At 37.8% G+C, this 71,535-nt stretch overlaps 5 protein-coding genes and 1 pseudogene across 6 annotated transcripts; 3 read left to right on the plus strand and 3 right to left on the minus strand.

The window, feature by feature from the left end:
* Positions 1-2,816: 2,816 nt before the first annotated feature.
* Positions 2,817-6,433, plus strand: LOC137729831 (transcription factor bHLH62-like). Its single transcript, XM_068468875.2, has 8 exons — positions 2,817-4,073; positions 4,398-4,625; positions 4,731-4,796; positions 4,971-5,039; positions 5,164-5,235; positions 5,324-5,527; positions 5,723-5,807; positions 5,911-6,433. Exons 1-8 carry the CDS (start codon positions 3,126-3,128, stop codon positions 5,946-5,948), a joined length of 1,710 nt encoding a protein of 569 aa, XP_068324976.2. The 5' UTR covers positions 2,817-3,125; the 3' UTR covers positions 5,949-6,433.
* Positions 6,434-14,303: 7,870 nt separating this feature from the next.
* Positions 14,304-18,086, plus strand: LOC137727763 (putative xyloglucan glycosyltransferase 6). Its single transcript, XM_068466579.2, has 5 exons — positions 14,304-15,169; positions 15,476-15,784; positions 16,336-16,626; positions 16,706-16,819; positions 17,007-18,086. Exons 1-5 carry the CDS (start codon positions 14,444-14,446, stop codon positions 17,640-17,642), a joined length of 2,076 nt encoding a protein of 691 aa, XP_068322680.2. The 5' UTR covers positions 14,304-14,443; the 3' UTR covers positions 17,643-18,086.
* Positions 18,087-18,616: 530 nt separating this feature from the next.
* On the minus strand, positions 18,617-22,333 carry LOC137727764 (peptidyl-prolyl cis-trans isomerase FKBP62). The gene is made up of 13 exons (XM_068466581.2): positions 21,879-22,333; positions 21,693-21,779; positions 20,915-21,175; positions 20,746-20,820; positions 20,566-20,646; positions 20,280-20,474; positions 20,101-20,193; positions 19,846-20,021; positions 19,612-19,734; positions 19,380-19,526; positions 19,167-19,294; positions 18,952-19,072; positions 18,617-18,848 (listed from the first exon to the last, which is right to left on the minus strand). Exons 1-13 carry the CDS (start codon positions 22,057-22,059, stop codon positions 18,798-18,800), a joined length of 1,719 nt encoding a protein of 572 aa, XP_068322682.2. The 5' UTR covers positions 22,060-22,333; the 3' UTR covers positions 18,617-18,797.
* Positions 22,334-28,944: 6,611 nt separating this feature from the next.
* On the minus strand, positions 28,945-31,777 carry LOC137728794 (peptidyl-prolyl cis-trans isomerase FKBP15-2). The gene is made up of 6 exons (XM_068467560.2): positions 31,620-31,777; positions 31,474-31,517; positions 30,819-30,881; positions 30,013-30,103; positions 29,370-29,474; positions 28,945-29,241 (listed from the first exon to the last, which is right to left on the minus strand). Exons 1-6 carry the CDS (start codon positions 31,684-31,686, stop codon positions 29,162-29,164), a joined length of 450 nt encoding a protein of 149 aa, XP_068323661.1. The 5' UTR covers positions 31,687-31,777; the 3' UTR covers positions 28,945-29,161.
* Positions 31,778-33,697: 1,920 nt separating this feature from the next.
* LOC137729855 (pentatricopeptide repeat-containing protein At3g25210, mitochondrial pseudogene) lies at positions 33,698-35,564 on the minus strand (annotated as a pseudogene). The gene has a single exon (XR_015951875.1). The product of XR_015951875.1 is annotated as a pentatricopeptide repeat-containing protein At3g25210, mitochondrial pseudogene (transcript).
* Positions 35,565-37,474: 1,910 nt separating this feature from the next.
* Positions 37,475-40,454, plus strand: LOC137729357 (putative glucan endo-1,3-beta-glucosidase A6). Its single transcript, XM_068468291.2, has 3 exons — positions 37,475-38,044; positions 38,133-39,431; positions 40,077-40,454. The coding sequence occupies exons 1-3, from the start codon at positions 37,990-37,992 to the stop codon at positions 40,112-40,114; spliced, it is 1,392 nt and encodes a 463-aa protein (XP_068324392.2). The 5' UTR covers positions 37,475-37,989; the 3' UTR covers positions 40,115-40,454.
* Positions 40,455-71,535: the final 31,081 nt, after the last annotated feature.

Consider the following 71,535-nt stretch of genomic DNA (forward strand, 5'->3'; position numbering starts at 1 on the left):
TGAAGAGAGAGCGGAGCATAGGAGAGGAGGAGAAGCAGAAGTGCTTCTCCTTCCTTCTCCGGTTCTTCTCCTACCGCAACTTTTGCTCTAAAAAAAATTTGGTTAAGCATGAACTGGGACGAAATTAATTTAACCTTTCATCAAAAGAGTAAATGCCAATGTAACTGTTCAATAGAAAAAATAGTTAATTCAATTTTATTTTTAACCCAAACAATCCCTTGTGTTGACCCAAATGATTGCAGATTAAAAAATTTGGTTTCTTAAAAATTACATTAACAAAGGGAGAGGAAGAGGAAGAATAAAAAATAAAAATAAAAAGGAGGGAATTGGAGAATATCTACATTGAAATTAGCCCCTTCCCCCTATAAAATTTACATTATTTTAAACTACGTGAAATTAGCAGGTCCAACACATATGTCACGGATGATGAATTTTCCTATTTTTAGGTACCAAAATAGCCCCCCAATCACAACCAAAGATTAACTAATATGGTCCAATTGGCATCCATACCTGATTACAGGGGATTCTCTCTATAGATTCGGATAATTACACCAAGAGTGCTAAATTCTTTTCTTTTAATAATTTGATTAAGTATAAGGAGACATGAAAGTCTACCATAAGATAAGAGAATTCGAGCTTGACGTTTTATCTTGTAAGGTATTGGTGCAATGTAAGAAGGTATTATAATATTTTTTGGAGAATTCATGTTTTACGTTTTATCTTGAAAGATGACGGTGTAATTTAAGAATATTTTCCAGCTTAATATGCCTAATGTTAGACAACTATTGTATTTGACTTAGAATTCTAGCATTATGAAGCCAATTTGGTTGGAGAGGAAATCATAAAAAAATAAAAACTCTGAGTGCTTTCAACAAAGTTGGAAATGGAAAAGCCAAAAATCCTTCAGAATCCAAGCCATGATTAATAGTACCCCAAAATGATTATCATGGTTTATGTACGTGATTACTTGCGTGTGTATTATTCTACCTACCAAAAGTTTTGTCTTTACTTTGTGTCAAAAATTTTTGCATTCATTTAATATCGTGTGGCAGAGCTATAATTTTTTGTGAGAGATGGTCTTTCATATATGTATTGAAAAAAAAAAATTTTAATATGCAAAAAACTAAAAGACCCGTTAAATTTAATTGAGAGAATCAAAAGAAGTGTATAATACAACTAAGTGGGTGGTAAAGAGCACAATAACCAGTAAAGAATTTGAAATTTATAGAAGAAAGTACAAAGAAATTTGGTTTGAATTGTTTGACAGACAAAATAAAGGCAAAGAGGAGGGCTACAAATAATAGTTGATTAGGTTGTTTTAGAAACATTAAAGTCGATTTTAAAAACCCATCCTTGAATTTCACTAAACCACAAAGTCAAAACAAACAAAACCATTAGAAAAATATAAGACACGATGTTGTTCGACTCAATTTTTTTCATGAGGACAATTCATCTTCTTCCTCATGTCTCACGGTTCTACAACTGCATGCTTAAAGCCGCTAGAAATTTCTTACACAGTGATCAGGATGCTTCCAAAATCACTCTGTTATCTTAGTGGCCGAGCCCTTGACTCGTTCAGAGTTTTTTTCAGTGATTTAAGAGGTCTCTAAATCTCTACTATTATATTAGTTAGAACGCTGCTCCAATTGATGACTAAAGTTGGAGCATGGACGGAGGGAGGGAAGGCCTAGTGGGGGCACATGCCCCTTCTCATCCCTTTTTTTTTCATTACAAATTATTCAATTAATCATTTCCATTTTTTTTACTTTGCAGATTATTCAATTAATCATATTAAAATAATGAAAATCTTCTTTTAGTTTTTAAATGTCCCTCTGTCTTGTATATTTTTCTCACGCACTAATGTCTAAACCTTGTTGAGTTGCATGTATTTAGTTAATTAGTACAAATGAGCATTAGATTGTCAACAATTGAAGACAAAATTAGACAATAGAGTAATAAAATTAGGCATTTTGTAATTTATTTTTTCAGCATTTGTAAAAGAACTAACTTTATTTGTCCAAAAAAGGAGCTCAAATTTTTTAAGGTGCCCCCTCTTAGTTAAATTTTTGGCTTCGTCCCTGAGTTGGAGTCACGTTTTATGTCCTGATATGAATAGAATTCTCCCGTCTCAACCAAGTTCCTAAAAAACAAATACATGAGTAATGAAATTTTATAAAATTAGAAAACAAAAACCGAAGAAAAAGTAGAAGGCAGGGAGAGACTGGCAGTGGTTCCCAGGCCCTTGTTCCAGGGGCAGTGGACGCGGATTTGCTTACATCGAGAGGGGAAGTTGGGACAATTACGTCCAAGGCCCGGCAACCATCCTCCTTCCCGCCTTTTGCGGAGGCAGACGAAGTAAAATTACCATTTACCCCTCCCCTTTAACAAACTTCAAACCAAACACTCAAACACGTGTCACTTTAGTACCATCGTCTGATGGTATTTCTGTTCCATAATAAGAGTTTTTAAGTTTAAATTTGGTGAATAACTAGTTTGATATTGATTTATTTTTCATATTCTTTGGTGTATATATATTGTTGAAACGAATACATAAATTAGGAGGACATATTATATAGTATGACTACAATTACGATAACATCTCGCGCAAATAATACAATATTATGTGGATAAATTTACAATGACAATATTCTTTTATTGCGTAAATCTTCGTAAATTAGAGTAGTTTTAAGAGAGACGTTCTGTCTAAACACTCCCAACTTAAAAACCATAGCACAAAAAGTCAAACCAACCTTCGTCTTTTTCCTATCCCTCTTTCCCCTATTTAACTTCTTCACCCCCACAAACCCACCCCCCTTCCCCTTCGCCTCCTTCCCTTTCTCTTTTTCATTCTGTTTCTCTTCCTTTTTTTCTGTCTCTCTGCTTTTTGCTTAAGCTTTTTACACACCAAACCATTCACTCATTACTCTCCTTCTCTCTTCCCACAATCATATATATCCAAACCCCACATTCTTCTCTCCACACCCAAATTTTCACTTCCTCTGCTTCTCTTTCCGAAACCACCTCGTCGCCTTTCCGAAAAACCGGAAGAAAAAAAAAAATTAATCTTTTCAGCTGCAGCATTATAAAGTTTCAGTCTTTGGTTACCAATTGACAATTCGGCGATCATGGAGAATGATTTTTTCCTAAATGCCGGAATCCCATCTCCGCTTCTCTTAGAACAAGCATCCTCAATGCCGGCATGGCGGTCTTCATTCTCGACCGCCGTGGACATCCAGGCCGCTGCCACGGACCGAAATTGCTCTTTGGAGCAGTCCCCGGACTGCTTCTACAATCCCAACTGGGACAACAAGTCAACCGACCAGAACATCCACTTCAAATCAGCCCTGAGTTCAATGGTGTCATCTCCGGCGGCGTCCAACTCCAACATCTCCAACGAGAGCTTCGTGATCAGGGAACTGATCGGAAAGCTCGGAAGCATCGGAAACTCCAGCGATCTCTCGCCACATTCCCAGTCGTTGCTGGGAATTCAAAATTCTTACATGGGTAGAAATGGAAATGCAAGTGCCAACACTTCATGCTACAGCACCCCGTTGAACTCGCCGCCCAAGTTAAACCTGCCCGTTCCGGATCACCATTTGGAGAAGGAAAAGCAACCCAATTTAGCAAACTCCATGGCCTTGAATTCCAGCCTGGCGGATTTCTCTGCCGACCCTGGATTCGCCGAGAGGGCGGCGAAGTTTTCATGTTTCGGAAGCAGGAGCTTCAATGGCAGAACATCACAGCTGGGAACGAATAATAACAACAGTACTGAACAACCGCCGTTTAGATCCCATCCCGCAGCGGGAAATGGCGGCAAGCTTCCTCGGGTTTCGAGCAGTTCGTCGATTAAGGCACTCGGATCTCAGACGAGTATGCAGGAAAAGATGCGTGCTCTGCTGCAGGATCGGAGTGAACTCCCCAATTCCCGAGAGGAATCGACGATTTCTGAGCAGAAACCAAACGGGGAGACCAATTCCATGGATATGAATTCTAGGAAAAGAAAATCAGCTTCCAAAGGAAAAGCAAAGGACCATCATCCTCCTCCAATATCCCCATCTCCAACTTCCACAAAGGTACATACAATACCCATTTTCTATTATTTTTTCTTCGACGAGAAGATATTCTAAATTATACGGCTGAGATTCGAATTTGAGTGGAAAAAGAAACGAGCGGAGCACATTGACGCAATCAACTGACATAAACTCATTTTCTACATCATTTTAATTATTATAAAGCAACTTACTTTTTTCAATTCTCAACCCGGAGAGCAAGATTTGTGCTCAAAGTGCAAAGGGCGGGCGCACTGACGTGATCATTCGGCCTAAATAGAAATTTTAGATTTTGAGTTTGTGCATCATTTTAGTTAAAGCAATTAACTTTTTATTAATTGCATTCAGGGGGCTGAAGTTAACGAAAATTCTAATGCAAAGAGAAGCAAGCCAAGTGAAAACAATGGGAATGACCAAAATGGGTTTGTGAAAGCTGAGGAGGATGCAAAGGGAAGCACCAGTTCTGATGAGAAGCAAACCAAGACTGGTCCAAAGCCACCTGAGCCTCCCAAGGATTATATTCATGTAAGAGCAAGAAGGGGCCAAGCCACTGACAGCCACAGCCTTGCTGAAAGGGTAACAAATATGGGTTGAGTAGTTTTAATTTAATTTAAATTAATTTCCTCCATTTTAATTTCTAGCTTTGTTGTGACATGGGTTTTTTTGGTGCAATTTTGATAGGTAAGAAGAGAGAAGATTAGTGAAAGGATGAAGCTTCTTCAAGATCTTGTGCCAGGTTGCAACAAGGTATGCGTTAAATACAAAGCTGCAATATTCTAAACTACTTTAATTTACAGATATATTAATTAATTAGGGTGAAGGGGCATAACCCTAATGTACGAAAAGCTTTTAACTTTCTGAAGTGCATGAATGTGCCACTTTTACTAACGTGACTTCGATTATTTTTTGGCTTTTTTTTAGGTGACTGGAAAAGCACTTATGCTTGATGAGATTATAAATTACGTGCAGTCATTACAACGCCAAGTCGAGGTAAAAATTGACATTTTACTTATCAAAAAGTCAACAGAGATATCTAATTGTAAATTTGGATTGCAGAATGCAGATTCCATGTCATTTCCCTAATCGGGTATAGTTCCATGTTCTTTGTATGCAGTTTCTCTCCATGAAGTTGTCTTCTGTGAACACCAGACTGGATTTCAACATGGAAACCCTAATGTCAAAAGAGGTAGGTTCATAATTTAATCTCTAAAAACATAATTAAATGAATATTTTCCAACTTTTCTGAATTGTTTTTCTTTCCTTTTTGGTTTTAGATATTTCAACAAAACAATGGCTTGCCACAGCATCCAATATTCCCATCAGATTCCTCGGCACAAGCCATTTATGGACACCAACGCCAGCAAAATCCAGCACTTTCTAATGGGGCAGTGGACCCCTTGGATAATACCTCACCGTGCCAAAGCCTTGGGATGCAATTACCTCCTCTCAGTGGTTTTAGTAGTGAAGGCATTCCTCAGGTAATTAATTTTACTGTTTTACTTCCACAATATTTTAAGTTTGTCGAGGGTTCGGTCAGTTGGTTAGATTAGTTGACTATCCTTTTACACATAAGTTCGAGTTCTCCTTTCTACAGGTTAGGTTGTTTAAGAAATATATTAATTGTCCGGTAAAAAAAAAAATTTATCCAACTCTTTCTGGTTTACTTTTATCAGTTTCCAGCATTTGGTGAAGATGATCTGCATACCATTGTTCAGATGGGTTTTGGCCAAAATCCAACCAGAGAATCAGAATTGCTTGGTAAGGAAAAATAAACCAAAAATACAATTCCTCACATTCCTACATATAAAATTGTAAAACACAAATTCATATGATGGCAATTTTTCTTTTATACATGATGCAGGTTCAAATCAAGTATCGCACATGAAAATTGAGCTCTGATCACCATTTTGTCAGTCCATAATAATGTGGACAGAGGGGATGTTATTGTAAATACAAGATATAAAAAACATTTGAAGATTTGCATGCACTGTGCTGATACCGAGCCTTTTATCCTTTGCTTGGTACCAAACCCTTGACGTCTATTCTATTCAAAGCGAAATATTTGGTAGGGCTGCATGATTAGAGCAGCTTTCACAGTGATTGGGATTGCTTGGAGTCGGATGGAATTTCATATAAGAAAATCTCATATTTTTATGAGAGGTGTCTTAAAGATGAAGTCGCGCATCCCACCACAAGATTTTCTCCTATTGGAGAGCCATTAATTTTTCTGTCTTCCTTTCATCTTCGTTTACTCAATGTAATTTCTTGTTCCAATTTTTTTCCTCTTTTGGGGAGAGCTGTTTTATCCACTGTAAAATCCCAGAAGCAATTTCTGTAAGATAACAATGCTAATTAATTAATTAGAGGGAAGAGCTTTGTCATCATTTCAATGAGAATTTTGTAATTTTCCACAAAAGTCATGTCAATTGATCACAGTGAAATTTGCATAATCTTTTGGATTTGATTCTAATTAAACTTGGGTTGCAACTAGCTGTAGGAGTGGGGTCACTTGCTCTCTAAGAAAGTCTAATTTGAATGATTAAGACAATTGGTTATAATCTTGAGCTGGGGTCAGCCATGATTTCTGCCACATTTTGTGCTCCTGTAATTTTCACAGATTATCCAAAAACAGAAGCTTCTGTTCCCTTTTTAATGCTCTGAAAAAAAAATTAAAAAAATGAGCAGAGAGGTTAGAACTTACAAGTTAGAACCACTCCATTAAAAATTGTCTAGATTTTTTTTTTAAAATTTTTTTATTTTTACAATATACAACAATACAAAGAACATCAAAAGAATCCCAGGTTGGCAGTGGTGAGATTCTGACTAGGCCCAATGAACCAAAGGAGCTTTATAATCTTCAACCACTTTTTAAATTTATTGTGTAATTAAAAAATAAAGAAAAAGGGTTGTGTAGTGGAGTTCAGGTTTGGAAAGATGCCCTTTAAAATTATCCTAATCTTTCTTCTCTAAGAGGTGGTTAGTAAAAATCCAAGTTTAGGGTTGAGCAAAAGATCTGTGCATTGCAGCCTTAATCATTTATTTTAATTGAGGGGTCTATTATTTGTCTGCAGATTAGTGTAATATAATTACCAGATGAAAAAGATGCTTTGGTGGTTTCTGGTGCATAGCATTCTGAACAGTTACATGACATATTATATATAATTTGCAATGATAGGCAAATAAATAATTACAATTAGAAAATTATAGCCTGACAGTTTTGTCTCCATGAAATTCAAGGCCAATTGCATGGAGACGTGTATGCGATTGATATTTGTTTTTGTTATCTTTTTGCATTTTTCTTTGTCAGCTTCTTTGATCCACTTTTGAAGTTGTTTCTTCGGATGCTTGCTTGCTTGTGGTGGTCTTTTCTGATTAATCTTTTGTTCCTCATGTTTTGCTAATGAGGTTGAGATAGACAACTCAGAAAATGAGAATAAAAAAAGGACTTAAATTGCCATGGACTTGGCCAGTTTAGGCTGCACTGGCACCCAATTTCAATGTTCTTAATGTTAAGACTTAGCATTCTAAAAGGAACTTCGAATTCTAAAAAAGAAACTTTAGAATTCTAAACCTTGACAATTGCTTGGTTCAATGTTTGTGAACTACGATCTCATGCAAAAGTCGCGTATAGTTTTGTTGTATAAGAAGTGCTAAGGAGATACTCTCATGCATAAACTTAGAGTTGGTTATCAATTAATCTATGTAAGTTTCACAAATCAACAATTGACAATCACTCATACTACATGCGGGCTTAGTTGACTGTCAAACATTAATGTAAGTAGTTCTCAAAAGCCCTAAATGTCACTCGCACATTGTTATTGTTCTATTTATAATTTTCCCACGCATGGGCAAGTGTTGCTCGCACAACTCTTTTTTAGGCTTGGGACTTCGTTCTATAATGAGCAGCCTAGTGAGCCTACACATGTATGGTTGGTTGTTAATGGTTGATACAAGTAGATCTTAGAATTAATCAATTCACCACGTGATAAGTATTTATTAGACATAAAGTTTATTTTCTAAATACAAGTAGATCTCAAAATTCATCAATTGAATGAATGACGTCGTTGAAACTATTTCTTAGTTGATATCAGTGAGTCTCACAATACATTAACGACTAACTGCCATCCACATGCGTGTTGTGCATATGTTTTTGTCCATGTAGATAGCTGAGTGTCACTAACACGACTCTTGCGCACGCATGCATAATTAGTTGTCAATTGTTAATGCAAGTAAATCTCACAATATTTGTACAAAGCTCGTTGTTGGAAAAAAATATATGGGTGGTATGTCATAATCAAATCCCCAAATCTATGTCCATAATGGAAGGGAAAGGCTTCGGGTCTCCGCGAGATACATCTAGCTTACCCTTTGGATTTTGCAAATTGCAACCAAACCAAAGAGAAATGAGAGACCCTACCCAGCTAACTCCTCACCTAGAGCTAGAAAGAATGTTTGGAGAGATTTCAAGTCTCAAGGACAATGGGTGGCTTAAGGTCAATTATGCAGGGTGACCCATAAGTATTAGGGTAGGTGCCCTACTAACCAAGTTGTCACTATTAAAATCACTCATTTCTCATTAGGGTTTTTTACCTTTGGTTTGGTTGTGTTGTTTTTGCTTTTTTTTGGGAGAAAGAAAGAAATTGACAGTCATCATTTGCTTCACCAAACACTTGCATATGCATTATAATTTCATGCTCTCCAACTGTAAGCGTGTTTGTCTCTTTTTTTCCCATGCATTCTACAGAGGTTATTGCTTCTTGTTGCAAATTACACATTAATCAACGAAATCAAAAGCATCTTATGCCATTTCCTTTTCATAAAATCTAGCTCGGAAAGTATATAGATTTAAGTGTCACAATCGCACCTCATTTTCCTTCTCTTAATGGTGGACAGTTTTTTTTTTTTTTTGTCATGGGCAAAGTGTTCAGCCCCAAATGTCAAACAAGAAACTCTTGGAGAACTTCAAACTTTTTTTTTTTTTTTGAAAAAAAATACCATTGACTTCCTTTTCTTGTCCTACTTATGCTATCAACTTTTTTACTTGCTTTTACTTGCTTTTACTTTGTGTGTATGTAAAAATATTTTACTTTCCTTGGCACTTCTACAAAAATTTTGTTAGCAAAAGCGATATTCTAATATACTCTAATTTATGTAAAAGAGCTTTGAATTTGAGTGCAACGAGACGGACACACTGATCTAACCAACTAGCATATAACTCAGTTTACAAAGAAGAGAAGAGAAGAGTGAATGTCAAACTCTTAACAATATGTAGTGATTTAAGAGAAGAGGAGCGAGAGTCAAACTCTTATTGTGGGTGCGTAACTCATGTGGGTGCGTAACTAGCTCTAACTTGTTAACACAAATCCAAATTAAAACCCTATACAACAAATCAAGTAAAACAATTTCATTGCAATCCGAACTGAATTCCAACTTTAAATTGAAGATTGTAAGTAGTAGAATTCATATACTGTGGGACTCATTGCATTCATCCCAAATATGATTAGGCAGGCATTACCCAAATGAACAACTCAAAAAAAAAAAAAAAATCTGAAATTTAGGCCCTATCAGAAGTTGGGTTGTAAGGTTGCAACTCGTGTCTAGTTGGGCTGACAAACCCAAACAAGTTCGCCCTGGCCGATGAATCATGTCAGATACTTCATTTAGGGCTCAGGCCCAATTTGATCGGACTTGAGCATTGTAAGTCAATCTAGTGAGTTCATTTGGTATATGTGAAGAAACAAAGCTTATTTGGGTCTTGGTTTTAGCTTAGTTAATTGTGCTTTATGCCCAATGCAGGTTTTTTTTAAATGAAGCGATATTTAAAACTACTGTAACTGCGTAGATATGAGGTTATATTAGTGAAGGATAGATTGAAAAATGGGAGCTTGGACTCAATGAGGAGCATAGTAAATTCACCACTTTTTAATCAAGATGAGAGACGCATCAAACTGTGCATCTTCATCTGCATTCGCTTCCCGCCCTTATCAAGTAGATCAATTGTTTTATGAGTTACGCATTCTAATACGGAGCCATTGTTGTCAAAGAGACAAATGACATATTATTTGTTCAAACAATTAAGCAGACACATAATTCGTAACTAGATAAGACATCAGTTGGTCAATTAGTGAATCGAACCAAATGGACAAATCACAATTGGACAAATGACTGATTTTATTTTCCAACAACTTCCTAAAATTTTAAAAGTGAAAAGGCAGAAAATGATTTTCAAAGCAGACAAACCATTCCAGGATAAGAAAGTTTCCACCTTTCACCGAAATAACTACTAACAACAACAACCAAACAAAACTTTGGGGTAGAAAAGCACAAACAAAAACAACTAGTTCATTCACTGTGAGACCATCTTATTTGTTAACTACTTTCAGTTTGTAAAAAAATTAAAACTAAAAATCAAAAAGTGAAAACTCAAGGCCATTTTTTTTTTTTAAACAATCGATATTATCTACACTAAGGGGGAGGGGGTAAGCTTAACCTCACAATCGACTAGCAATAATGTGGTTTAAATTTGCCTTTAGCAAGAATCGAACCTAAGACCTATTTGGTAACTACTTTCAGTTTGTAAAAAAAATAAAACTGAAAACCAAAAAGTGAAAACTCAAGGCCTTTTTTTTTTTTTTGGAACAATCGATATTATTTACATTAAGGGGGAGGGGGTAAGCTTAACCTCACAATCGACTAGCAATAATGTGGTTCAAATTTGTCTTTGGCAAGAATCGAACCTAAGACCTATTTGGTAACTACTTTCAGTTTGTAAAAAAATTAAAACTGAAAACCAAAAAGTGAAAACTCAAGGCCATTTTTTTTTTTTTTTTTTGAACAACCGATATTATTTACACTAAGGGGGAGGGGGTAAGCTTAACCTCACAATCGACTCGCAATAATGTGGACCTAAGACCTCTCACTTACAAGTGAAGAGGAATACCACTAGACCGTAATACTAAGTGGTTATTCAAGACCAAATTTTAAAAACTTAAGAAAGTAGTTTTTGGTTTTTAATTCTTTTTAAAACGGTAACTAAAAGTAGTTACTAAATAAGATTTCAAGTTTCAATTTAAAAATAAAAAATAAAAAAAATAAAAAGTGAAAACAAAAACAAAAACTGAAAATAAAATGGTTATCAATCGATCCTAAAGCAAACTATTTCCAATTGATTAAGAGAAAAGGAAAAACAATACGTTTACAACCATCAAAATTTTGAGAGATTTCTAAGAATGATGATAATGGTGCTAGTAATTTACGTTAATGCCTTTAAATGGTGTGAGAAAGGCCAGCGATTTAAATTGTTTTTTAGACAACAATATATATTTATAATAAGAGACGAAAAATTTTAGTTAAGTCACACACAATGGATTAGTCATACTAATTTTAACCCTTCAAATACTCTTTTTTTTAGCCTTTGTGTTATGTCTAAAGTAGAGTGCCTAACTTGCTTCCATTAATAATTTATGTCATAATATGACTGGATTATGCGTTTTCACATTAGGTATACTATTAAGAAATGTATGATATTAAGATGACAACATTTTTGTACTGTATCACCTCTCTTTTTGGTCAGAAGGTAGAGAACATTCATAAAACAAAGTCCAAACGGATAGATTACATCGTACGTAGCTTCAGAACGGACCGGCATACATAAAGAAGACGCCACTTATGCAAACAATACATAAGTAAAGATTCCCTTGCAACAATTACAAATAGTACATAAAAGGAAAAAAAAAAACATGAAATAGTTTTGACCCAAAAACAAATACTCCACGAGGGCTCAAGCAGTAGGAGCCCAAAGGTGAGGGATGACCCGCTGCAGTTACCTAAAAACCAGAAGCGGCCAACATCCACATCGTCATTTTTGGCACCACAAAACAACAATTGTTCACCCCTGCATCGTGCCTTAAACAAACTTACAAAACCCCAACAAAACAAAAAACAATGCTAAACCACAGACCAACAACATCATAAAACTTAAAACAAAATTCAAAATTATCACTAATAAATCTGTAGACCGAAAGGAGTAGCCAAACCTCACAGCTATAACCACTGCTTGGGGACCAGTAAGAACACAGTTCCAATGCTCGTGAAGTAGGACATGAATTCAGAACCAAAGAATGAGGCAGGGCAAAGCTCCACATGCAAACCCTAAGTGTCTAGTTTCACACACCTTCAACTGAATGAGCGGCGATTTGCTCTCGTGGTGGGCAGTAGACATAGAAGCTCGGTCAGACTTCTCAATTGAAAGCAGGCAAATTGACCACAAAGGATAGTCTTGGGGTCTGGATCTATAGAATGGGTTAGGGCATTGAGGTTTATTTGAGGCAACAGAAATCTGGTACACAATAGCAAGATGGAGAAATTGGAGGATAACCAAAAGTGGGAAATCAAGCTCCCGAACCACCATATGAGGAGAGATAGGGGAGGCCACCATCTTTAGAAAGATGGGATACGCTACCATCGTGTGAGGAATGGGGCACAAAAACCCAGTAAAAGGGAAAAACGGAAAAGAGAAAAAGGTAGCAAAATGGGAGAGAGGTGAGAAGGAGGAGAAGGTAAGCAAAATGGAGTGGAAGAAAAAAAGGCAGGCGGTGCTAAGGAAGAGAGCCGGGGTGGGGGAGTAAGGCGGAGGGGTGGTGCGGTTTGTGGGAGGAAGAGGAGAAGATGGGAGGCGGTGGGAGGAGAAGGTGTGGTGGGTAGGGGTGGGTTCGGTTCAATTTTCTTTCGATTTTTTTTTGTTTGGTTTTGTTCGTTCAGTTTTGATACGGTTTCGGTTTTTTATTTTATTTTATAAAACTTGATCTTTTTTTTTTTTTTTTTTAATATGGAATTTAGAAAGGAGGCTTGCATTGGTAAACTAATAATAAGACAATGGGAAAATTAGGAAAGTGGAAAGGTAGTTGTACCTATAAACTAATCATATTTTATCAACAACCTCAATTGCAAAGAAAAATGATCACTGTATTCATTCAAAAGCAAATAAATAGAGAAACTTTTTTAAGTTTCAAAGCCTTTCAAAACTTTCCTCTATAACCAATCAAATATCCTCAATTGAACCAAGTATGCTCCTTAAAAAAGCCCTAGGCTTGGTTTCAAACTTGACAACAAAGTTTTACAAAAGAAACATCATGGGCATACATTCATAAAGTGTAAAGGGATTTGGTTCGATTTGGTTAGAATTCGATTTCCAAACCTCCAAAACCGAAACCGAACCAATAAGGTTCGATTAAGTTCAGTTAGATTCGGTTCAGATTGATTTTTTTTCTTTTTCAGTTCGGTTTTTATTTCGATTTTTGGTTTTAATTAAGAATTTGGTCCCATTTTTTTTGGTTTTCAGTTTTTTAAACCCACCCTTAGTGGTGGGGCTGTTTTAGTAAACATTGTCGCATGGTATATCACCTCTCTGCTACAAGAAAAACTTACATGAATATGTAAGCTTCACTTAATCACTATTTTTTTTTTTTTTTTTTGGGCTTCACTTAATCACTTGCATTTGATAGTTGCTATCAAGGTGGCATAAAAATGTTAGGTTACTAGCACCAACGACAACGATAGAGCGTGACAATGTTAAAAATTCACCATCCAATAATCGGTACACATGTCGAAAAAAACTCGTAGAATAAAAATATTCACTTTTATAGTCGAGATCCCGAGTTTGCTCCCAATAAGCAAAAATGTAGATATGAAAATAAAAGTGAAAAGTCACGTTGGCTTACTCGCACTCGCAACAAACAATACACCACAGGCTTTTAAATTTGAGTAAATTGTAACACTGATATTTCAACTTTAATCAAATTAGAATAATAGTTTTTCAATTAAAAATGTATTACTATTAATTCCTTAACTCATCAAAACGTATAGTTATGGTTATGTTCATCAATTTCATTAGAATTTTATCACAATGAGTTATGTTGGAAGAATTATTGCTACAATTGGATTAAAGTTGAGAGATCATTTTTCTAATTGGGTTAAAGTTGAGGGATCATTTATCCAGTTGTATTAAAGTTGAGGGATCATTGGTAATGAATTTTTAGTTAAGGAACCATAACTGCACGTTTAGATTTTTTGTTAAGAGATCATTACTTCAATTGAATTTAAATTAAGTAACCATTACTACAATTTAGTTTTTAAATTTAGGCAAATATAAAATACAAAAATGTGGGAAGTACGAAAAATCAAACAAAAATGTCCGAGCAGAAAGTCCCTTGCTAAATTTAGCGCAAAAAAGCTCCCGCTCCTCCTTCAGCGCCACACACATCACGGAGTCACAATTTTACACACACAAAAATTACAGAGATCTGCGAAGACGACGACGGCGAAGAAGAAGAAGAAGAAGAAGTATATATATTTGTATTAATTATTATTTAATTTAATTTGAATTACTTAAATTGATGTCTCGAGCTCAAAACCACGAGTTTCAAGAATGGTGGAACAAGCAGAGACAGACCAACCACGACCTCCTCCTCTCCTCCGATGAATCCAGCCAACTCCTCACCGTCGATATCCACAGCCCCCGCCCCGATCGTACGGTCGGAAAAGACCGGTCCCGGAGCGCCCGCCAGTTGTCCTGGGTCTGCCGCCTCAAATTCCAGCAAATCGCCGCCTCCCTCGCCTCCGTGGCCAACTCCTTCCTCGTCCTTCTCCGGACCGCCAATCGCCGCGTCACCTCCCCCGATTCGCCCGCCGACTCGGCCTCCTCCCGCCTCTACCGCGCGATCAAAGTTTTCCTGATCGTCGTGCTGCTGCTGCTCTGTTTTGAGCTCGTGGCTTACTTCAAGGGATGGCATTTCAGTCCGCCGTCCGTGAGATCGGGGGAGCTGGCGGAGCTCGTGTACGCCAATTGGCTCCACGTTCGAGTCAATTACTTGGCGCCGCCGCTTCAGAGCTTCACCAATGTCTGCATCGTGCTCTTCCTGATTCAGTCGGTGGATCGCGTCGTTTTGGTGCTCGGATGCTTCTGGATCAAGTTTCGGAGAGTCAAGCCCAAGGCGGTCATGGAGTACAAAACGACGACGTCGCCTTCGTCGTCCAATGTGGAGGAGGGAAATGCTGAGAAAGTTAATTTGGAGGATTATCCGATGGTGTTGCTGCAGATTCCTATGTGCAATGAGAGGGAGGTAAGATGATGTAGGTTTCTCGTCCCTGAAACGACACCGTTTCGATTTTCTTTGTTGTGCTTCAGTTGTGTTTTTAGCCATGTAAGTTAGAATCAAGCTTCAATTTTTATCCTTTTTTGATACAATTCATGAGCTAGAAAGTCCCTTCATATTGTTAGATGTTAAAAATAAGAACTTGGCATCATTTGTTACCGTTTCAGATATAATGCTGCATTGATAGGCGAAAAGTATTTCGCATGCTCTCCGTAGAAACCCCTTTGTCACTCATTTGGGTACTGATATGTGCTCGTATTGGGTAATGAACAGGTTTACCATCAATCAATTGCCGCGGTTTGTATTCAGGACTGGCCGAATGAGAGAATGCTTGTACAGGTTTTGGACGATTCTGATGATATAGAGGTTCAACAACTTATTAAGGCAGAAGTAAACAAGTGGCAACAACGGGGTGTTCCCATATTGTACAGACATCGGCTTATACGCACAGGGTATAAGGCAGGGAATCTGAAATCTGCTATGAGCTGCGATTATGTTAAAAATTATGAATTTGTGGCCATATTTGATTCAGATTTTCAGCCGGAACCTGAATTCTTGAAGAAAACCATTCCTTATTTCAAGGTAACTTTTCAATCCCTACTAGACCACACTATTCTGATAAACAGTTGAATGTTTCGGATAAATATAGGGTTTACGTACATAGAATGGGACCATTCATTACATCTCAGCTTATGTAAATGATTATGCTCACAATACTTGAAAAACAGTGTATATATATCCATGTTTTCTGCATCCACTAAGTCATGGTTTACAATCTTCTTTAATGATGTCCAAAGTATGCAATTAGGAGCTCGCCATCATTCTCAGGCTCATACTTTGACACTTTGGTATTGGTCATCATATCTGGGTTGCCTGAATATTTCAATCACACACATGGCATATGCATATCATATGTTTTTTTAATAACCTGATCCGTATCTCATTTTCATACACCACAACTGTAAGCAAAAATATCAGTTTATGTCCAACTTAGCTCTTCTTGTAATAATGTCGCCAATGTGGGGCAGTGGGAATACTAACTACCTCTTGACCTGGGATTATGTAGTTTTCAATTTCGTCGCCTGGGCTTGTTGTTTACTGGACTGAAAATTGGTTTTATATTTGTCTTGAAGGGGAATGATGATCTAGGATTGGTCCAGACAAGGTGGTCTTTTGTAAACAAGGATGAGAACTTGCTTACTAGACTACAGAATATAAACTTATCTTTCCACTTTGAGGTTGAACAACAGGTCAATGGTGTGTTTATCAACTTCTTTGGTTTTAACGGTACAGCTGGTGTGTGGAGGATTAAGGCCCTTGAGGATTGCGGTGGTTGGTTGGAACGAACGACCGTCGAGGACATGGATGTTGCAGTTCGCGCTCATCTGTGTGGGTGGAAGTTCATATATCTGAATGATGTCAAGGTGTGTGTAGTTTTCACGGTCGGAGTTTGTTTGCACAATATGAAACTTGTATTGTTTGCTGAACTTGCTGCTTTTGCAGTGCGTTTGTGAACTTCCAGAGTCCTACGGTGCATACAAGAAACAGCAACATCGCTGGCATTCTGGTCCAATGCAGTTATTCCGCATGTGTTTCTTTGACATACTCCGTTCAAAGGTATAGAAGTTCATTTTCTGTTAATTATTTTATTAGAACAGTATGAAAAAAGAGACCTCAGAATTATAACAAAAAGAGACTCGCGTGGTCATCTAAATCTCGTCAGGAATTATCTGGCTGTTTAATATAAGGGTTCTTTCCAATTTAAGTACACATGAATGTAACCTTTAGTATTTTCATATTCCAGGTGAGTGTGACCAAGAAAGCGAATTTGATATTTCTCTTCTTCCTCCTGCGGAAGCTCATACTGCCGTTTTATTCATTCACTCTATTTTGCATCATTCTTCCACTGACAATGTTCCTGCCAGAAGCTCAGCTACCAGCATGGGTTGTTTGTTATGTTCCCGGAATTATGTCTGTCTTGAATATTCTTCCTGCACCACGTTTATTCCCATTTATCGTCCCCTACCTTCTGTTTGAGAATACCATGTCAGTGACCAAATTTAATGCCATGATATCAGGATTGTTTCAGTTTGGGAGTTCTTATGAGTGGATAGTGACAAAGAAACTGGGAAGATCATCGGAAACAGATCTAATTGCTTTTGAAAGGGGGTCTGTGCCTCTGGTGCCAACTACCGGTCTTCATAGGTCAGCCTCAGAATCGGGGCTTGAGGAGCTGACTAAGCTAGAGACAACTAAAAAAAGTGGGAAAAAGAGAAGAAACCGTTTATACAGAAAAGAACTTGTAATTGCCTTTGTACTATTGACTGCTTCAGCAAGAAGCTTGCTCTCTGCCCAAGGAATTCACTTCTACTTCCTACTGTTTCAAGGGATCACCTTTCTAGTAGTTGGTCTTGATTTGATAGGAGAGCAGGTGAGTTAACTTCCGAGCAATGCCTTTGAGTAGTGTTGAGCTCTTCCCCGGAATGTCCCATGGGGTGCGTGCAGGTCATTTTGATCGGAGCTTTGAAGTCTATCTCGAGCACACTGATGAAAGGGCTGTCACTTTTAGTACCCTGCTGTTTCTGGCGGTCGGCTCCCCAAATGTAAGCAACCCTGTCGGTTCTTACACGTATTGTAGACCATAACCACAGTTTCTTCATGCAAAACTGTATGTACCATTGTTGCTGTTGTGAAGCGACATTTATTGAAAGTTGTCTCATTGATTTAGGCAAGGGGAAAAGACCCTCAATATAATTTGTAGAAGTGGATTCATTGGCTCGTCCGATTTGTAGGCAAATTGTTAGATCATCACATTTGTTATTCTTTATTTTTGTTGTAAACAAATTGTGTATGATATAATAGGCGTTGCGTTATCTGTTTGAAATTTTGTTTCCAGACTTCTTGTACTACTTCCAGTGTGAAACACTGAATAAAAATGCTATCACCTCAGGCTTTCTAATCAATGCCGCGAATTGCGCCACGCATCAGCTCAGTGTATGTTGTATGGCTCTTAAAACGACCTCAACTCCGTCTTTCTCCACCTCCGGTAACAATGGAGGCAATCGAACATCTCATCTACTCATCTCCTAACCCACCACCACACCCCACCCACAATTTCTGATGACCAAATTCCGGTTACACGGGAGGCAAAGAATTCCGGTAATGGAGGCACAATCAAACATCTGACCTACTCATTTCCCGATCGACTGATCCCGCTTGGTGAACGGCATTCTTCCAAGCAAAGTACTACCCTCTTTGTACATGCCATTTTGGGACAGAGAACGAGACGCGGATGGGCAAAGCATGTCAAAATTCATCAAGTTCATCGTAATTATGTAAAATCTCCCGGAAAAATGTTATGAGCTAAAATAATAGATTCTATCCGAAGCAATATAAGTTAGAGCAGGTGCTTAATTTGGGGGAGAATGCCCTTAATACTCTTGAAAATTACCAATAAAATCCCATGTCCACAATCCAGGTGAAGAAAGCAAATCAATTACAACTTTGTGCCAAGACCGAGTAGTCCTACAGCTCATAAAACTAGGGATTTACTCCTTAATGACACAATATGAAGTCGAGGGGCGATGCAATCCCTTTATGCCATGCTGTCTACGCTCATGGGTTCGGCATCTTTAGCTGCTTCTTTCTGCGGAGCCAAAAAACATGAACCACCAAACGACATCAGACGTTTAAACCCTGAAAGCACGAAAAGAAAAAAAACACCACTAGGTGACCAGAAGGATGCTTACATTGCTATCAGGAGACTCTGACTTAGTCAATTTGGCAAACATGTTGCCGTAGAACTTGGCCTCTTTTTTATTGTATTCTTTCATCTTCTCCTTCAGTGTCTTGTACTCCAGCTTCACATCCCTGTTTCAACAAAGAATCAATGCGTAAGCATTTTCACTTCTCAAAGAAACAAATTGAGAGCGGGAACGGGAATCCAGACACAAGGTGCACAAACCTGTTGTTAGGGTCTATTTCAAGAGCTTTCTTGATGTCAAGCTCAGCCAAATCCAAATCTGCCAGCTGAATATATGCCTGAGCCCTTCGGTACAGAGCCTTCACATTCCTACCCTCAAGTTCCAACACCTGTGTACATATCGACAGTTGGTCACTGTAAAAGCCAACAATAAACAGGGGAGTTGCAAGCATTTCATAAATTCATATTCCAAACCTTGGTGCACAATTTTTCAGCCTGTTTATAATCTTTCAGCTTCAGCTTGCAAGCTGCATCGTTAAGATTGCAAGCAACCTTCAACACCTTGGCCTGTTTTTTCTCCTCTTCACCAAAGCTGGTATCGTAGTCAATGTACTTCACAGCCTGCATGGAATAAGGTAAGCTTCAGTAAGCATAAGAACAAATGACAAACCATCAGATTCTTGAGCCAATATGTTTTTCATCCTACCTTCTCATATCTCTTGGAAGCTCTTGCATATTTACCCGCCTTAAACAAAGCATTCCCTTCTTCCTTCTTCTTACCCGCAGCTTCAATTTTTTCCTCAGTATTCATATCCCATGATTCCTTATCCTGAGGGTCGTAAAGACTCAAAAATTGTTAGAAAACAAAACACTATCACAATAATTTGATACCAAGGGATACATGGTGCACAATGTAATCTGAGCGGCATTATCAACCTACCTTCTCAAAAGATACAAGCTCAACCTCATAGTTGACAGTTGAATTAGGAGGTACCACAGCCAACTCCTGCTGGGACTCCAAGGAGCCAAATGCATACTCTGGTGCAATAGTCAGGAGTGCTACCTCACCCTTCTTCATTGTCCGTACAGCTCTATCAAGCCCGTCAATCACTTGCTCTGTCCAATACAAACAATGGTTCAGCACCACTGAAGGCCAAATACACAAAGAAATGTAAACAAAAGCACGCAAGTATACCTTCATCTGTCTTAAACTCGAACAGGTCTTCTCCTTCAACATGACCTTTCTTCAAAAATTCCTTCCCATCTTGCAGCTTCCCAGTCAATTTCACTACCAGACAAAATCAAGGAACGATTTAATAAAATTCTAACATGCTATAGATTGCAAGGTACTCATCCCAATGAACAAATACTTACATTTAACAACAGCCCCTTCATTTGGACGCTCATATCCCTCCCCTTCTTTCAAGATCTTCTTAATAACCTTCTTATCATCTGTCACTTCAGACACAGTTCTCCATGATACCAACTCTAAAGTGATATGAAGAGTTGTGTTTGGAGGAACTGCACCCTCAGAGCCAGAGGCAGGCTTTCCCTTGTCCCCATATCCATCTGTAACCAACATAAAGGTAAGATATACGTTTTTAACTATTGTTATTTTCGAATTTCAATAAAATAAGTATGATGGCTCAAGGCAACTCACATTGTGGTTTCACCGTTAATAGTACCTTCTCCCCCTTCTTCATTGTTTTAACAGCCTTTGATATTGCAGGACAGAAGTAACCTAATTACAATAATTAGAAGATAACAAGTCCATTAAACAGCCAAATTCTCTATTAAAAAATAAAACAAATGAATTGATATATAACATGAGAAAGGATACCATCTTTGACAGTGAATTCCACAGCTTGATATTTTGCAACAAGTGTTTTATCTTCAAGCTGCGCCTCAAAATTAACTGCATAACAAACAGGGAGGGAACGAAGTTAACAAACAAAGGCAACAGATAGTGCACGAGCAAACAACAACAAATGTCAAAGAGAAGCTTTTACCTATAACTTCATCGAGGTCTTTTGGGTTCTCCCACTTTTCTCCTTCTTTCAGGATCTTCTTGATTATACCACCATCCTTGCATATGTCATTGATACTGGTCCACGATAGCAATTCAACATCAAATTGCAATGTAGCGCTGGGTGGGATCGTTGGAGGTGATCCAGACTCGCCATAAGCCAACTCAGGGGGAATGGTAAAAAGGGCATCCTCACCCTTCTTCATTGTTCTAATACCTTCATCCCATCCCTTAATCACTTGCCCTGCACCACAGCATCACAAGATTCACTCAGTAAGAGAGAGCTTACCCTGAACGATGATCTTATAATATCATACGATCCAAAAAAAAAAATTTGATAAAGCAAGCTTAACAAGGAACATCATATTGAAGATCAATGCTACTACTGAAACACAATTCCATGTTTTTACCAGATTAAAAAGGGGGGACCTGTAACGGGGATGCCACTGTAATTGTATCCCATACTGATCACGCAATGCCACATGCCTTAACTTTTGCACATGACATTGAGTGATTAGTTTGAGATACCATCGCAGTGAAAACCCCGTTGCATGAAAGTTTTCCCCAATCAAAGATATGCCTCTACTTGTCATCACTTCTACTAAAATTGCATCGGTATATGCTAACAATAAAATTCAAGTCCAAAGGAACTGTACATTTGTGCAAAACTAACACACCAACTAATCCGAATCAGCCAAAAACTTAATCAAGTACATAAATTTCATCAGATTGAAGCTGAAACAATACCAAAAAGCCCTCACCTTGTCCGAGAGTGAACTTGAACGGTGTGCCCCTGTCCCGGCTCGAATCGAACTTAGTCCCGTCCAGCAATGTCCCAGTATAATGAACTACAACCCACAAAAACCCCCAATCAATCCCAATCCAAAAGCACCAAAAACAATTCCAAAAATCCAAAATTTCCAAAAAAAACAGATAAAAGCGCCAACCTTCGACCTCGTCGCCATTCTTGGGGTTGTCCCAGCCTTCGCCTTCCTTGAGGAGTTTCTTCTTCAAGCCCTGGTTGCCGATCTCCTTCTCCTCGCCGACCTTGAGTGCCGGCCCCTCACCGGGGAGATCGAAGTCCTCGTTCATCTCCTCCGCCGCCGGCATGTCGAAGTCCTCGTCCATTTTCTCGAGAAGGCGAGATGATAAATTCAACGGTTTCGACTGCGTATTACAAGATTCTGAGATTGAAGAAAATTGGGTAAGTGTGAGAGTGAGGAAGACGAGGCTTTTATGGTGTGAACTTTTCGAGTTCTAGAGCCTTCCGCAAGGGTTTTGGGTTGCAGCGCGAGACTTGTGAGATGATTTGGTGCTTTGTCGATTTGTTGCTAATCATGCTCCGGTGTTTAATCTGACGGCTCGGATTAATCATTCAGCGTGGACATGTCCTCCTATTTATGGGATAGAATTTTCTGAGCGCCGGGTATTTAAGTGTTACTTTACACGTGCTTTTTATTTCTCACACAGTTTTTATTAATTTTTGTCATTAATTTTTTTTAATTCATTTAAATTAATAGTTAAAAAATTAAAAAGATGTATGAGACGTAGAAATGACACACCCTTTAATTTTCATAATTGTTTAAATCTTCTACTTTTATTTGCAATCATTCAGAGCTTGTTTGGTACTCTACTTGAATCCAACTTTTTAAACTCAAAATTAATTTTCAGGTTTTAGGCTTTAAAAACTTGTTTGGTAAGATTATTTTAAAAAACTGAACTCAAAACTAACTAAAAAATATATTTTATTCTCTAAAAACATAAAAAAATAAGTTTTTAGAGTTTTAAAATTGAAACTCACTCCTTTTTTTTTTTTCTCTCCCTCCTCCCCTCTCACTCCAAATATGTCTTTCTCTTTTCTTCTCTCTTCTCTTTTTTTCTTTCTTTTTTTTACTTTTTTCGTCTCTCCTCCAATTTATTCTCTTCATTCTCTCATTTATTTCTCTCACTCATCTTCCTCTCTATCTCGTTCGATCCCCTCTCTTCTTTCTCTTTTCTTCAATCATCTCTTACTTTCTTTTCTCTTTTCTCATCTTTCTCCATCTCCTGCGACCCTCTTTTTAGATCTCTTTGTCTAGTTTAGTCATAAGATTTAAAATTTTTAAATTGCAAAATCAATCAAGTTTTTAAATCCCAACGGTTACTTATAAATTTTTTCCATAAATACTAAATTTTTTCTTTTCTTACAACACCATGTTCTATACAATCTTTTATTTTCTCATTCCTATTTTGTTTGTGCTTACAAAAATGGCATTTCCATCGAAGGTGGAGTCGAAGCCGGAACCGCATGGTCGACCGCGGAAGATGTTTTCTTGGGTGGGCGTTGGAAAGTCATTACCCATTGTCCAATTATGGGCAATGAGCAAAGGTGTGCTAATATATGGAAGAAAATTCATAAAGATTATGTCAGTCGATATGGCAATAGTCGTAAGGAAGGCGCACTTACTTGTGGGATGAAAGTTTTGAGTTTTGCATTAGGCAAATAGAGAGACGCTCATACGAAAGCGGCGGAAAATTATCAAAGTGGCACAAATCTTGGGGATCAGGTAACAATTTTCTATTTCTTTTTATTAGAACATAATTTTATTTTTTAAGAGAATAACTTTTTTTTTTTTCCACTTTATTTGTTTTACTTGATGCAAGTAAACAGTTGGTACTTAATTTTGAGCAAATCCACCAGAGGTTCAACCATTACGAATGTTGGGAAGTTGTGAAAAATTGTCCAAAATACCGAATTATTAAGAATGCTTCCAATGTTATTTCAAACAGGACGTTGCTACATGATTCACCGAAGAAGGAATTGCCAATGGGGTCCCCAGTTGAAGTGGAGTCACTGGGCTAAACTTCCCAACCAAGGCCAATTGGGAAAAAGCAGCTAGAGCAAGAAGGAATAGGGGTGACAATCCCCCTAGTTCAAGTGCATAATTCTTGGAACAAATTGTTCTACAAGGAGAGAGAAATATGGAGAGATAAAGGCTAAAGAGATGAGGTTGACAAGGAGAGAGATGCATTTTATAAAAGTCAAGTTGAGGATGCAGTGCAACTTGAAATTGATAAAAGTGATCGGGAATCATGTCCTTCAAGGTTGATAACAACGCACTTTTGAACACACAAGCATTTTGGAGGCAGCATCGAAGGGAAGTGACAAGGAGAATAAATCTTTTAAAGATGTACCACAAGGCTTGCCCTTTAATTTGAGAATAAAATTTAATTTTAATTATTCCATTCATTTATTAAAAGAAACATAATTGAACAAAGCGTTTTTATTAAACATAATTCAACAAAGCTTAAAAAAAAAGCCTAGCACCATAATTCAAGAAGAAGGCATTAATAAAAACAACATGATTCAAGAAACCATTAAAAAAAAGAACAACATAATTGAACTAAGCATAAATCAAAGGATAATTCAAGCTCCGTAATTTTCTTTCAACCTCCAATCGTATTCTAAAACAATCTCATATGTTTAATAATTACTAAATAATTGAATAATACATTAAAATAAATCATTATAAATAGTAACAGTCATGTTAGTTACTTTGCACAATGAACGGAAAGTGGATATTAACAGTCATGACAGTTTACTATTTAAGTAAATAATAAATGTCATAAGTATAGTCCTAGATCCAAATTAGGAATGACAACGGTTCGGTTTGGGGACGGAAATGCTATATCCATCCCCATAACTACGAAAATTAACCATATCCATAACCGTAAATTAACCATTGGGAATTATCCATAACCATATCCACCGGGTAACGGATTTTCAATCGGTTATCGGTTATATTCATCTTTGTCAAAAAAAAAAATTATATTCATCTAATTAACGCATTATAAATTTTAGTAGATACTAATTCCGTCATTAAATAGCAACATCCAATTACAAAAAACATAACAATATATTTGAAGTTGTTCATGATAACATGCACCAATTTCTTGACAGTGAGACTCTTGAAGAAAGATGAATCTGATAAACTTGTAACATTTGATAATTGATATACAAAATGATTGAATGAATTAATTTGGTTGAGTATAACAATAAGAATATTGAATTGATGAGGTTGTTGGTATGCCCCCATGCATGGTGTTTGGTGCATAATAAAGATAGTATAGGGTTTGATGCATGCATAATGAATTAGTATAGGGAGTAAATTGAATAAAATTATATTATATATCATATATATATATATATAATATTCGGGTCGGATTCGGGGATGGATATGGATTGGGAATCCCTATAACCATATCCAAAACCATAACCGAATAAAGTTCACGATTTTTCCCCATATCCATACTATATCCGAATTTTCATATCCAAATCCAATCCATTCAGACGATTATCCACGGTTATCGGGTTTAACGGTTAGAATTGCCATCCCTAATCCAAATCCACTAAACTCGTTTACTAATCCCTAATCAAAATGAGGGGAATTGAATTGAGGAGGAATTGGATTAATGGAGAATTAAAATGGGGTGGAATCAGAATCAGATTCTTGTTGAAACAGTTTACTAAAATTTCTTGGAATCGGAGTAGGAATCATATTTATTTATATAAGCTGTTTACTTCAATACATGAATCGGAATGAAAACTAATGTAATTACTAAATTGCCCATATTCCAAGTGTATAGTTTTTATATTTTTGATATATATATTTTTTTTAATAAAACTTTGTGAAAAATCTGTAATATGAGTTTGTACGGTTTACCAATTTTTTTTTTTTGAAATGTCAAGAAGATATTTGTGTAGTTAATATTAAAAAAGCCAACTGAGAGCCCTCCTTGCTCTGCTTCCCCATCCCTCAATTATTTCTCTTCCTCCTGAAGCCCAAACTGCACCCCGTCGCTCAATTCTTTTCAGCCTCCCTTCGTCTTCTTGCTCCCTTTTGATTCTTCTTGTTCTCTTCTGATTCTTCTTCCCCATTTGCCAATTGTTTTTTCTTTCTCGTGAAGACCGTACCACACCCCATTCCCCAATTCTTTTCAGCTTCTCCATCTCTTTTCTCCATCTTCTTCTTCTTCTTCCTCCCTTCTGATTTTTCTTCTCCTTTGATATTGGTCACTGCCCACAGAGACACAGAGAAGTAGAGAAAGAGGTGGAAGGGAGACGAGATGAGGGTATTTTGGGTAGGAAAAGGGGATTCAAGATAGAGGCTTTCTCCCGAAATTCAAATCCCACCTATTGTTCGAGAGACCGGTTCCCCATATTAGATGGGTCCCACATACATTTCATTCACTCAAGTGCTGGTAAACACTTGAATAACCGGAGAGGAGTGTAATTCCCATTACTCTTGTCCTACCTACTCCCCTTACGTAAACGAACCATAAGCACGAATCAAAGGACAATTCAAGCTTCGTAATTTTCTTTCAATCTCCAATTGTATTCTAAAACAATCTCATGTGTTTAATAATTACTAAATAATTGAATTATACATTAAAATAAATTATTATAAATAGTAACAATTATGTTAGTTACTTTGCACAATGAACGAAAAATGAATATTAACAGTCATGACAGTTTACTAAATAATAACTGTCATAAGTATAGTCCTAGATCCAAATCCACCAAAATGGATGGAAATGCTCTTTGAAGCATTCACAAAGAAAAAGAAAGGGAACTGATTTATGAATAGTACTTGATGTACTAAAACAAAAGGAATGAATTCTCAATTAGCAAATAACTCACCATCTCATGATCTCTAGTTAAGCTACCATAAACTTGGACTGAACCAACTTAATTAGTCCACACTCTGTTGATGTTGCCACTCTCATTTAACACAATCAGTAATCCAAGAGGATGTTGAGAAGAATCAAAATGGAGGATTCCATTTGCTTCAAAGTAAATACGGGTGCCTTTCAAGCCTTTGAAATCACTCGCCAGAAAGATCAAGGAAGAACCTTTCTTTCCTATGAACACTATCTGGTGCCCTAAACTTTGTACCCTAAGGCTGGAGCGTCATTCTCTGGGTCAATCTTGTAAACTACAAAAATCATTAGTCCTCGCAGAATCATCATTTCCATGATCTTTCATATAAACGTCGTGAAAAAATCCTTGAACTGATGTATCAACAAGACTTCATCGTTGGTTGTTGATTCTAAAATATACGAATAGTTCTCACAAATTTATTTGCATCACACTGACCAAATATGATAGAATCCTTCATCTGATGGATCAACAGGACTTCGTTGTGGGTTGTTGACTCTATCAAATATGACTCGTGTCTGTTTTTGTCATAAACCAACTTCAATTCCACCTCGTAACCATCTCGAAGTCTTATGGTGCGAGCTATAACGCTGCCATTCTCATTCTCAATCTTATGATTTTTAACCAAGGCGTATAACTTGCCACTCGACGAAAACAATATATCTAAGGGCTGGTCAATTTTATAATTCAGTATGGTCCATCTCTTTTCTCCTGGCCTGCACAATCCCAATTCCATCGAAGAGAACATTGCTGCCACTGTGCATTCTGAGATATCTGAACTAGATAATGCAATTTTCTGAAGAAAATAGTCAGCTTCTCCACCTCGTGGCGTTTTATCCTCTTTGACAAAGCCTAGGAAAGATGGAATTGCGATCAAGGATGTCTCTTTTGCAACGCTAATTTGATAACCTTACCCTCAGATGGGATAGACAAGTCTAAGTATTCTGAACTCTGTTGAGTGACTACTAACCACGGGAATTGCGGACCACTACGGATGTCTCTTTGCATAGCAATCGAACTCCAAGACTTGCAGACGATGAATAAGCGAATCCGATCACTTATGTTCAGCCGCTGTACAACATTCTCCATGATATCAAAAGGGGGTGTCTGCCAACGGCCTTGGTTGTTGATGTCGTCTGGCTTTCTCTTCTTCTTGAACATTCCTAGTTTTCCAATTGAAAATCAATGTACTATACGAGGGAGTAAAAGAGAAAAGAAAAACCTACGAACTAGAGTTTTTGGCTTCTTCTTTTGCGCTTGTATGTAAGAAATTATAATGGTCATTTGACAATAAATAAACCCTAGGCCTTAACTTGGCTTCCAAGCAATTGAGTAGTTTGGCTTGGTTAGAATTCTGATTTCATGATCCCAATCCCGATTAGATAAGGTGTCTTGATCCGATCAAAGATAGGAAAAATCCCTATCGGATAACAAGGATACTAAATTCGACCAAACATCCTGACTGGATAGGCAAAGGCAAAGGCAGCTCCAACAGTTCGAGTTAGACTTCTTAGCTAATTTTTGGATCATTTTGTACGGCTTAGCCAAACTCTCCCCTACCATTAGTATAAAATATATAGTTGTTCTAAAAAAAAATTTGGATCATATAAGCTCAAAATGAATAATCCCTTCAAAACGAATGATCATTTTTAGATCATGCAATTATTTCAAAATATTGGATTTCTTTTGGGATTGTAATCCTTTCAGTGTTAATATCAATCCTGAGTTTTTTATTTTATTTTTTATTTTAACAAACAATATTATTTATACTAAGAGGGAGGGAGATGTGCTTAGTCTCATAATGAGCTAGTAATAATGTGGTTCAAATTTGCTTTTGGAGAGAATCGAACCTAAGATCTCTCACTTACTTACAAATGAAGAGAAATTTCACTAGACCATAGTACTAAATGGCAACATCAATCTTCAGTTAAACTTAAGCACAAATAATACCATCTGGACTGAACTTCAGCAATCGGTTTGTTTCGAGTCATTTAAACCTCTACAGGCAATTGGGTTGAAGAGACAGGCTTTGCCAAAAGCATGCCTAGGAAAGGTTCGACCGTGTAACCCATGTGTAACCCATTATTTATTCCCTCTGTTCTCTCTCAATTGGTATGGTATAATTAACAGGTTACAACATGAAACCAAACAATAGGAAAATACACATCATTTTTAACCTCTTGCACTTATGTTTAATTCTGACCGTTGTTTATGTTTGATTTACTCAATCCGACGTCCAAAACTAAAGATGGGCTTGTGAGAAGCTAAAAAGAGTAAAAATCATCTTCCTAACAATATGGTGGTGAAATATGAAAAAAAAAAAAATCTCTTAAGCTTTCATGAACATTAACAATCTTAGAACGTATCATGCCTTGACAAGTGAAGCCACTTTTTTTTTGGTCAATAGTGAAGTCACAGACAAAATACCCTGATTATAAAGTAAAGACATAAAGCAAAATAACGTTTTGGCTCCACTGGGTTGTGGATACAAGGAACTTCTTCAAGAAAACTAAGAAAGGAATCACTCCCCACCTACAGCTCTTCATCTTCAGCTTTTGAACTTCTCCCCAGAATTTCCACCAGCTCGGTGTCGAATATCAGTGTTGCACCACCTGCAACGTTCAAAAAACAACCTCACTCGTTTGAGATTTTAATTTCCAGAATAGCGGATCTTACTGATTTTACACATGTTTCACATTAAAAGAGGTCTGGACACATGCGGATTGGAATAATTCATTACCTGGGATGGTTGGTGGAGAACCTTGCTCCCCATAACCAAGTTTTGCAGGTATTTTCAACTTCCGCTTCTCACCTACGCACGTTCCCAACAATCCTTGGTCCCATCCTGCAAAGAAGAAATCCTTTCATATGCTGAAATTGAATTCTGAAGGTAATATTATACCAAGTTTTCAATAACAATACATATGTCCACCTCTGGAGATCTTAACCAAAATATTCAGAGTGCAGTTAAGCTACATGTATGGTTCTAGTAAAAGGCTACAACTGATTTAAAATTGAATGGAACCCAAGTTATTAAGACCACGAGTTGAACATACTTTAATCCAAAAGTACATTCAGTAAAGTTTTAGAAAACAGTCATAGTAAGCCCGTCATTAGTAGACGAAGCAGGTTAGAATATTGACAAGCTGAAGAGTTCATTAAACTCTTATAGCCAGTAGAAACAACTAATGAATGTAATTATCTGAAATTGGTTACTTATGCATAGGCTTAGATATATAGAATAAACAAATGCTTCCTATATGAACAATTGTCAAGCTATGGGTTTGCCTACAACCTGCTATGTATTCCAGCATAAGGTACTTTTACAAGAGTAAGAAAACTACATTAGAATATGGACACGAACTAAATAGTGCACCACGAACCTTTTATAACTTGACCAGTCCCAAGCTCAAAAGAGATTGGATCGCCCCTTTCAAAACTAGAATCAAATACAGTTCCATCAGTGAGTTTCCCCTGCAAAGGTTAAAGACAAAAACTATTAGTCTTTTCAGTCTTCATTATAGGATGAGAAATTGGCTAAAAAATCTGACTTATGGTAAGACAACTACATGAATGCGGGTAGAATTCATATATTGAATGAAAAAGAGTGCAAGCAATTAAGAAAAAGCTTCTGATGAACTGAAACTGAGAGTTGAATGTCAAAGCGTATTATGTGACACAAAGTCTGTCAAAACCTGAACATTCTCAAGAGATCTTGCAGAGGATTTGCAAATATCAGTTGGTTTACCCCATATTCACACCGAATACAGGCAGGGGTAGGGGGGATCTGGCTGATAGAAAAGACTGGCGGAAAATACCAAACTAATACCCACAACGTACGTTAACATCAGTCTCAGCCAGATGCTATTAGGTTTCACTTCAGCGGAGTATGAGCTCTCTATTAACCAGAACATATAAAAAGACGTACAAGACGAGTAACGGATACATAGGCAGCATAATTTACACAAGAATAGATCCAATAAATGATGAAATAACAAGATTTGTGAGGTTTCTAAAGCAAAGAATATGATTGCAAAGCTTGACCTTTCTTAAGAAAAACAAAAAGTATGCTATGTTTGGTAATCACATTTAATAACAAAATGCTAATCTGATTCTGATTACAAGAAAGTATTTATATGCATATACCATCATATATATCACCGTCAGCTGTTCCATAGATTCAACTTACCCGATAGTGTACCCTGACTGTATCACCTTTACGAGCCTTAACTTCACAAGATTCCGGCTTATACTGCAAAATAAAATCAAGTTCCAAGTATCAATAAAGGTGAAGGAAGGATGAGCTCCAACTTCCAACCAAGTCTAGCAAACCCCTCTTCGTCCAAGGTTCAATACACGAGCAGAGAAAAACAAAGAAATAACAATAAAATCTTAAAAAATCTAACCCAAGAGTCAGGCAAATCAAAGCACTTCATAGAATAATGATAGGAACAATCAACCCTTCAAAGAAAATGACCCAAATCCAAACCAAGCTGATCAACGAAAGTAACCGGGGCAAAAAATAACCCAAAGGTCTTAAACATAGCTTGCTATTAAAAAAGATCGTAACTTGCATATGTGAGTTAGGCCAATTGGCGAGGACGCTCAAACCTCTGCAGATTGGAGTAGATTAGAATACCGCTTTGTAAAGAAGAGATCATAATTCAATGACTCGTCAAGTAAGAAACTTTAAACTCAACCAAGCAGTTGCCCCACACACAAATCACCACAAATCAATCAGCTCCCGCAAATCATCCACAATTTCGACATAAACACATCGTTCCGATTACAAATTGGACTCGGAAAACAGATAAATGAAACAAAAAACGAAAACGGCAATTTACCTTGACGCCAATCTGCAACTCTTTGACCTCCTTGGCCGCAAAAACTAGAGTTAGAAAGCAAAAACAAGTTAGCAAATGAAATTGAAAGTTTTGAGCCCATATGGAATCAGGAATTCGTAGGATTCCGTGAGTGATTTAAGACCTACCGGAGCTGGAGAGAGACAGGAAGAAGAAGAGAATGGCAACGAGTTTCATTGCAGCAGCGGTGCTCATTTTTCGCGATCTCGCTCAGTCCGAGTTTGTCCGAGGAGTGGGTCTCGGCCCTCGGGGTTATAAATGGGTCTCAAATATGGATTCTATTGGTTGTGAATACGTCGACATATTTTTGGCTTATGTGGCAGTCAATGGTCCACTTTGTAAATATTTTTTCCTTTTTTACTCATTCATTTACGGATTTACCAATGATTATATATTAGAAAAACTAATAAAAATAGCTTGAAAATTTTGAGTTTTAAAAATAAAGACAAAATAAAAGGTAAAATAAATAGTACCAGATTTGACTTTTTAGTGTAAAAATATGATTTTTCGTTAAAATGAACAGTACAGCAAATTTTTCGTTAAAACTTCCTTGTATATTTTCTCTGTGAAAAACAACATGAAAAATTTTGTGTGAAAAATTGAATATCATTTTCCATTTTTAAAGGCTAATTATAACTACTCTCATTATTAAGATGTACTCTCTATCTGCTGTTACCTTGCTCAAGCAAAATTTATCTAATAACTTTCATCCTTTTTATATAATTGTGACTAGTTGTAAGAGAATGATGGATAGTTTGGTCAGGATATCAGGTGAACCAATGTTTTCAGGAAGCGAAATTATGTTGCTAATCAAATGACGAAGTAGAGCCTTGTTTTCCATGATCATCCTGCTTGGATTGTGTCTGCTCTTAGGAATGATGTGCTTGGAGTTTGTAAAATGAGATATGTTTGTTATGAGGGTTTATGTTAGGTTGTCTATGTTTTTTCCCCTTGTTTTATCAAAAATAAAATAAAATAAAGGCTAATTATAGTTGATTTGATCTCTCCAAGAGAAATCATGACTTGTATAAATTTAGTTATCATAAAAATAGCTATTATTATGTGATATTAGAATATCGTTGTCACATCCCGGCCCGGGGAGCCACTTTCCAGGCCTGCTCCATCATCGTAGCATGATATTGTCCGCTTTGGGCCCCGACTACGCCCTCACGGTCTTGTTTCTGGGAACTCAGACGAGAACTTCCCAGTGGGTCACCCATCATGGGAGTACTCTCGCGCGCTACTCGCTTAACTTCGGAGTTCCCATGAAATCCGAAGCCAGTGAGCTCCCAAAAAGCCTTGTGTTAGGTAGAGATGGGAAATATACATATAAGGATCACTTCCCTAGACGATGTGGAATGTCACAATCCACCCCCCTTGAGGGCCCGACGTCCTCGTCGGCACACCACAGCCAGGGTTAGGCTTTGATACCAAATTGTCACATCCCGACCTGGAAAGGGCCACTTCCCGGCCCCGCTCCACCACCATAGCACTATATTGTCCGCTTTGGGCCTCGACTACGCCCTCATAGTTTTGTTTCTGGAAACTTAGACGAAAACTTCCCAGTGGGTCACCCATCATGGGAGTGCTCTCGCACGCTACTCGCTTAACTTCAGAGTTCCCATGGAACCCGAAGCCAATGAGCTCCCAAAAGGCCTCGTGCTAGGTAAAAATGAGAAATATACATATAAGGATCACTCTCCTCGGCGATATGGGATGTCACAATCGTCATATGGTAATATTCAAGGACAAATCATTATTTTCAAGATGGTAGATGTTTCGATTTTCTGAGGTCATATTTTACGTCTCATTTCATAATTATTAGGTATTGAACTCACCCTTTATATGAGTCTAAAGGTGCACCTTGGATGGGTTTGACGAGTTAGATCGTCAACCCAACTTTAAACCTACATTCCTAATTCGGGTTTGGTATGCGTTTGGGTTCATGCGAGTTTGCCCAACTTTATCAAGTTCAATCTTGTAAATAAATCTCAATTTTGAACCAAATAACATCAAAATTATTTAAAACTCAGTTTAACACATCATCATGTGGAACTCATTTCTAAAGTTTCAACCATTGAAAGTTTGAAATTAAATTACAAGACAATGCCAAGCATCAATAAAGATCAAGTAAAAGCTACAACCAAGAATCCGCCCAAGGTAGGGATAGCCGTGGCCAAGTCTCAATAAAGATCAAGTAAAAGCCTGGAACGAATGCTATGTATTTTATTAATAAATCGCTGAAAATCAGTTTGCATGTTTAACATCCACTATATCATTGTTTTGAAAACTCATCCAGTCAGATAAGAAAACGGAAATAAACTTACAAGCTTCTTCTCCTGGGATACAAATCTGGACAACAATATGTTCAAGCCATGCAATATAACCCGCAAATCGTGGTAGCATCGGTCTGCAAGATCACTTCCCCCGAGTCTCTGAGAAAGAGTTCACTTAGTTCCGACTCCTTGGAAGTTGACATGTTTACCATGCAGCTCCAGCATACATGTAAACTCTGCTATCCTCCAAATTACACCTCGACTCTAACGTATCCTTGAAAGGCAGAACTTAAACGTTCTCAGCAATCCCAACTCATCCTCAAAAGTAATGAAAAAGAACCGCCTAAATGTGTAGCAGAACATACATGCTATACATCTTCAGGCTGATAGTGGCATGGTCACATTACTACATCCTCTCAGCATCGACCATATGAGATTCCCTATCTCATATACGAATCCAACCAAGGAAAAGGCATAGACGTCTTGAGCGAACTCAGAGTATAAGAATTGGACTACTCTCCATTTACAACATGCAAAGCATTTAACAAAGTCTTGTAAGTCCTTTCATTCATCATACTATCCTTCCTCCGGAAATCCTCGAGTAAATCAAATGCCTCGACACCCTTTCCATCCCGGCACAACCCTTCCAACAACGTTTTGTAAGTTAACAAATCAGGAGACATAGCATTACTCAACATATCAAGCACAACCTCAGTCGCATCATCATACTTCCGTTCCATAGCGAGACTGCAAATCACAATCATATACGAACTACTGCTAGGCACCAACCCTTTTCCTCTCATTTCCTTGTAAAACCCTAAACCCTGAGCAACCCTCCCCTTCTCACACAACCCCTTAGCTATGTAGCCATAAGTATACGCATTCGGCTCACACCCGTACAACCCCATTTCGCGAAAAACCTGCATTGCATCATCAACCTGCAAACACTTCGAATACGCCTTTATGATCATATTCAACACAAACGTATCTGGAATCACACCGCACGCCTTCATCTGCTTCGACAAAGACCGCACGGCGCGCAAGTACACATAGCAAACATGCATATTATTAAACCTCCTAAGCAACGAGTTCAGCAGCAATGCATAAGTTTCAAGATTCGGTTTACAATTCTCGGAATTCAACATTTTCTTATAAATATCAAAAGCACGATTGAAAAGCAGCTTTCTTCCGCAGCAAAATCGAATCATGGAATTGTAAAGGGGCACGCTAATTTCACAGGCTCCGGCGATTACCTCTTCGACTAGGGTTTCGGCGTGGCGGTAGCGTCTGCCGTCGAGCAAGATTCTGATCATGGTGAGGTAGGTGGCGTGGTTGTGCTTGTAGTTCCGCTGCTGGGCGGTCCACCGAAAAATGTCGAGGGCGAGATCCGCGTCCGATTGGGCTTTCAGGGCCTCGTTCACTTCGAGTGGCCCGAACCCGGGTTTGAGCTTCTGGACCCACGTCTCGAAGTGCTTTTCAAGTGGGGTTCGGGTTCGGAGCGGGTTTAGAGGGATAGGGTTTTCGGTGGGTGAGGAGGACAGCAGGCGGTGGTTGAGATAGAGTGACGGATGTGAGGACGGAAATGAGGGGTGGGGATGTACGTGGCGATAGGGGAGAGGTGGGCGTGGAAGAAGGTGAACATTAGGGTTTCTGATAGTGGCGGTGACGCCGGTGAGAAGGCGGCGTAAAGTCACCGGCATCATCATAGAGCGACGGAGGAAGAGTGTAATGTTGGGGAGCATTCACTATTCAGTAATGTGAGAAACAGGAACGCGCTACGGGGTTTGAAACTGGAAAGAGTGCTTTTGGTCTGGGCTAATGTAATTGGAGGAGTATTGGGCTGGGTCGAATGTCCACTATGGTCAAATTAATGACTTCGAGTAGAACCGGGCCGGTCAGGTGTGGGTTATTTGAGTACAAATCGATGAGAGTTAATTTGCGTTTTTGAGAGTTAGAAAATAATTGGAGAGAATCTCCTTTGTTTGTTTTGCGTTCTTTACTAGTTTAGTTTGGGGTTTTGTAATTAGTAAAATTTGGATTGTGAAAGTTAAACACTTCTTTGTAATACTCGTTTGTTTAGGAAAATTTCTCGTTGTAATTCGTTCGTAGACGTGTTTTACGTTGAAATGCATTAATCTCTTATGTTCTTATTTTGAAATTATTTGCTTCTTTACTTTCATGTACAACGTTGATACTCGGAACTTTGTTAAAATTTACTTCCACTTACACATAAAAGTACAATAATAAAAATATCATTAAATTGTAATATCAAGAACATGAAGTTATACATTTGACTGTTATAATGGTTTCAACTAAAGAGATATGTTAAGGAGATTCTCTCAAAAGTATGATTCTTCATAAATTCTCTGTCACTTCATGTTTTTGACATAATATTTTATAATATTGACACAAAAATTAACGTTAAACTGTGAGATGACAAAAAATTTATAAAAAATTTCACTTTAAGAGAGTCTTTTTATAATTCCTCTTCGATTGAAAATTCAATGCCCAAATTTTTATAAATTGGTGTGGCCGTATGGGCAACTTGTTCCGACGTTGCGTTCCAGTTTTCTTACCAAATTCCTTGGTCTTTTTATCGTAAAGATATAAAAAGAAGTATTGATTGGACATTGGTGACCCAAAGTGGACTCGGGCATTGATTTTTTTTGGGTAATAGGGAAAAGACAAATAGAAAATGAGAAAATAGTAAGTAATTTACATAAACGGATACAACAACGTTTTGATTATATTCTCTTAAAAAATTTAGGTTATAGCTATCTTGTACAGTTATAAATCTTTGTCTTTGAAGCATGCAATAAACTTTTACATTTTTGCTTGATCTTAAACTCGAACTTGATTAATTTAAGATTTAACTTTTTAATGGGAGAATGTTCGAATTAAACCGTAAAAGCTAAACCCTAATTGATTTAGATGGTTATATCTGAGAAAGATTAGAGTTGGAGTTCTATTTGGTAAGCTATTTTTTTGTGTCTCAAGTAATAGTGATAATCGGTTTTAATTACCAAGGGAATAAGGGATTCTTGTAAAGAAAGTAATACTATGGACTATAATATTTTAGTTATAGGTTCGCTAGGGTTTGTTGAATCCGTAAGTAGGTAAGATTCTAGAAGCATTAAGTATTAGGGAGGTGATTTCTACACACCTATTTACCTTTCGCACAACTTTTTCAATTTTCGGTCGTTGGGTGGAATCAATAAAGAAGATCAATGAGCAAAATTAACAAGAAGCGTGAAAGGTAGAAAAATATATGTGGATAACATTACCTTGTCACTATATAAGGTTTAGATCCCTGAACATACTGCTATCACTGTCACAACCTTAGAATTCCCCATTAGTTGGTGAAGAAGGAGCAATAGTGCATAGAACAGCCTAAACCTATCTCGTCCTCAAGATCTCTATGCAAGTCCAAGACGTCTTCTTTTTCAATTGAGTGATTATAGTGTTTTGATAGGAGTATAATTCTCTTCTCTTCTAAATTCTATCATTTTTTCTTTCTTTTTATTATACAATTACGATTAAGCCACATCAACTATTTGTATTTGTTTTTTATAAATTTAAAAAAAAAAAAAAAAAGTGAGAAGAGAGAACGAAAGACGAAGAGAATAGGAAGTGAGGGAATACTAGCACGTTTTGATAAGGGAGACATATTAAAGCTTATAGCCCTACCCAATATTTTCTTCATATGTAAGCTATATTCTGTAAGTGGCAGGAGAAGCCCTCTGAGCTGGAAATTTACGAAGCTGCCAACACTCAAACGGCTAACTGTACTTTTCGTCCGTATCTAATTAGACCTTTTTGCCATATGAGTCGCCATTTTATTCCACCTTTCCTCACCTTCATGGAAACCAAGCAAAATAGTAAGCCTCATTAACTAAGCCTCATTAACTTAATAATAAACCCCAAAAACAGTAACACAGCTACTGTAACCTTTACTCTCACTCTCTCTCTCACCCCTTTTTTCTTTTCTTTATCTTTTCTATTAAGTTATTCCTAATCTTCTTTCACTCCTCAAACACCTACCACATCGCACTCCTTCCTTTTATACAAAGGGGTCCAATAGCCAGCAGCTCAGTGCCCTAGTTCCTTAATTTTCTCTCTTATTTTTTCCTCAAAGATCCAATCTTTGAGCTCCAGATCACTTCTTTCTGCTCCAAAACTCACACAATTTTTAGTCACTCTGGCAGCTCAAAATCCACAAAAAATGGAGCTGGGATTTCTCCCCCTGCTCATCCTCTGCCTTTCAGTTTCCATTTCCAGTAAGTTTCTTCCCCAAAATCTCAAAAATGGCGACATGGGTTTTTTTCATTTGGTATTTTTCTCTCACCCCTTTTGATTTTTTTTCAGGTGCGGAGCTCGCCCCCAAGGTGGGTGTGAACTACGGCCAGCTGGGCAACAACCTCCCACCACCGTCGCAGTCCGTGAAGCTCATCCAGTCTCTCAAGGCCAAGCGAGTCAAGCTCTACGACGCCAACCCCAAAATCCTCACCGCCCTCCGTAACACCGACCTCCAGGTCTCCATCATGGTCCCCAACGAGCTCATCAACAACATCTCCTCCAATCAATCGCTCGCCGACCATTGGGTCCACACCAATCTCGTCCCGTTTTACCCGGAGACTCTGATTCGGTATCTCCTCGTTGGAAACGAAATCCTCAGCCAACCCGATAAACAAGTCTGGTATAATCTCGTGCCGGCAATGCGGAAAATCAAAGCCGCTCTGAAGACCCACCGAATCACAAAAGTGAAAGTCGGAACCCCATTGGCCATGGACGTCCTCGAATCGTCGTTTCCGCCGTCGAACGGCACGTTTCGGTCCGATGTTTCGGGTTTGGTCCTCAAACCCATGTTGAAATTTATCAACAAAACCAAGTCTTTCTTCTTCCTCGATGTCTACACGTATTTCCCCTGGTCCTCCGACCCGACCAACATCGATTTGGCCTACGCTCTGTTCGAATCCAAGAACATTACAGTCACTGACCCGGTTTCCGGCTTAACTTACCACAACCTCTTCGATCAAATGGTGGACGCTTTGATTTTCGCGATGAAAAGACTCGGGTACCCAGATACTCGGATTTGGATCGCCGAAACGGGCTGGCCCAGCAGTGGCGACTACGATCAGATTGGCGCTAACATCCGCAACGCCGCCACTTACAACCGAAACGTTGTAAAAAAATTCAACGCCAAACCGCCGGTCGGGACGCCGGCCCGACCGGGTGTAGTGCTCCCGAGCTTCATCTTCGCTCTATTCAACGAGAACACCAAACCGGGTCCCAGCACGGAGCGGAATTTCGGGTTGCTATACCCGAACGGGTCGCATGTGTACCCGATTGACTTGAGCGGGAAGACGCCCTTGTCGGAGTACCCGCCGTTGCCGGCGGCGAAGAATAACAAGCCATATAAGGGGCCGATTTGGTGCATCGTGGCGAAGGGGGCGAATAGGAGCGCGGTGGCGTCGGCTCTTTCGTACGCCTGCTCGCAGGGGAATAAAACCTGTGACCCGATTCAACCCGGAGGGAAGTGCTTTAAACCGGATTCGTTGTTTTGGCACGCGAGCTATGCGTTTAGCGCGTATTGGGCTCAGTTTAGGAAGGCTGGTGGGAGCTGTTACTTCGGCGGGCTCGCTACTCAAACCATCAAGGATCCAAGTAAGTCAATTTTCTCTATTCTCTTTTCTTTTTTTGCTTCATTAATTAGTTGTTCTAATGATCCAATTGTTAATTATTATCGTAATTGTTATCGTTTAATTCCAACCATAGTCTAATCTAATCTAAATTATGATGGGGTACTCGAAATTAAGTTTATTGGAAATGCACATTGCTATAGCTAACTTGACAGGAATTCTCCAACATTGGATGGCAATACGGTATTATATTGTTTTGTAGCGGAAATTCACCAATGCGAGATAGTTTAGGGATGTGAGTGTTTGGTTCACCGGGTGCATTGTACTGATCGAACGGCCACTCACATTTGGCGGTATTTATCCCGCATTGTAGAAAAACCTTTGTTTTATAGTTGTATAAGAATTGTTCGATAATTGCTCTACTAATCTTTTTTCTATGTCAACGCTAATTCATGAGATTCAAACTCAGGACCTCTCCGCCAACAAAATGCAGACTAAAAAAGCTACTCTTTTGTTCGGTGATTGTTATAGTATGGTGGCATCATTAGCTTTTATAGGATAGCTTGATAGGGGGATATGAAATATGAACACCAATTATCATTACAAGTTCTTTGTGGTGCAATTACACTCTGCGTCTCCTTATGGGTTCTTCATCTCTCTCTCTTTTCAGGTTATGGATCCTGCAAGTTCCCTGGTGCCAAACTATGAGCGAGGAAGGTATGCAACAGCCGTGCACACCTGTCTGTTTTCCTCCGTATCAGGGTGAATAAACTGCGCTGTTCTTCTCGGAACAGTTATTTTAGGCTCTCCTTCCATTCTTAACATTCGTTCTATTTGTGATTTAGATAAATTTATCGACGGTCTCTTTTCGGTAACTAGAAGTTTAGAACATCCCAACTGATCCACATTTTGATGCAATTCCATGTAGTGAAGTTGTAGTTTCTGCAGGCTTCTATCCAACGGCTATTGTTTCGTTCCTCTGTGATCGTTGTCTTTCTTTGTCCTTGTACGTTCCCTTATGATTCGTAATTTATTGCAATTTTTTTAACGGCAACGGCTATATGGAGATGTCCCTTTCCTACTTTATGTTTTTTCACACTTTTTGCTTGGGCCTCTCTGAGTGCAGCTCTGGTGCTTGTCATGCTGTGATCTGCTCCGTTACCTTTTCTGGATGTGAGAGCGAGACCCCTTTGTAAAAAGAGAGAATATTTTCTCACTCTATAAGTCAGATATTGTTGGAAAAATTAGGGTCTATTTGCTATATTAAATTATATGAAAAATTAACAAAGAATACGTGTAATTATATATCAAAGTAATGCATGCATATGAGTAACTAATATTAAATGAACTTGACATAATGAATTAAGAAAACCTGAAAATACAAAGTGTTGAACGCTTTGTTCTTAAGATAAGTTTACTCCTCAGCACGGTACTCATGGTTGACCGGCGCTTATCTCTCAAGATACAACAATCACGTTTTTGTAATAGTAGTACTCCAAATCACAAGGCTCCAATGAACCCGATTGTATTGAATACTGTCTCATATGGATTTAATGAGACTCTCTAATATGATTATGTTAAAAAATGAAAAGTTATCTTTTGTTTATAGGGAGACTTCCCTATTTATAGAATTTGAGATACCTCTTTTGAAAGCATGTGATCATTCTTGAAAAGTCAAAAATTGCAACTTTTTATTAGGATAGACACATTTTTACCGAAAGGCATCGTTTTTAATTTTCATTTAATTAATTAATTTAATATAATAAAAATAATATTAAAATTTTCAACAAATATCTTTTTGTGTCCATAACACTATTGTTCCTAATGTGATCTCACACGTGATTGGTGACGTCGACACGAGATGATTGAGCTCTAGAGACAACACTTTTTCTCTGTTGCAATCGAATACCATCCTGATTTTTGGTTCAATTTTGATCAATCTCTAATTTTACTAGAATTTAGTCTAGGTCTAGTGGTTTTAAACCTTTTTTTACAGCACGGAGGCGTACCACCTTCTACTGATGCAACCGATAGCCGTACCATCTTCTATTGGTGCAACCGAGTATGCTATTATGGGGTGTCTTAAATTTGCGAAGCAACTTCATGTAAGAAAGTTGAAACACATGACAATGCTTATCAATTTTGAACACTGTTGTGGTGGCGTACGTAGTGTAGATACGTCTCTCTCACTTTTATGTTTCTTCACAACACATCATGAATGCTCACCCAAAGTGCATTTCTGCTGCTGCATGATGTTAATTGCCACTTCTTCAATTCAACGTTCCTTTGAGTGCTATTTGGATTATGACATTGGAACTCTTTCAGAGATGACATAAGATTGTGTCTACCACATGGTCATCGCTCAATACATTTGGATTAGCATAAACCTTTAAAAAAATAAAAGAAGGTAAATAATCTAGGGGATGAAAAATCGTTTTTCTTTGAGGTGTGATATCTATACATCCTTTTTACTTCTCACACTTTTCTAATTTTTGGTTGTCGAATCAGATGAATTGAAGAAGATCAACGAACATAAATTAACAAAAGGTGTGTAAGAAGTAAAATGAAGTATATGGATAATACATCCCTTTTCTTTTGTGAATGCCTTCCGGGCTACATCCTTTTTCCTTGTCTTGCTGGGCCTTTAAGCATACAAAAAGAGTTTTGCAGACTTCAGCTTCCATAAACAAAGTTCATGGAGTTCAATCGCAACAAGCGAGATTCCGTCTTATCATTGAAGTCAAAGATACATGATCCTGACAATATTTGAGTTTAACATTGTACTCAGGATTTTGCATCTAATAGGAACAAATTGGATGGTGATTCACAAATCTAAACCGTATTAGAAAAAAAAATTGAATCAACGGCTAACATATTCACGTTAAATACAAAATCGCAAGATAAAATTATTATTGGACGTAGAACAATTTTCTTTCGATTTTCAATAACGTTTTCGTATACAAATAATACACCCCTGTTGCAGTCCTATTAGATTAGGAATATGATTGTGTAAATCTTAGTAAATCTAGAAATATCTTTTATATTTCTATTAGGAGTTGATTACCTATTAAGAGTTGTAATTCTAAAAGGTTAAGGAATTAACCTTCCTTACTACTATAAATAAAGGCACAATAAGGTGCAATATAACACACTCACAATTACACATCTCTTTCTTCTCTTTATTATTGCCGCACCCCTATCTCTATGACCTTCATAATTGTTCAGTAAATTATGCTTACAACACGTTTTCAGTACGCCATTGACGCTGCGCTAAATAGAGTTTAATATTTAATTGGGGGAGTATTACATTTTAATCATTATTTTTATGATTAATTTATTATTTTATTGAATTAATCTACATGCTATTGATTCAATTTAATTTTTCTGTGTTGAACATGATACAACACATTGGAGATGCAATTCTGGCTTTCCGAAAAAGATCTTCAACAAAATCAAAGGCTTTTATTGTTTTCTGCCAATTAGGTACGCTTAAAATAAAGTGAGATATTTGAAATGACCATGAAGCATGAAAATATTTCCCATGATGCATGAACCCCATACATTTATATTTACTTTCCGATATATATTGCATTACGGAATTTTTTGCTACGTAGAATTGTGAGTCAAAGAAACGAAATAAAATAGAAGCATAATTATTTTTGGGTTTTGAAAACCCTAATACTAAAATCTGAAAAAAAAGAAAGAAGAAAAAAAAGAGAACTAGCTGCGCCGACTTCACGTCACCTTGAAACAGTAGCAACTTTGCTGCGCGTGTGAACCAGGCCTTAGGCCTTAGACCTGCATGGGCCTACTGCCCTTCCAAGCACACATAGCCAGTACTTTTTTCGCTCGGCTTTCTCACGATCCAGATCGCGCCAGACCAAGCCAGCTTGTGCTGGGCTTCCCCCGCGAACTCGGCCCAACCAATCAAGCGTGGTTTTTTTTTCTCCTCTGCTGCTGGGCTGTTCCTCTTGGCCCGTGACTGCAGCAAGCCTGAATGCTTATTTTGCAGATTGTTGGGCTGTCTGCAGTAGCCTTACACAAGCCCAGCCCGCAGCCTAATACTGCAGGGCCTTGCCTAAAGCAGCAGCCAGCAATTTCAATGCTGGGCTGCCCTTGTTTCTCGGCCCAAAGACATTTTTGGCTTGTATTTTTTGGCCTGCACCCATAAAAATAAAAATAAAAATATTTTTGATGCACGATTTCACTGCCTTAGCCAATTTTAAGGTGTTTCTTTTTGTATGGCCTGCAACCATCTAGCCTAAAAATATGACCTAAAACTTTTTATTATTTTGCTTCCATGATCGATCATGTTTGGTCCCGATCTATTAAATTAATTAAAAGTGACCAGCAGTCTATTAATCTGATAATTAATCTAAAATTATTGGCCTGAAGCTCATTTTTGGACATTAACGATTCAATAATTTATTTCTCTTCTTTGAACCGTTGACTCACTTTCGTAGTCCTGAAGCACTCACACTTGAGTTCTTGAAGAAATTCAAATCCACTACACTTAAATCAGCATATTGCATTCTGTGTTCTTTCAGGAACCTCTTTTTTATGAACTAAATGTTCATAAACTAATTGAACTTGTAGTTTCAAATTTAGTGCCCTTGAAACCCGAAGTTTTCAAAAAACAAATACACCCATAAAAACCTAACATATTTCATGAAAACCATGTCTTAGAACTCGAATGTTCTAACTTTGATGCTTATGGACGATTCATTCCCATAACACCAATCACAATCTTGTTCCCTTTAATTCAGTGAATTGTCGAACCGTCACAAGTTCGATTTTCTTGATTTGAATGTTTCTTATAGAAACCACTTTATGTGGGGTAAAAGACGTTAAGCTCCACTTAACTATCAAGTAGCTAAGAAACCATTGAAGGCAACAATGGCATGAAAGAGCTGAATAAGCCTTTGCCATGATATTTATTGGAAGACTTATGCCCGAAGCATTACAAATGGAAGTCCCTCCCGAACGAGGATTCCATGGCTCTTTGGCTCGCTCCTACATACTATCTAATCATGAAAGACATTACCTGAAGCACACCATGATTACGTCTATGAATGAGTACAATTCTTAAGTTTATAAATCTGATCGAATTTTGACTGGGGAATACTTTTCTCGTCCTTCCATATTTCTAACTTGCCCCTGAAGTAGCAGTGTAGAAAGTGTAAGTTTACTAAATTCTTGGATTTGATTACTACCATAAATATATGGTAGAATCAGGGCCTACCAAGGTGTGGGATCATGCCCAAAGCATGATCCTTGGCAACTAAGACCTAAAACTTCAAGAATAGGGGATAGTATTCCTAAACCTTAACCCTGCAGAATCTACTTCCGTCTTGATGGAATAGATCATTGGTTATGCACCTGTTCGTGCGCCTACCAATGTCGTTGAAGAGTACCATTCTAGTAGTCAATATGTGAGACTAATTTTGCTCCATCGAACACCGGTGGAAGAACAAAATTTTGACATGGATAGCCTTGTTGGCCGAATCCCCTTAGTAAACCATTTACTTTGTGAACATTTTTCCATGTTCTTGGATTCAAGTTTGGTGTATGTTTTACTTATGGATAATCTTATTGATATTATCCTCGAATATTAGTTAATTGAATCATGTTTCTTAATACATGTGACCCAATTCAATTAAACACGTGATTAGGTAGGAATGTGGGAAAGTTAATTGTCTGGATGAATGCGATATTACGCAAACTAACTTTACACATAAATCACATCTCTAACAACAATTTCAGGTCTATCAAACCTGATTAAGAGCATTGGCACGCTCCTCATTGTATGAATGACACTGAATTACCATTTAAGGGACCTTAAATTCTCCTTATCGTTGAGTTTTTTAGGATATTCGAGATGACAATGATCATAAATGAAACCACTAAAGAAAATAGAATGAAATATCTTTGCACCACCTCCAAAAATGAGCCTGAAGATTTGATTTGGGGCTAATGGGTTGTCTCCCAACTGGGAATACACCACATGTGGCCGGCCTAGAGCTAGGTGATTGAGCAGTTTACTTGCTTTGGCACGACCTTTTGGGACACTTAGGTCAAACAATGATGCTATGACGCATCTCCTTACCCAAAGTAAGGATTGTTGGAAATGTGCCCTAAAACCAATCATATGATGATACTTTACGGACATTTCACAAAGTTAAACTAATGTAGTTTAAATGTAAAGGGCAAAGATTATTGTTTGAGTCATCTCATATAAATGTTATATGCTTAAACGATAAGTCCAAGGAATATGTGATTGGAAGAATGCGATCTAAAGAAGTTAGATTCATGAGACCATTCTTTCGTTGACACATCCTAAACGTTCCTGATCATAGGATTGTCAATTGGGCATTGACAGTCCGTTAAGATCAGTACGTGCTATGTCTTCTCTCAGGGAGAGTGACTAGTCTCGAGTCATTGGTGTGTGTGACATCAAGACAAGTACGTAGGTGCTCAATAGAGAATGAGTTCACTGAACACGATCAACGAAGAGTTCTCATATTCATGTCACATGAGAACTCATGGTTGGGATAATGCAAATTAGTCTTTTGACCTGAGGCATCACAATTGTCTTGTGGTTAGGTCCTTAATCTTTGATTATGTCAAAGTCACTCCATCAGGAGGGTGTGCACGGCATCGTTGGGGTTAAGCCACTTAGCCATGGAGGCAAGTGAATGCGCAACAAGGGATCTCTAACCTTCAAACTGTTTGAGGGAGAATACTCTATGATATGATTAAGAATCTTTGGCCAAAGTATGAATAAGATTTAGGAATGTGTTCCAAATCACATTCAAGGTAATCATATAAGCACAAGACTCACATTGGATAGTAGACATGAATAAACTATCAAACCAAACAATGTGGTCAAGAGTATTGTATTAGAGAAAGACCGTACTGCATTTGTAATCCTAAAACTGAATAGGTTCTCCACCTCTTCTGATTAGCTTGGGTAACCATGACATGCTGCTAGGCGTCAACCATGGTTTGTGGAAGCCCTAAAAGTGTATTATCACTAACGGGAGAATTGAAAGTAAGTTTCAATTCACAATCGATTAGAAAGAGTTTTAATCGCCCACTGCCTCGCTAAAAGGAACCTAATGGATCGTTCACCGAGTAAGGTAGAGTTTGAAGAAACAACGGAGATGAGTAAGAATAATTAAATGGTTTAATTATTTATCTAAGGCTAGGATTAATTAATATGTTAATTAATCAAACGAATAAGTTTGTTAAAGACCTCGGGTTAGTTTTGGGCCGCAAGGCCCAATGGGATTTGAATGTCAAGCCCATTAACTCAAGTTGTATGACAACTTGAATAAACAAAGGGCTTGAAAGCCCAATAAACTCTATAGGCCGGCCATGTTAGAAGAATAGGGCTTTTGGTCCATTAAATCACTTATTTGAAGGGACTATATAAAGGACTTTATAGCCTAAAATTCATTAAGGGTTGTTTTTTGGGGAAAGGATGAGAACACAAGCTCTCCTTTCTCTCTAAAATTTCGGCCACCTTGGAGGGATCATCTAGCAATCAAACTCCTCCAAGGTCACTCATTTCTTCTTCATTATGCCTTGGTGATGAATCATTAGAGGTTCTCAATTTTGGGAACTTTGGAGAAACCTTTTTCATCCATCCAAATCCATAGATCTAAGATGCAAGGAATGAAGGCCCTCTCTTTGGGTGATTAGCCTTTGTTTAAATACAAAGAGGAATCTACAAAGGTATATATTTCAACTCACTTTGTTTTGAGTTGATTATTGGTTCACCATTTTACTAGGCTTTGAACATTCATGGGTAATGTTTTGTTTTTAAGTGCATGCTAGCATGATTCCGCCTTTAATTTGTTAATTGCATGCTAATGATGTTGCTTAAATGAACATGTCATCTTCCAAAATAATCCTTCAAGTGGTATCAGAGCCTAGGCCTAGTTTATGGTGGATCCTTTTGGGTTTTGTGATTTTTCATATTTTGTGATTTAAGTGTTGTAAATGTTACAAGCTTTGTTCTTGCTTTGAATATAAATTTTGCTTGAAAATTTAGCATCTCAAATGTTGTAGATGTATTTCATTAAAGCATGAATATTGGAACTAAAAGTTGGTGCCAAGTGTTTTGGGATTTTCGGCCAAATCCAAAGGGTGATTTTTTTGGGTTCTTGTTAGTCTTGTTAAAATGGTTTTAAAGTGCTTTTTGGAACCCCTAAGTACCCTAGGATATTAACCCTCTTTTGAGTTGTGAAAATTTGAGTTTTTGGTGAAAGAAAACATCCATGGAGCTATTATGAGTTTTCATGTATGTTCTTCATATTTCTTGAAATTCTTGCCAAGAACAAAAAGGTTTTGAAGTTTTGATTCAGAAGTTTTATGTTTTTCATAAAGTTTTGTTTTTCAAATGGTGGGTGATAGTTATTGGTGAGATGTGACTAAAAGAATTTTAAAGTTTTATAAAAAAACATTTTCTTACAAACCATCAAAGTCACCTTTGTCTCACCTACCAAAAACCACTTTCAAAACTTTAGATTTTTTCAAATTTTCAACAATATGGCCGGCCACCTTTGGAAAAGGTGTTGGAGGGACTTTTGTGCAATTATATAAAGTTTTGATACTTTTGTGTATTTGCATTTTGACCCCAAAAGTTTTTTTTTTTGTTTTAACAAAGTGACCCAAATTGTTGTGGTCATTGTTTTTGGCCCAAAACAAAATGAGAACAAAATTGTTTTGTCTCTTTAATGAGAATTTGATTTTCATTATATTTAGTTCCATTTAAATCAATTCTATGGATCCAAAAAACCAAATGATAATTGTTGCATTTAAAGGGTGATTATGAACCTTAGCCTACGATAATTGAGCTATGTGAATGGCCGTTTCAAATTTGTTTGAACCATGGGAATGAGTAGATTAGATTTTGGTTGTAATTTGATTTGATCAAATGTTGTAAAAGGGCATAAGCTCTTCTTTACTTTAAAGTAATTAGTTATATTCAATTGTTGTAAAGAGCATAAGCTCATATTTACTTTGAAGTACTTCTTTCTTGCTTTATTTGATATGCATGAAATGAAGTAGTTGGGTCCAACGCCCTAAGACAACACACCTTAATGTGATTAAACGCGTAACTAAAATCAATCTCCATCCCTAGTCCGAGATTCAACACAAGGCTCGTGTTGGATCTAATCAAAGGTTCATAGTCATCCTAAGGCCCTAAGGCAACTATATAGTCCATCAATGAATGCAAACCTTATGTTAGTAGTATCATATACTCTTGCTTTAAAAACCGTTTTAAAAGCTTAGTGGGAGTATTATATACAACTAAATCAATCATATGGACCAATAGTTGTAATAGGACCAAAATTGTTTTAATTATGATTAAAATGAATATATATATATGTGATGAGACCTAAAACCCTCAACAAACCATTATTAAGTTGATAAGTGAGAGATGCTTTGAATATCTCTTCGTGGCCTTCCACCGTGATAGGCTCCAATCGTTTATGACTTGTACACCACCTTCACCCTATCATGGGGAAGAGCATCGTGCATGCTTATATTCAGGAGGAGTTTATTTACATTTGATGAGGTGAAGGTAGGCAACGAGTATGGCAAACATCGTATCATCGTGACGTTATACTTGAACCCCTATCTAAACTTGCATGGTGGGAAAGAACTTAACTAAGTGAAATGGTGCCAAACATTGTATCATCGTGAGGCAACATTCTCTAGAGGCCAAAAAGATGGGTACTTGCATTAGATGCAAATGAGTAAGCGTACTCTCTCATTATTATTAATGCTAGCCAAACATCGTATCATCGTGAGGTGGGCTTGGTAATGGTGAGTTTCCCATACCCCGCTAAGAGTTCAACAAAACTCTCGAATTCCGATGAGGGATATGGAATTTGCCAAAAATAGTGGGTGGTGCTATTTGATTTAAAGACCCGAATCAAATGGCTTAAAATCAATCAATTTATATTCGTTATGTATTTGTTTACCAATATATTTGCAAACGCTATCCAAAACTTGACAAAGAAAAGCCGAATGCTTTAATTTCCGGACTTAGTTCTACAATCCCATAAATTGTCTTTAATGGCTTGTAGATGTAACTAAGTAGTCTCATCCTCACAATCTTCCTATTGATAATGTATCATTGGAAGAATATGTTAGATAAGTCTAACATGAGAAGGACAACACTTTTAATGTCATAATTCTTCAAATACAAATTGTTGTATGAAGAAATAAGAGTTGCTTTGAACAACCCTTAATCAACACAAACTTTAGTGCTTGTTTCTTTGTTACATAAACAAGGAACTTTTGAAGTAAGCACAAGGGCATGGACGCTTTATGTGCCATGATTCTTCACTTACAAATTGTTGTATGAAGAAATGAGAGTTGCCTTGAACAACTCTTGAAAGTTTGTAATTATGTTTAGAACATAATGGTTGGTTGACAAAAATAGTCCATCAACATGGACTTATGATGATTTTGAATCATTGAGTGTTGAAGTGTTAAACCACTTAACGAGATGGAAATTAGGCAATGACTTCACCTTTGTGTCCCTATCCTAATGGTTCACTAAGTTTATTGTAAACTATATAGTGAACAATAACCACACACTCTCCAAATTGTTTGATGTGTATAACACAATTGAAATAAGTTTCAAGAGAGATAGTGGGAGTTTAGGGACCATGACTATTGTAGTCAAAGGAGAAGTCAAATGAAGAAGGCAAAATAACTCCAAGGGAACAAACTTTCTTTATGAAAGGACGGACATTGGAAGGGGTATTTGCAAGAAATGTCTTGCAAGTGTCAAGAACACACCTTTCGAAGGTGTTGTAATATGTTCTTGAAATAGTTCAAAACAGTTGGTTCTTCTACTTGAATGCTTGATTTCGTATTAGTAACTATGTTTTACAATTGTTGTAAAAGTGTGCTAATAAAAAGTAGAAGATTAATGAGAGAAGAGAAAGTACTTCACATTCGGAAAGTGAATAAAATATAGATCTTTGCGAAAGCGGATTGTACTTACTTCCTCATATGAACTACCAAAGAAATTGGAAAATACTAAAGATTGTCTTTACATTCCAATTTTAAGGAACTTAAATCCGTCACTATAGTAGAGATGGATAAATGTTTTGTTTGACAAAACATTGTTCTTTATTAATCAATAATTAGATTATTGTAATTTAATTGGTTGTCTCTATAGTAGAGATGATGTGGTAGTTTAACTGTTTAGAATACGATGATGCTTAAAACCCAAAAGGTTGCAAGGTAGTGACTAATCCCAACTGAGTTGTGATACCTCTAAAACATAAGTTACGAGTTGGTCATAGATGGATGCTTTGGATCGTTAGATCCGGATCCAATACCTTCTTGTTAAAATTGTATAGAGGCGAAATGTTCGAATCTTTATTCTTTTGGAAAGAAGAAAGAATCACAAAGTTGTTGAGGTTAATTCACTTAGATGTTAGTGGCACTTGTCCACAACATAATACTACTCATGTTGTATGACATTCACCGAAGATCACTCTCGGTTGGACTATAGTTTATTTTGAATAAACACAAGTCCGAATACTTTGCAAAAGGTTTCAAAGAATTCAAGAAATGTAAGTAGATGAGTAAGACGTCTAAAGTATTTACCTCTTTGGATTTGATCCAAGGAAAAAGTAACACTTTAGATTAATTTCCTTGAAAAATATCAAGGAAAGTAGCATCGTAAGATAATGAATTTCTCCATTAGGAGAAGAATGAACATGAATAAGATTTAGTTCGTTAGACATTATCAATTACCCATATATATATGATATATACTTCTAAGACAACCTAGTTCCTATACCACAAGCTCCAAGGTAGTCCAGAAGGATTTATAAACCGTCTCAGTTGAATGGTTTGAACTTTATGACTATGTCATAGAGTTGCACCTCTTAATTCGAAAGAAATAAGAATGAAAATCCTTATGACTACATTGAGTGTATATACGATATATACTCAAGGAAATGGTAAAGTACCATTTGACCCGAAATAATGAAACCTTCACAGCTAATTGGTAGCTTAAGGTGACTACACTCAAAGAGAATGGTTGACTTTGAAGAAACCATCTTTGACGTAGTCTTGGTTTCAATTAATTCGAAGATTGCTAGCTACAACTAAATGGTGATTTAATGTTTGGACATAATATGGGTTTCCGAAACCATTATTAAGATAGTCTTGATAATATATGTCTAAAACTATAAATCACAAGACAGGTTAGTTGTAGAGATCCATCCATCATGGATCTTAGCAAGCTAGTGGGAGCTATAAGCGTCTTATGAGAAAAGATCAATAGTTTGATTTCTCATAAAGATGTAAATGAATCTTTTGTTTACTAGGTTTACAAAAGATTAGCGGGAGTTAATCGTATTCCTAAATTTAAATATATATATATATATATATATATATATATATATATATATGATATATTAATTTTTGGAAATGAAAAGAGTACTTCTTCGTTAAAGTTATTCTATAACGATAGAATGTATATGGGAGATATAGTCTATGTAATGGAATGGAAATCTATAATGATATATTTCAAGATATAATTGGATTATATCAATCCCTAAAATAGACAAGAGATGCTAGGAAGTTTCTCATTTGATGATAAACTTCAATTAGAATGACAATTCTAGTGAGACTAGGAAGTTGTTCTTCTCAAAGGGAATGTACCCTTTGACTCCCAAAGAAGTAATGCGTAAATAGAATCCTTTATGCATAAGCAGAAAGGTGATTTATGTATTTCATATTGTATGAAAAACATTGATATAAGATGTACCTAGAAAGGTACAAGACAATATCAGTGCAAGCCCAGGATCAGAACCATGGCAACTGTCAAGTGAGTCCTTAAGTATTTGAGAAATACTAAAGGATATATTACTCAATAATTGAGAAAGAATTAGAGTAACGTAATGGAAGCGTAAATGTATTAGATTATGAATCTAATCCATCATTGGATATTTCTTCATTATGAATGAAGAGATAAACAGATATCTCTTTATTATGACTAAAAAGATATTTGGATGGAAACATTAAAGTAATGACTTTAGTGTGTTCCATTATGAATGCAAAATATATTGCCATATAGAAGTTTACAACAATGTTGTTTGGATGGGAAAGTTCATTTATGAACTCTCTATTCGGTTCCAACCAGAAAGTGTATGACACTAATGGGGCGATAGCTCAAGCCAGGGAATCAAGGTCTCATCAAGGTCCGAACTCAAATGAGAGACTGAACCACATGATTAGGAATCATGAATAATGGTGACGTCGTTATTCTCAAGGTTGCTTCTATGGATAACATATAGATATCCATCTTGTTTAGGCCTACTACTCAGCCATTTATGAAATGAATTACATAAGAGGTATCATCACTGATAACCAAGCTGATTGGCTCTAGTGCAAGTGGGAGATTGTTGGAAATGTGCCCTAAAACCAATCATATGATGATACTTTACGGACATTTCACAAAGTTAAACTAATGTAGTTTAAATGTAAAGGGCAAAGATTATTGTTTGAGCCGTCTCATATAAATGTTATATGCTTAAACGATAAGTCCAAGGAATATGTGATTGGAAGAATGCGATCTAAAGAAGTTAGATTCATGAGACCATTCTTTCGTTGACACATCCTAAACGTTCCTGATCATAGGATTGTCAATTGGGCATTGACAGTCCGTTAAGATCAGTACGTGCTATGTCTTCTCGCAGGGAGAGTGACTAGTCTCGAGTCATTGGTGTGTGTGACATCAAGACAAGTACATAGGTGCTCAATAGAGAATGAATTCACTGAACACGATCAACGAAGAGTTCTCATATTCATGTCACATGAGAACTCATGGTTGGGATAATGCAAATTAGTCTTTTGACCTGAGGCATCACAGTTGTCTTGTGGTTAGGTCCTTAATCTTTGATTATGTCAAAGTCACTCCATCAGGAAGGTGTCCACGGCATCGTTGGGGTTAAGCCACTTAGCCATGGAGGCAAGTGAATGCGCAACAAGGGATCTCTAACCTTCAAACTGTTTGAGGGAGAATACTCTATGATATGATTAAGAATCTTTGGCCAAAGTATGAATGAGATTTAGGAATGTGTTCCAAATCACATTCAAGGTAATCATATAAGCACAAGACTCACATTGGATAGTAGACATGAATAAACTATCAAACCAAACAATGTGGTCAAGAGTATTGTATTAGAGAAAGACCGTACTGCATTTGTAATCCTAAAACTGAATAGGTTCTCCACCTCTTCTGATTAGCTTGGGTAACCATGACATGCTGCTAGGCGTTAACCATGGTTTGTGGAAGCCCTAAAAGTGTATTATCACTAACGGGAGAATTGAAAGTAAGTTTCAATTCACAATCGATTAGAAAGAGTTTTAATCGCCTACTGCCTCGCTAAAAGGAACCTAATGGATCGTTCACCGAGTAAGGTAGAGTTTGAAGAAACAACGGAGATGAGTAAGAATAATTAAATGGTTTAATTATTTATCTAAGGCTAGGATTAATTAATATGTTAACTAATCAAACGAATAAGTTCGTTAAAGACCTCGGGTTAGTTTTGGGCCGCAAGGCCCAATGGGATTTGAATGTCAAGCCCATTAACTCAAGTTGTATGACAACTTGAATAAACAAAGGGCTTGAAAGCCCAATAAACCCTATAGGCCGGCCATGTTAGAAGAATAGGGCTTTTGGTCCATTAGGTCACTTATTTGAAGGGACTATATAAAGGACTTTATAGCCTAAAATTCATTAAGGGTTGTTTTTTGGGGAAAGGATGAGAACACAAGCTCTCCTTTCTCTCTAAAATTTCGGCCACCTTGGAGGGATCATCTAGCAATCAAACTCCTCCAAGGTCACTCATTTCTTCTTCATTATGCCTTGGTGATGAATCATTAGAGGTTCTCAATTTTGGGAACTTTGGAGAAACCTTTTTCATCCATCCAAATCCATAGATCTAAGATGCAAGGAATGAAGGCCCTCTCTTTGGGTGATTAGCCTTTGTTTAAATACAAAGAGGAATCTACAAAGGTATATATTTCAACTCACTTTGTTTTGAGTTGATTATTGGTTCACCATTTTACTAGGCTTTGAACATTCATGGGTAATGTTTTGTTTTTAAGTGCATGCTAGCATGATTCCGCCTTTAATTTGTTAATTGCATGCTAATGATGTTGCTTAAATGAACATGTCATCTTCCAAAATAATCCTTCAAGGATATTATGCCTACAAACACACTTTGCCAAGCTTGCTCATTAGGGAAATTGATTTTCTATATCATTCCTCGCAAAGATACGAAATCACCCATTTTTCACAGTGGATTCAAGGGAACTTATATGGACTAATCCAACCAAAATGCGGACCATATAAATACTTATGATTTTGGTTGATGAATCAACAAACTGGTTACATGTTTCTCCACACACATTGCTACTAAGCCTCCTAGCCGATTAAGGGTTCACCACCCTACTTATCTCATAAAGTCTGGGAGACTGGATAATGCTAGAGAATTTATATCGACAGTTTTCAATTAAGTATTGCATGTCTTTTGGGTTTATAATTGAACTTCGAAATCCTATGTTCACCCCAAATAGCCTCACTTAGCGGTCATAAAGCGCAATTTAAATGATCGCCCGGATTTTGGTAAATGTATCAAGTTTTCGGTTTCTTCCTAAGGCTATGCAATCTTGTACATAGTTATGTTGGTTCGCCTTGAGGCCAATTGCCACCTAACCTATATGAAGTTATAGTTAGTTACTGGGTACAAACCTAATGTTTTTTGTATTTATGCATTTGGGTGCGCATTCCATGTGCCAAGTTGCGTCGTAACGTACCAACATGGGTTCTCAAGAAGGATGTGAATCTTTGTCGATTATGATTCTCCTTCACTCTAGCTCTTTTAGAGCCCTTGCACATGATCTCTTTACTGCTAATTTGCAGGTTGTCACTTTAATGAGACAGTGTTCCCGCCATGAGGGGGAGATAAGAATGTCAACGTTCCTGGAGAATGGCGTGAATTTGCGTGGACGTTGCCCACTATGTCTCATCTTGATCCCTAGACCGCACAAGTGTGTTAATCAAGTGCAATGAATTCTAGATTTCAGAATGTTGCTCCAGACGCATTCCTCTGATCTAGCTAAAGTGATGAGATCATATACCAGCTGCAAACATACTTGCAAGGATAGATGTACTTAATGGATATTGAGTCAACATCCCTGGAGGGTGTGCTGCCCCTGTTGGACGGTTTAGACGCCTCTGCTGGACGGTCTGGTACACCGGCGGATAACCAATCAATATGTCTTGTCTTAGAGCATGACATAACACTTGATTGCTAGGATTTACTTCCCTAGAAGAGGAAGATAGGCACAACAATGAATCCATACTTGATCGCTATCTCAAATCATTTCCATCTCATGAGATTAATCCGGATTACTCCCGAGACTTGAAGTTCTTGGTCCAATATACTAGTTTAGATGAGCTTAATGGAATTGAAATGAGATTATCATCGATAATGTTTTCACTTATATGGTAGGTATCGACATAAATGAAAAGCGACGATATCGAATCGTGTTCCGTTGATTAAGTGACAATGTAAAACTGATTGGACAACCAAAATAACAATCTAGGTCAAATTCCTTACCAAAGTGTGTATTGGACCTGTTGTTCCTACACTGCCCAAGGTAATCTCGTTGTGTTACAAGTGGGAAAGGAAGCATTACGAGATGAATGAAATAGTGCGATATGATGCACGCCTTACGAATCAAGGTTTCTCTTAAACGTCCTATGATTGATAACAACATTATGAAATGTGGTTAGTGTTTCTCCATGGGGATATAAATACGGAGATTTACATGTAAGTTCCCAAAGAATTACATGGACTGGTTCAAATAGTTCCAAAACCACGGAACACCTTCTTAACTTGTTTGAGGCGTTCACTTATACTCCGACAGGTGTGGTATACCCGTTTAAGTAATTATTTGATCAGTCAGGGATATGAATGAATGCCATTGTGTGTTAAACTATGAAGTCTTATTCCGAATTACTAAAGTTACAACTTGTGTCGTTGACACAAATCTCACTAAGACTCTAGAAGGGTCTTAGGAAAACTCGTTTATGCCTCGACCTAAAGTTCAAGCGTTGTTTTGATGATAACTTGGTCTACCAGTCAAACTACACCCTGAATGTGTTGCCTTTGAGTATACATATGGTCGTTCATATGTTATATGCAAATGAGAACTTTGAAGAGGTTATGGAATCCGAAATTCCATATCTAAATTCAACTTTGTACTTCATTGTACTTAGCTCATTGTATTAGACAGGACATCTCCTTCGCTGTTGATCTATTGGTAAAAATGTAGCATTGCGCCTACACGCAACCATTGAATTGGTATTAAAGACGTACCCTAAAGGTACTACGAGGGCAAATCCTAACGCATCTTGAGTGGATCCTACCCCTTTTATCCTCGAAATGATGCTTACTTGTTATTATACTGATGCAGATTACTTATCAAACCCGCACAAGGTAAAATCCCCGAATGGTTATGTCTTTACCGTTAGGGATATCGCAATATCTTGGAGGTCCACAATATGACTTTAGTTGCGAAATCTTTGAATCGTTCCAAGACTCACCTCACTTTACTATGCCACAAGTAAGACATGGTTAGGAGTTTTTGTTAAGCATATTCGAAGTACTTGCTGTGTTTTCATCTATCGTTGAGTCCCAAAGACGATCCATGAAGATTATGCCGCATGTATCCACCCGACCAAGACATGATACATCAACAAAGTCAATGCCAAGACATATTGCGTCTACATCTACATCAGTAGAGGATCAGAAGATTGACGTCATGCAAGCCGATCCTAGACAACCTTGCCGACCTCTACATGATGTCAATACCAAAGTCAATCTTCCAGAAGCTTGTTCGAGGAATTGGTATGCCTAACTATCATATGCAATGTTTGCAGTTCTCATTTGGAAGTTATGTGAAACTCAGGGGCAGTATCCAGAAGTATACTAACTTGATCTTAATGTACTATTTTTCCCTACAATTAGGAACATTTTTCCCACTGGGTTTTTGCTGCCTTACTAGGTTATAACGAGGCACCCATCCTGAGCTGATCATACTCTTGTGAGTTCTTTTACTTGCTCCAGAAGATGTATAGTTTTAACTTAATGCAACTTCTCACTTTTCTTCTTTGTCTATAGGTTTTTCTCCCACCTTGTGTTTTACCATAGCGAGGTTTCGTGAGTTTTACTTTTTATACATTCTTCCGTTGATCTGAGGATCACATTCGCTCATCGTGCCGACAACTTCATCAATTGTACTTACTTCATCATTGAAGACCTGATGTGCCATTTACTTGAGTATTTACACACTCAAGGGAAAGTGTTGCAATCATATTAGATTAGGAATGTGATTGTGTCCTAGTGAATCTAGGAATATCTCTTATATTCCTATTAGAAGTTGATTACCAACATCATTAACCCTTTGTGATTGTGGCCCTTAATCAATTACCATCGCCGCACCGATTTATTTTTGGGCAACTGCGGTTATAGTGGTTTGTGGGTTGGGTGGACTTTTGGGGTTAGTGTTACAACCAGGGTGTGGCCCTTGGGTCTTTTGCATAGGTCGAAGACTCCAAGGTTTATGTGGTTCCTTTCAACTTTAACTCCAGAGTTTAGCACCACCATGCCAAGAATGAGGAAGCAGAGGATGAATGACTTCATGTTTGAAATGCCCATGATTTTTATTTTTAATGTGTCTCTAATAGTTTGTATTTGTATTCCTTAATGGAATAGATGGAATAGTCAATTTATATGATTTTTTTTCCACGGACGAGTCAGATACATTGGGTTTTAACGGATTTTTATGTTTGTTTTTACATGTATATTTGTTGTTGATCTTAAGAGGTATATGTATAACAACAGTTCGAATACAATACACGCAATAAACATGTAATTAGAATCTTGAAAATCTCTCAAAGATTTGTCATAACTATTTTTAGTTTTTTTTTTTTTTCTATTTGGAATATATCTTAAGGAAGCTGAGGTGGAGCAAGTACGCCCTTTGACTTCAAACATGGAACAACCTGCTATGTGACCATGAAAAAAAGTTGAGGTTCCATTATAAACCAATTGGCAATATGGAGAATAGCTCAATTACTTATAAGCTTATGCAATATCCATTCTCCATCAATGCGAGATTCATTCTCATCATTATGTAACAATAATAGGTTTTCTTGAATGAAACTCTAGATGATTAATAATTGGTTTCAAGTTTGATATTAACAGATTTAAGAAAAGAAAAGAAAAAGAAGATCAACATAAACAAAAAAAAAGAAAGAAATTATGGTACGTTGCAATCCTATCGGATTAGGAATGTGATTGTGTAAATCCTAGTATATCTAGGAGTATCTTATAGTTACCTATTAGGAGTTGATTACCTAGTAAGAGATGTAATCCTATAAGGGTAAGGATTCTACTCTTCCTACTACTATAAATAAAGACATAAGGGGGTTATACAACGCACATCTTAGAATTAAATCTCTCTCTTTCTTTCTTGTTGCCGCCGGCCCCCTCTCTTTATTCCTTAGATCGCTCAGTTAATTAGGCCTACAACACGTTATCAGCACGCTCTTGCCAGATACTGAGGAATCGACGCATCGTAGGAGGAGGCTATCTTCTACAAATTCAAGGGCTCTCCATGATTGTCTGCCAATCAGGTTCTTCTAAAATAAATTAAGATATTTGAAAAAATCTTGAAGCATGAAAACATTCCCCATGATGCATGAACTCTCTATATTTATATTTTCCTTCCAATTATATATATCGTATATATGTTCATATATTTTGTCCATATATATAATTGTTCATGCATTACGCATATATGTTATGTGGAATGGTGAGTCAAAGAATTGAAATTAATTTATAAGAAATTAGGGTTTTTAACCCTAGAATTCTAAAAAAAAAGAAGAAGAAAAAACTAGGAATTTTTGCAGCCGAGCTGCAACACCAACTGCGTGGACCACTCTAGGATAGATCGCTCGCAGCGACCCTTTAGGCTTGCTACATTTGCACGCGACCACCAGGCTTCAGCCTGGGTTGAGTTTCACACGAGCCTAAAGACTCGAGCCCATTAAGCAGGCCTGTAGCCTTGCTAGGCTGAAACCTTGCAGCCTAGCTCGATATGCCAGAAAGCTTTCATGCTTGCTGGGCTTTGTTTTAGCCCCGGCTCACAACCACAAAGCCAGCCCAGTAGGCTGGGCTTATTCCCTTGGTCCAAAAACTGAAGCTAGCCAATGGTTGGGCTTCACGCAAACATCCTTGGGCTAGCTCCCGAGCTAGGCCCACGTCATCCACACCAGTTTTTGGCTCAAACCACGCTAGCAGCTTGTTGCTGGGCTTACTGTCTCTCGGCCCTGTGGCCTGCAGCCATAGCTCGAGCCCAATAAACCTTATAGGGCCTTGCCCTAGTCACGGCACCCATGCCACCGTGCTTGGGCTATGGTTTTTCGAACCTAATGCTAATTTTTGGCATTCTAAATAATTTTAACCCAAATGTTATAATTATTTTTGCTTCTACGATCGACCTCGAATGGTCTTAATCTACTGAATTAATTAAAGTGACCAGCAGTTCACTAATCTTACAATTAATCCAAAATTATTAGCCTAAAGCTCACTTTTTGGCATTAACGATTCAATAAATTATTTCATCTCTTTGAACCATTGACTATCTTTCGTAGTCCCGAAGCACTCACACTTAAGTTCCTAAAGCAATCCACAAATCCACTACACTTTATTGCTGTGTTCTTGCAGGTACCCTTAAATATGAACTAAACGTTCATAAGCTAAATCGAACCTGTAGTTTCGAATTCAATGCCTTTGAAACCTGAAGTTTTCATTCAAAACTTACCACATGAAACCTGTAGCTTTCATCCATAAATTAAACCAATACATGTCTATAGAACCTGAATGTTTTACGATATATATCTATATGACTATCCACATTTTGGTGTACCCTCTATCTTAGGGACATGTCGAACTTGAACAAGTTCAATTTCACCGCTCTAGAAGTCTTTGGAAGAAATTACCTGAAATGGGTTCAAGACGTGAAACTCCATCTCACTGCAAAGAGTTTTAGAGCTACCATCAAGGAACCAGTCGACGATGCACCCGTCGACGAAGCTTAGAAAGCTACTGCCATGACTTTATCTGAAGACATATCCATGATGCACTGCAGACTGAGTACTTCGCAGAGGAGGATCCTCGTACCCTCCAGCTCGCTCTGGCGGATCGTTTCCATCACCAGAAAGACATCTTTTGGCCTGAAGCAAGACACGATTGGTATCATTTACGCTTCCAAGACTTTAAGTTTGTGAATGAATACAACTTTGAAGTTTGTAGAATCCGATCATTGCTTAAGTTCTGTAATGAAGACTTAACCGAACATGATCTCCTAAAAAAGACCTATTCGACCTTCAATGCCACCAATATTGTCCTATAACAACAATATAGAGCACAAAAGTTCACCAAATTTTTGCATTTGATATCTGTTCTATTTCTTGATGAAAAGCAAAACCAGATTTTGATGAAGAATCATCAGGCTCGACTTACCGGCTCGAACGCCATGCCTGAAGCGCACGTAACAACGTCGAACAGCCACAACCGATAGAGATCCCATGTGGCCTTGGAAAAGGGTGGCAAACTCCACCACGGGCCCAAGGCCCATAGAACAAAGGCCTATCTAAGGGAGGAAACTTGACCCAGAAGCCTTGACTCTTTGCCCCGAAGACCCCAAACTTCAAGGACAAAGGAAAAGCTACCTTTCAATCAGATTCCACTGAACTGGACATGTGCTACCGCTGTGGATCAAGGGATCATTGGTCATGCGTATGCCAAGCTACCCTCAAGACCATTGCCAAGTATCATTCCCGTCATGAGTCCAACTTTGCGCATGTAGAAATCCCCGAAGCGGCTACTACAACTTTGGAGGTTTCAGATTTTCAGGAGACATCCACTCTTAAGAAAAACGAAGATGGAGTAAAGCGAAAGCAATTTGTTAAATTTCTAGCAAATTGTTAAACTTATACGAAGGTCTCAAAAATCCAACACAAGCTAAATAGATCAGACTACTTATTTAGCAGCTTGGATGACCTTGGGCTCTCTAGCAACCATCGTGCCTTTAACAGCCACTCGCACTCAACAGTTTGCTCACTCGACATTTCATCTTCAACAGCTCCGATCTTGGCAACACCATCTTCGATTACTTCATCTACTATAACTGAGGAATTAAACTAAAGCTATTTCCCCCTTCTTGGCAAAAAGCACAAACGTGGCAGCCCAAACCATGGCCCACGACACACTATTTCTTCTGCCCATGCCAAGCCAGACTTTGGCTCTGGCCAAGTCGAGCGGCCCATGTGGAGTCGACTCCTGGCCCTTGCTAGCGCACGTGCCGCACCACCTCGACAGCTGTTCTACGTTGCACCACCTAAGAAGAAGACAAAGAAAATTAAGCTTTTCTTACCTCGCTACGACGTAGAGAAGACAAAGAAACTAACGGAAGACGGTTCTTTGTGCGCGCAAACAAAGTAGAATGATCTTTCATCTTCTTCTGCTAAGCTATGTGCAGATGTGGTAATGGTTTCTCGATGAATTGTGCCGGGTACTACGCAATCGGGCTGCATAGCTCCATCAACGCCTCCATTGAGATTGAATCCGAGTACAAAAACAAAAATCAGAATAAACTTAAATTCGGTGATGAAATCGATTCCGCTTAAACAATGCGAAAAGCTCGTCAGGATTTTTGACCTGGTTTCACCACTTTCGTTCATTACCTAGGTCTGAAAACCCGGCGAATTCATCAACTGGGTAGGAATTGGATATAATGGAATTTTTAACGAAATAGTGACATAAGGACCGCATCAGCACATAATAGGTTTGGTTTCACCGCTTTATGCTATGTGCCATATTAGCACATAACTGAATTTTTAACGGAATAGTGATGGAAGAACCATATTGATTTGCGATACTTATTTTTAGGGACTACATCGATTGAGTTTAAATTTTAGGGACCACCTTAATGAGATGAGTCAATTTTAGAGACTATTTGTGATAAAAACCCTAAAAACATTGAATACACTTTGAATTAAATAAGATGAATGACCATGTAATAATTAGACGAGTCCAAATTCGGTGTCATTTTTCCTTATCTTGTTGTACACAAAAAAGTTTTATAGGGTCCAACTTCCATAAACAAGGTCCATAGAGTTCAGTAGCAGCAAGAGAAATCATGCCATATCATCAAAATCAAAGATACATTGTCTTGATAGCATCCGAGACTATCCTTATACTAGGGAATTTGCATCTAATATAAACAAATTGAATGGTGATTTACAAATCAAAACACTATAGGAAGTAGAATACTTTTCTTTTTCTATAACATTTTCATATATAATACAAATAATATACCCAAAGGTTATTTCACCTTTAAAGGCCCTTATTTTCGTTTTAGAATATAAACAAGTACATGAGAGTTGCTACATCAAAATGCCAATGTTTTCCCACCATTTTTGCCCTCCTATCTCAGCTCCCACATTATTTTTAACCCCTGTGATCATGGTCCTTAATCAATTACCATAGCGACCCCGATGAATTTTTGAGCAACCGCGTTCGCGGGTTGCATGTTACTGTTACAACCAGGATGTGGCCCTCCTGGTCTTTTGCATGGGTTGACGACTTCATGATCAATGTGGTTTCTTTGAGCTTGGACTTCGGAGTTTAGCACCGCCAAGGTAATGAGGAGGAAATAAAGGATGAATGACTTCATGTTGGAAATGCTCATGATTATTATTCTCAATGTGTCTCTAATAGTTTGTATTTGTATTCACTAATGGAATAGATGTGACTACGAATTTAAATGAGTTTTGTCGCCGATGAGTTAGAGAGATTGGGTTTTAACGGATTTTTGTGTTTGTTTATATGGTTGTATTTGTTGTTGATCTTGAGAGGTATATGCAACAATTATATGACACAGTACTATTTAAAGGCCAAATAGTTAGTCAATGGTTGAGCACTTATCTCTGTGTCAACGACATGGTTAAAGCATAAACAAATATCTCATCAATAGCACACAAACAATGCACGTAGTAGATTACACCTAACAATAGTAGGTTTTTTCGAATCACACTTTGGATGATTTATAATTGGTGTCAAGTTTGAACAAAGACAAGTGTACGTAATGTTGTTCTAGAATAGACTAGCAGATTTATTTTTTTTATTTTGGTAGAAATAAGTCAATAATTCTAATCCCCATTCAAAATCCCAAATTGAAACCCTAATTAACGTTGACGAATTAAAGGGGAAATTTTTTATGACAAAAAAAAATAAAGGTGAGCGTAGTCCAGCTTTCCTCAGTTGGATTTACGACAACGACTTCCATGCTCTCTAGTGTGAGAGGATAAACTAGTTCCCTTGACACCCATATGGGTAAGCTCTCTAGTACGAGAGGCTAAACCAATTCTCCGACATCTATTTGGGTATGTTCTCAATTGCGATAGGGTAAACTGATTCTCCGACACCCATCTGGGTAAACTATCCAGTGCGAGAGGATAAACTAATTCCCTGACACCTATTTGGGTTTGCTCTCCAGTGCGAGAGGATAAACTAATTGCCCTTCAGTGCAAGAAGGTAAACTAATTGCTCTCTAATACGAGAGGGTAAACTAATTGCTCTCCAATGCGATAAGGTAAACTAATTCTCCGACACCCATCTGGGTAAGCTCTTTAGCGCGAGAGGATAAACCAATTCTCTGATACTCATTTGGGTGAGCTCTCTAATGGGAGAGGGTGAACCAATTCCCCTACACCCATCTGGGTAAGCTCTCTTAAGCAAGAGGACAAACCAATTCTCCGACACCCATCTGGGTAAGCTTTGCAGTGCAATAGGATAAACCAATTCTCTGACACCTCTCTGGGTCTACTCTTCAATGGAATGGGCAAAACTGCCCAAGAATTTACACACAAGTACTCATTTTGATGTGATTAGTTAACGATTTCCATATTCCACAGATCTTTATCATGTTGTGATGTAAGCCTCACAACTCAAAAGATCGAATACTCGAACACTAGCTAAGGAGCAAATGGTCAGGGGGCAGCAACCGACGATGAACTCAACAGCTTGACACCCTAAGAAGCCAAAACTCACAGCCATAGTGGCTATGTGTGATCGTTAGCCTTTTTCGTAATAGCGTGCCCAACCATTGGTTTTGTGGCTAAATGTTTTGCAAGATGCTTTAAGCAATCAAACTTTCAAGAAAAACAAAGATGGAGTAAAGCGAAAGGAGTTTATTAAATTTCTAGCAAATTGATAAACTTATATGAAGGTCGTAGAAATCTGACACAAGCTAAACAGAGCAGACTACTAATTTAGTAGCTTGGATGACCTTGGGCTTTCTTATAGCCATTATGCCTTTAGCAGCCACCTCGCACTCCGCAATTTGCTCACTCGACACTTCATCTTCAGTAGCTTTAATCTTGGCAGCACCATCTTCGATTACTGCATCTACGACAGTTGAGAAATGAAACTTAAGCATTTTCTTTTTCTTGGTAGGCAGCATAGACGTGGCAGCCCAAACCATGGCCCATGCCACACTACTTCTTTTGCCCATGTTGAGCCAGCCTTTGGCTTTGGTCAAGTCGAGCAGCCCAAGTCATGACCCTTGCCACAAAGCCTTCACCACCTCCACGGCTACCCCGCAGTAGCACCACCCAAGAAGAAGACAAAGAAAATTAAACTTTTGTTACCTTGGTACGGCGCAAAGAAGACAAAGAAACTAACGAAAGACGGTTCTTTGCATGGGCAAGCGAGGAAGAATGATCGTTCATCTTCTTCAGCTAAGCTATGTGCAGTAGTGGTAATGGCTTTTCAGTGAATTACGCCAGGTGCTACGCAATCAGACTGCATAACTCCATCAACGCCTTCATTGAGATCGATTCTGAGAACATAAACAAAAATCGAAATAAACTCAAATTCGATGACAAAATCGATTCTGCTTGAATAATGTGGAAAGCTCGTCAGGATTTCTGGCCTGGTTTCACCGTTTTCGTTCATTACCTTGGTCTAAAAACCAGTGACTTCAACTGGGTAGGAATTAAACACAACAGAATTTTTAACGGAATAGTGACGGAATGACCACATCAGAACATAACAAGCCTGGTTTCACCGCTTTCTGTTATGTGCCACAGCAGCACATAACTGAATTTTTAATGAAATAGTGACTGAATGACCATATTGATTTGTGATATCTATTTTTAAGGACTACATCGATTGAATTTCAATTTTAGGGAACATCTTGATGGGGCGAGTCAATTTCAGAGACTATTTGTGATAAAAACCCTAAAAACACTGAATACACTTTGAATTAAATATGATGAATGGCCATGTAATAATTAAACGTGTCCAGATTCGGTGTCATTTTTCCTTGTCATGTTATACAAAAAAAAGTTTTACAGGGTGCAGCTTCCATAAACAAAGTCCATAGAGTTCAGTAGCAACAAGAGAGATCATACCATATCATCAAAATCAAAGATACATTGTCTTTATAGCATCCGAGATTATCTTTATACTAGGGAATATGCATTTAATACAAACAAATTGAATGGTGATTTACAAATCAAAACATGATAGGAAGTAGAATACTTTCCTTTTTCTATAACGTTTTTGTATACAATACAAATAATACACCCCAAAGGTTATTTCACTTTGAAAGGCCCTTATTATCGTTTTAGAATATAAACAAGTACATGAGAGCTGCTACATCAAAATCCCAATGTTTTCCCACCATATTCACCCTCCTATCTCAGCTCCTTTATCATCCTTAACCTTTGTGATCGTGGCCCATAAGTAAATACCATCGCGACACCGAAGAATTTTTTAGCAACCGCGATTATAGGGGTTCGCGGGTTGGGTGTTACCGTTACAACCATGACGTGGCCCTTTTGGTGTTTTGCATGGGTCAACGACTCCATCATCAATGCGGTCTTTTTGAACTTGGAGTTCAGAGTTTAGCACCACCAAGGTAATGATGAGGAAACAAAGGATGAATAACTTCATGTTTGAAATGCCTGGGATTATTATTCTCAATGTATCTCTAATAGTTTGTATTTGAATTCACTAATGGAATAGATAGGACTATGAATTTATGAGTTTTGCCACGGACGAGTCAAAGACATTAGGTTTTAACGGATTTTTTTGTTTGTTTGTACGGTTGTATTTGTTGTTGATCTTGAGAGATATATACAATAATTATATAACACACTACTATTAGAAGGCCAAAGAGTTACTCAATGGTTGAGCACTTATCTCTGTGTCAAAGACATGGTTAAAGCTTAAACAAACATCTCATGAATAATGCGCAAACAATTCATGCACTAGATTACACCTAAGTAGGACCTCGAAAATCTCTGGACGAGATAACTAGATTTAGTATTTTTTTTTTCTATTTTGGAAGATATCTTAAGGAACAACATATCACCTAACAATCGTAGGTTTTTTGGAATAGGGTAAACTGATTCCCCAACACCCATCTGGGTAAGCTATCCAGTGCAATAGGGTAAACTAATTGCTATCCAATGCGAGAGGGTAAACTAGTTCCTCGACACCCATATGGGTAAGCTCTCCAATGCAAGAAGGTAAACTAATTCCCTGACACCAATTTGGGTTTGCTCTCTAGTATGAGAGGATAAACTAATTGCTCTTCAGTGCGAAAGGGTAAACTAATTGCTTTCCCATGCGAGAGCGTAAACTAATTGATCTCCAATGCGATAAGGTAAACTAATTCTCCGAGACCCATCTGGGTAAGCTCTCAAGCGCGAAAGGATAAACCAATTCCCTGATACCCATTGGGTGAGCTCTTTAATGCGATAGGGTAAACCAATTCCTCTACACCAATCTGGGTAAGCTTTCTAATGCAAGAGGTTAAACCAATTCTCTGACACCCATCTAGGTAAGCTTTCCAGTGCGGGAGGATAAACCAATTCTTTGACACCACTCTGGGTTTAATTTTCAATGGAATGGGGCAAACTGCCAATGAATTTCCTCATAATTGCTTATTTTGATGTGATTAGTTAACGATTTCCATATTCCACTGATCTTTATCATGTTGTGATGTAAACCACACAACTCAAAAGATCGAATACTCAAACACCAGCTAAGCAACAAATGGTCAGGGGGCAGCAGCCGACGACAAAATTAACAGCTTGACACCCCAAGAATCCAAAACTCACGGTCGTAGTGACTCTGTGTGATCATTAGCCTTTTTCGAAGCAGAGTGCCCAATCAACGATTTTGTGGCTAAATGTTTTGCAAGACGCTTTAGGCAAGCAAAGTTTCAAGAAAAACAAAGATGGCATAAAATGAAAGGAGTTTATTAAATTTCTAGGAAATTGATAAACTTATATGAAGGTCGCATAAATCTGACACAAGCTAAACAAAGCAGGCTACTCATTTAGCAGCTTGGTTGACCTTGGGCTCTCTTGTAGCTATCCTGCCTTTACCAGCCACTTCACACTCAGTAGTTTGCTTACTTGACACTTTATCTTCAGTAGCTCCAATCTTGGCAGCACCATATTCGATTACTTCATCTATGGCAATTGAGAAATTAAACTCAAGTAGTTTTCTTCTTCTTGGCAAGTAGCACAGACATGGCAGCCCAAACCATGGTCCATGCCATACCACTTCTTCTGCCCATGCCGAGCCAGCCATTAGCTCTGGCCAAGTCAAGCAGCCTAAATCGTGGCCCCTACCACAAACCCAGCATCACCCCGATGGCTGTCTCGAAGTTGCACCACCCAAGAAGAAGACAAAGAAAATTAATCTTTTCTTACCTTGGTACGGTGCGGAGACGACAAAGAAACTAACGGAAGACGGTACTTCACATGGGCAAGCGAAGAAGAATGATCTTTCATCTTTTTTAGCTAAGATATGTGCAGTAGTGGTAATGGGTGCTCAGTGAATTGTGCCGGGTGCTATGCAATCAGGCTACATAGCTCCATCAACGCCTCCATTGAGATTGAATCTGAGAACGAAAATGCCTCCATTGAGATCGAATCTGAGAACGAAAACAAAAATCGAAATAAACTCAAATTCGGTGATGAAATCGATTCCCTTTGAACAATGCGGAAAACTCATCAAGATTTTTGGCCTGGTTTTACCATTTCATTCATTACTTAGGTCTAAAAGCCCATTGAATTCACTAAATGGGTAGGAAATAGACATAACAGAAAATTTAACGGAATAGTGATGGAATGACCATATCAGCACATAACAGGCTTGGTTTCACCGCTTTCTATTATGTGCCACATCAGCATATAACTGAATTTTTAACGGAATTGTGACGGAATGACCATATTGATTTGCAATACCTATTTTTATGGACTACATCGATTGAATTTCAATTTTAGGGACCATCTTGATGGGGCGAGACAATTTCATAGACTATTTGTGATAAAAACCCTAAAAACATTGAATACACTTTGAATTAAATATGATGAATGACCATGTAGTAATTAGACGTGTCCAGATTCGATGTGGTTTTTCCTTGTCTTGCTGTACACAAAAAAGTTTTAAAGGGTACATCTTCCATAAACAAAGTCCATAGAGTTCAGTAGCAACAAGAGATATCATGTTTTATCACCAAAATCAAAGATATATTGTCTTTATAGCATTCGAGATTATCCTTATACTAGGGAATTTGCATCTAATTCAAACAAATTGAATGGTGATTTACAAATCAAAACACTATAAGAAGTAGAATACTTTTCTTTTTCTATAACGTTTTCATATAAAATACAAATAATACACCCGAAAGTTTATTTCATCTTGAAAGGCCCTTATTATCGTTTTAGAATATAAACAAGTACATGAGAGCTACTACATCAAAATGCCAATGTTTTCCCACCATCTTCACCTGCCTACTTAGCTTCTTTATCATCTTTAGCCCTTGTGATCGTGGCCCTTAATCAATTACCATCGCGACACCCAAGAATTTTTGAGAAACTGTGGTTATAGGGGTTCGCAGGTTAGGTTTTACCGTTACAACCACAACGTGGCCCTCTTGGTGCTTTACATGGGTCGACGACTCCATAATCAAAACGGTTTGAGCTTGGACTTCAAAGTTTTCCACCACCAAGGTAACGAGAAGGAAACAAAGGATGAATGACTTCATGTTTGAATTGCCCGTGATTATTATTCTCAATGTGTCTCTAATAGTTTGTATTTGTATTCACTAATGGAATATATGGTGATTTACAAATCAAAACACTATAGGAAGTAGAATACTTTTCTTTTTCTATAACGTTTTCGTATACAAAACAAACAATACACCCCAAAGTTTATTTCACCTTATAAGGCCGTTATTACCATTTTAGAATATAAACAAGTACATGAGAGCTACTGCATCAAAATGCCAATGTTTTCGCACCATCTTCACCCGCCTACAGAGCTACTTTATCATCTTTAACCCTTGTGATCATGGCCGTTAATCAATTACCATCGCAACACCCAAGAATTTTTGAGCAACCGGGGTTATAGGGGTTCGCGGGTTGGGTTTTACCGTCACAACCGCGATGTGGCCCACCTGGTGCTTTGCATGGGTCGACGACTCCATAATCAATGCGGTTTCTTTGAGCTTGGACTTCGAAGTTTAGCACCACCAAGGTAACGAGGAGGAAACAAAGGATGAATGACTTCTTGTTTGAAATGCCCATGATTATTATTCTCAATGTGTCTCTAATAGTTTGTATTTGTATTCACTAATGGAATATATGAGACTATGAATTTATAAGAGTTTTGCCGCGGATGAGTCAAAGACATTGGGTTTTAACGGATTTTTCTGTTTGTTTATACGGTTGTATTTGTTGTTGATCTTGCGAGGTATATACAACAATTATATGGGTATGTTCTCCATTGCGATAGGGTAAACTGATTCCTCGACACCTATCTGGGTAAGCTATCTAGTGCAATAGGGTAAACTAATTGCTATCCAGTGCGAGAGGGTAAACTAATTACTCTCAATGCGAGAGGGTAAACTAATTGCTCTCTAATGTGATAAGGTAAACTAATTCTCCGACACCCATCAGGGTAAGCTCTCAAGCGCAAGATGATAAACCAATTCCCTGATACCCATTTGGGTGAGCTCTCTAGTGCGAGAAGGTAAACCCATTCTTCTACACCCATCTAGGTAAGCTATCTAATGCAAGAGGATAAACCAATTTTCCGACACCCATCTGGTAAGCTTTCTAGTGTGAGAGGATAAACAAATTCTCTGAGACCCTTTTTGGATTACTCTTCAATGGAATAGGGCAAACTGCCCATGAATTTCCTCCCAGCTACTCATTTTGATCTGATTAGTTAACGATTTCCATACTCCATATATCTTTATGATGTTGTGATGTAAGTCACACAGCTCAAAAGATCGAATACTTGAACACCAGCTAAGCAGTAAATGGTCAGGGGGCAGCAGCTACCAATGACCTCAACATCACGTCACCCCAAGAAGCCAAAACTCAAGGCCATAGTGACTCTGTGTGATCGTCAACATTTTTCGAAGCAGCTTGCCCAACCGACGGTTTTGTGGCTAAATGTTTTGCAAAACGTTTTAGGCAAACAGAGTTTTAAGAAAAAGAAAGATTAAGTAAAGCTGATAGGAGCATATTCATGCGACTTAAATGGCTTGTTCTCGTGCATTTACGTTATGTTTCTTTAGTTATTTTAGTACTTTAAGCTATTTTCGTGTGTTTTTAGGTTCATATGGCTAAGGAAGCAAAAAGATGCATTTTGGAGCATTTTGGAGCAAAATTGGACTTGGAATGGATAGCTTATGTTTGGTGCAAAAGGAATGGACGAAATTGAAGGATTCCTAATCCATTGCAGCCATATGCACCCATAATCATTCACACCTTGCAGCCACATGCATTCACTCTTCATAAATCAGCCACATGCACTCATCATCATAACCTAGCTGTCATGTTTCCCCTTTCATCATTCCCTCACATTCTTTAAATCAGCCAACACATGCATCCACCTTTCTCCCATCAG

This window comes from Pyrus communis, chromosome 10, assembly GCF_041283825.1.
Source record: "Pyrus communis isolate YQ-2024b chromosome 10, ASM4128382v1, whole genome shotgun sequence".
Taxonomy (NCBI): Eukaryota; Viridiplantae; Streptophyta; class Magnoliopsida; order Rosales; family Rosaceae; genus Pyrus; species Pyrus communis.

Bases quoted from the DNA above. Each gene is read 5' to 3' on its own strand.
- LOC137729831 (XM_068468875.2), top strand. From the start codon at position 3,126: ATGGAGAATGATTTTTTCCTAAATGCCGGAATCCCATCTCCGCTTCTC. The intron at 4,797-4,970 runs GTATGCGTTAAA...GCTTTTTTTTAG, and splicing joins TTGTGCCAGGTTGCAACAAG to GTGACTGGAAAAGCACTTAT. The intron at 5,236-5,323 runs GTAGGTTCATAA...TTTTGGTTTTAG, and splicing joins AAACCCTAATGTCAAAAGAG to ATATTTCAACAAAACAATGG.
- LOC137727763 (XM_068466579.2), top strand. From the start codon at position 14,444: ATGTCTCGAGCTCAAAACCACGAGTTTCAAGAATGGTGGAACAAGCAG. The intron at 16,627-16,705 runs GTGTGTGTAGTT...CTGCTTTTGCAG, and splicing joins TATATCTGAATGATGTCAAG to TGCGTTTGTGAACTTCCAGA. The intron at 16,820-17,006 runs GTATAGAAGTTC...TTCATATTCCAG, and splicing joins TTGACATACTCCGTTCAAAG to GTGAGTGTGACCAAGAAAGC.
- LOC137727764 (XM_068466581.2), bottom strand. From the start codon at position 22,059: ATGGACGAGGACTTCGACATGCCGGCGGCGGAGGAGATGAACGAGGAC. The intron at 21,780-21,878 runs GTTGGCGCTTTT...TGTGGGTTGTAG, and splicing joins GAATGGCGACGAGGTCGAAG to TTCATTATACTGGGACATTG. The intron at 18,849-18,951 runs GTAAGCATCCTT...TTGGCTCCGCAG, and splicing joins CAGAGTCTCCTGATAGCAAT to AAAGAAGCAGCTAAAGATGC.
- LOC137728794 (XM_068467560.2), bottom strand. From the start codon at position 31,686: ATGAGCACCGCTGCTGCAATGAAACTCGTTGCCATTCTCTTCTTCTTC. The intron at 31,518-31,619 runs GTAGGTCTTAAA...TTCTAACTCTAG, and splicing joins CCTGTCTCTCTCCAGCTCCG to TTTTTGCGGCCAAGGAGGTC. The intron at 30,104-30,818 runs GTAAGTTGAATC...TAACCTTTGCAG, and splicing joins CAGTCAGGGTACACTATCGG to GGGAAACTCACTGATGGAAC.
- LOC137729357 (XM_068468291.2), top strand. From the start codon at position 37,990: ATGGAGCTGGGATTTCTCCCCCTGCTCATCCTCTGCCTTTCAGTTTCC. The intron at 38,045-38,132 runs GTAAGTTTCTTC...ATTTTTTTTCAG, and splicing joins CCTTTCAGTTTCCATTTCCA to GTGCGGAGCTCGCCCCCAAG. The intron at 39,432-40,076 runs GTAAGTCAATTT...CTCTCTTTTCAG, and splicing joins TCAAACCATCAAGGATCCAA to GTTATGGATCCTGCAAGTTC.